This window comes from Oreochromis aureus, linkage group 9 (genome assembly GCF_013358895.1).
Source record: "Oreochromis aureus strain Israel breed Guangdong linkage group 9, ZZ_aureus, whole genome shotgun sequence".
NCBI classification, from domain to species: domain Eukaryota; kingdom Metazoa; phylum Chordata; class Actinopteri; order Cichliformes; family Cichlidae; genus Oreochromis; species Oreochromis aureus.
In genome coordinates, this window is record NC_052950.1 from 37795316 (window position 1) to 37856263 (window position 60948).

General features: G+C 40.9%; 3 protein-coding genes and 2 long non-coding RNA genes across 7 annotated transcripts; all 5 read right to left on the reverse strand.

Moving 5' to 3' along the window:
* Window positions 1–1895: 1895 nt before the first annotated feature.
* Window positions 1896–4572, reverse strand: LOC120442011 (zinc finger protein 239-like). Of its 2 annotated transcripts, none has more exons than XM_039617713.1 (3): window positions 4552–4572; window positions 3620–4216; window positions 1896–2937 (listed from the first exon to the last, which is right to left on the reverse strand). In XM_039617713.1, the coding sequence occupies exons 1-3, from the start codon at window positions 4567–4569 to the stop codon at window positions 2380–2382; spliced, it is 1173 nt and encodes a 390-aa protein (XP_039473647.1). In that variant the 5' UTR covers window positions 4570–4572; the 3' UTR covers window positions 1896–2379. The 2 variants fall into 2 exon arrangements, with proteins under 2 accessions (XP_039473647.1, XP_039473646.1); XM_039617712.1 differs by having other exon boundaries at window positions 1896–2940.
* An 11959-nt stretch (window positions 4573–16531) lies between these two features.
* On the reverse strand, window positions 16532–28357 carry LOC116335714 (zinc finger protein 726-like). Its single transcript, XM_039617007.1, has 4 exons — window positions 28021–28357; window positions 26652–26728; window positions 19326–19922; window positions 16532–19079 (listed from the first exon to the last, which is right to left on the reverse strand). Exons 2-4 carry the CDS (start codon window positions 26667–26669, stop codon window positions 18519–18521), a joined length of 1176 nt encoding a protein of 391 aa, XP_039472941.1. The 5' UTR covers window positions 26670–26728; window positions 28021–28357; the 3' UTR covers window positions 16532–18518.
* A 4923-nt stretch (window positions 28358–33280) lies between these two features.
* On the reverse strand, window positions 33281–35402 carry LOC120441758. The gene is made up of 2 exons (XR_005614253.1): window positions 35042–35402; window positions 33281–34584 (listed from the first exon to the last, which is right to left on the reverse strand). It is a non-coding gene; the product is annotated as an uncharacterized LOC120441758 (long non-coding RNA).
* Window positions 35403–35585: 183 nt separating this feature from the next.
* Window positions 35586–44295, reverse strand: LOC120442006. Of its 2 annotated transcripts, none has more exons than XR_005614454.1 (3): window positions 44011–44295; window positions 38598–38728; window positions 35586–35638 (listed from the first exon to the last, which is right to left on the reverse strand). It is a non-coding gene; the product is annotated as an uncharacterized LOC120442006 (long non-coding RNA). The 2 variants fall into 2 exon arrangements; XR_005614455.1 differs by lacking the exon at window positions 35586–35638 and adding an exon at window positions 38391–38495.
* A 4852-nt stretch (window positions 44296–49147) lies between these two features.
* On the reverse strand, window positions 49148–59844 carry LOC116335715 (zinc finger protein 708-like). Its single transcript, XM_031759468.2, has 4 exons — window positions 59779–59844; window positions 57516–57612; window positions 53679–54431; window positions 49148–49712 (listed from the first exon to the last, which is right to left on the reverse strand). Exons 2-4 carry the CDS (start codon window positions 57531–57533, stop codon window positions 49296–49298), a joined length of 1188 nt encoding a protein of 395 aa, XP_031615328.1. The 5' UTR covers window positions 57534–57612; window positions 59779–59844; the 3' UTR covers window positions 49148–49295.
* Window positions 59845–60948: the final 1104 nt, after the last annotated feature.

Here is a 60948-nt window from a genome sequence, read left to right on the forward strand (position 1 = left end):
GGAAACGAGAACAAATCCTTAAACATAACATAAAACAAAACACTGACAACATTAAATCATAACATCAGGAAGGAACAGCGTAATGGGGCTCAAGCATTTTAATCATTTACCAAATCCTTTATTCTCCACAACACTAAGACGGCTCATGTATTGCAAATAAAAACAAGCACTTACTGCGTTATTTTTGTTGCATGAGTTGAAGTTGCTGGTAGTCAACTTCTTCAATTGTCCGTTGAGCAGGATCACCTCATTTCATTTTAAAATGAGCATTTAATGCCATGTCGCTATGGTGTCTAGACACATGTGCTGGCAAATTTGTTGTTTTACTCGACTATTTGACTCTGGCTTTTGTCCTGAATCCAAAATAAGTCCACAAATTAGCTTTGAAAGCTGCTGGGGCCAGCTGTATCTTCTCCTCATCAGTCATCAGTGTGCTAGCACAATTTGCCACACATCCAATGTTACACTTCTTTGGTTTAGCAAACTAGACGCTTCCACGGCACATCCGGTGTTGTCCATCCAGTGAAGGTGGTAAAAACTGCTAACAACTAGCGGTTGAAGAATTGCAACATACAAAAGAAATACACAGTAATTGCATGTTGTCAGGGACCAAGCAGTAAAGCATAAAGGACATAGGTGTTTTATTCAAAAAAATGTGTTTTATTGACCCCAAAATGTGAAAATATATTTAACAAAGCCAAAAAACTTAAACAGACAGACCGGTTAAAGAGGTCAACTCAATAAACAAAACTCATAACAACAATTAACAAAACCCTCAAACAAACATAAGGCAAACTGACCTGCTGAGATGACACACGGGGGGAACTTAAATACTCGTTTAGCTAAACCAAATGACACACACGGGGGAAAACAAAATGGCTGCCATATAACCAACTAATACAAAACAATTAACCAAACTTGAAACACCCCCCAGGCAATGAAGCATGTGGTTCTATCCAATTAGGCTGTCAGTGGTACTTCAGCCTCCCAGCCCTTTGCCAGAAAGGAGGAGAAGCCAAACACCAGGTAACTCAAACAAAGAAAATGTATTAATATAACAGAACTTTGACCTTGCAGTGTTAATATGTATTAATATTTATATGCACGCCACATAAACATTTGAAGGTGTGATGGGAAAATAAATACATTTAATAGAGAAACAATATTGAACAATAAGTAGAATATATTAAAGTAATGACTGCAACGTAAACTAAAGTGAATCAAATGGTGGTGAGGTGTGGAGCTTACCATGTGTGGCTTGCAATCACACATGTAAATTATCAATAAAAAATCAATAACACTGCTTTTGAATATCGATTCAGTATCATAAAACAAAATATTGTGATTTTCGATCGATATTTCATATCGATATTTTTCTTACATCTCTGGTTATGAGGAATGATTCTCCTACTTGTTAAATCTCTGTCATGAAGAATTAAGACGTCTCTGACAATGGCAATTTTATTTATATCACACATTTCATTACATGTAAACTAAATATTCTTAACACAGAAGATAAAGACATAAAAACCTGTTTAGGTTTACAACAGTTTAAGGCAGTGAAAACAGCAAACAGAACTAAACTAAACTAAACTAAACACCACTAATGAATAAAAAGGTCTGGAGTCTGTTTTTAATATATGCAAACTGATCTCAAGTCAGCAGGTGACAGGACCACAATAACAGAAAGCATCTTTGGACTGTACCAAAATTAAAATAGAGGACTGAAGGCTCTGCCTCCCATTCTACTTTTAAATACTCTAGGAACAACAAGTAAGCCTGCAGTGTGAGAGCGAAGTGCTCTAATAGGGTGATATGGTACTACAAGGTCATTAAGATAAGATGGGGCCTGATTATTTAAGACCTTGTATGTGAGGAGCAGGATTTTGAATTCTGGATTTAACAGGAAGCCAATGAAGGGAAGCCAAAACAGGAGAAATCTGCTCTCTCTTTCTAGTCCCTGTCAGGACTCTTGCTGCAGCATTTTGGATTAACTGAAGGCTTTTCAGCAAGTTTTTAGTTTTCAAGCTGAATCCTGAGATGACTTTTTAAGTAATGATATAACTATTTACAGCTTGAATGCCTGTGATACATAGACAATTAAGAGATCAGTGAGACATTTCTTTGATTATAGTACTATTATTATTACTACAACTAAATACTGTTTCCAAGTGGAGGAAAAATGATCATGTAATAAGGATAACATTTTTAGAATTAAAATTCAAATAAACATTAAAGGAAAAAAGGAAAAATTGAGAGAAACCTGATGTATAACAGATGAGGGATTTCAGCAGAAATTACAGCAGCTTTCACATCAAACTTTTCAAATGCAACAAAACTGTCTGTCTCTTCAGATTCATTATGATGATAGGAATGATTTCAGCCATTGTCATGATCACGCTGATGTTTGTGCAGAGCAGATAATGAAGTGAATGTTTTTGCACATTGGTAACAGTGAAACAGTTTATTTACAGCGTGGGATCGTTTGTGTGTGGAGTATGAACTGAGATTCTTGAAGCTCTTGTCACACTGGTCACAGCTGAAGTTCCCTTCAATGTGTGTACGTTCATGTTTGTTACGACTCCCTGAATACGAGAAGCTTCTGTCACAGTATCTGCACTTGTATGGTTTCTCTCCTGTGTGGACTCGTTTATGCACTTTAAGATGATCTGCAGTGGTGAAGGATGACCCACACTGGTCACAGACGTGCTTTTTAACCCCACTGTGATAGAGTTCATGTTCTTTTAATGCACTTGGAGTGGGGAAACCTCTCCCACATTCTTTGCAGTAGTTCATTTTGTCTCCAGTGTGTCTGCGTTGATGTAGCTTTAGGCTCTTTTCATTATTGAAAGTTTTTCCACAAAGGTCACAACGCAACGCTTTCCCACCACCACAGTGACGACAGGGTTGAGAAGTGGATCCATCTGTGTCGCTCTGCTTCTAAACAAAGACACAAAGACGGTGTAAGTCAGGGAATTCCTTCAACATCTTTATCCAAAGCATCATCCAAAGGAGATGTTGCAACACTCTAAAGTATCGATCATGTACCACTACCAACGAAAACCTGAGAGACTGTGGAGAAAAAAAAGAAAAGAAATCTGCTTCTACTTTTGACTTCTTCTCTTTCTATACCTCCATGTGGTGTTGTCTGAGTGGTGATACCTATTGCTCAGGACCAAACTGTAGCAGCTTCCTGCACCCTAATGGTGTCATAAATAAAACTGACTGTGATGATGTTGAAGCGGGCAAAGCGACCAGTGAGGAGGGTATACTGTGGCATCTGCCGTCTGTTGTCTTTAGCATAGCAGGTAGCAGACTGAAGTTAGATTTTAATGAGTAATTACTGCAGGTTGAACGGGTCATGGATGGAACATTAAGGTTCACAAAACATCACACATGGAGGACTGGGTGAGTTGCTGACTTTACAGAGCAGCAGGAAAACCAGCTGAACCGAGCAGAGAGTCCAGAGTGTGGAGAACTAAGCTGAGCAATGAAATAAGAGCTGAAACTCACGAAGCGCTGCCTTTACATGTGGGAGAATTGCCAACATACTAACACAACTGAATGAGCAGAGTTGTTCCAAACAGTCAGCTGAAAATGACAAGATATAAATACAAACCTCACAGTAACTGCACTTGTAGAGTTTCTTTCTGATGTGGATCTGTTCGTGTCTTCTCAGGGAATGTGGCTCTTTAAAAGCCTTATCACACAGGTCACATTTATAAGGTCTCTCCTCAGTGTGGGTAAGCATGTGGTGCTGTAATTCGTAGTATGTCACAAACGGTTTCCCACACTGATCGCAGCAGTAAACATCTTGTCTAGTGTGGATGCGTAGGTGAGTATTTCGGTATGCTAGATGAGTGAAAGTTTTCCCACAAATGTCGCAGCTGTACGCCTTAGTTTCAGAGTGGGTAACTTGATGACGCCGTAAGTTGCCTCTGACAGCAAAAGCTTTACCACACTCATCACAGCTGTATGGTTTAACTCCACTGTGGATGACTTGGTGTTTTTTTAAGTTTGCAGGCTGTCTAAAAGACTTTCCACACAAGTCACAGATGAATGGTCTCTCCCCAGTGTGGATGAACTGATGATGTTTTAGGTGAGTCTTCTGAGTAAAATCCTTCCCACACTCATCACAGCTGTATATTTTCTCTCCCGTTCTTCTGTGAGGTTTGTCGGCCTCCTGAGAGCGCTGACTTCTCGCTCCATGTTGGTCCTGCAGTGACAGAGATACAAACAGGCAGTGAGTGAAATACAGTCGTGGAACAAACTGAAACTGCCTCTGTAATCAAAATGACAATTAGGAAATTGTTTTGCTCATTGGGAAAAAATATACCACCTGAAAAAATTATTATAAGTGATGATGATTAAATTTTATTTCAGTGTCCTGATAAAATATGATCTTTGTATTTTCTTGTAACTTCTGTGGTTTTTGTTTGTGAATGTAGATTCTCTATTTATGGAGGAGCCCAGGATGGAAAAGATAAAGCTGCTGTTAACAACCAGCTGTGCACAGTTTCAACAACAGTGTAACTGTGATATTTTTCTCACCTTTTGTGTTGAGCTCATTGTTTCCTCTGTAGTGGCTGAGCTGAGTCCAAATGGCTGAAAATGTTCCTCCATCAGACTCTCCTGCTGCTGATCAGCTGGGACACAAAAGAATATTTATGTGTATTTGATCTCTGACAAAAAGAAGCAGAGCAAACACAAACCAGAGAATAGCAACATTTAGAAGATTCATTTGTTCCAGCAGCTGCAGGATGGTTTCTACAGGCTGAAGAACAACAGTCACTGCAAGAATCAACATCTGCACATTGATTTTCTGTTAGAGGAACAAAGTGAATGCAGACACACACAGAGACAGACTCTCTCCAAACCCTCAGAACAAAAGCTGTCCAGCTTTGTGTGTCTGTTAAAATGCTTTTTACAAATCCTGCTGGAATCAGTGTTGTTACAGCTGCAGTCAAAGCAAGATGGAAATAACAAGAAGGAAAGTTCAAATCTACTCAGACTAAATGTCAGACATGTGTTAGGGTTCAATGTTGAGAGAAGAATCCATAAATAACCACAGATCCAGGCGTGTGCAATTAGACAGTATTTTAATAAACACATGTGTGAGTTCAACAACCCAATCAGTGTTGAACTGTCTTTATCATATTCAGACAACTGTTTTATGGGGTTAAGAATTGTACAGCCCCCTTTTCTGTTACTAGGCAGATTTACGTCACACCAAAACCACAATGACTTTTAACATAGAACATCATCTTCGTGTCGACGGCTAATGCTTCCTGTTAGCCCGCCTTCGCTGTCGCTTATCTCCCTGGAACATCAGGTGCACTTCCTGTAGAAAATGTCACTCATACAGGCACAACTTTGCAGTCTAAAACTCATTTAGTAGGTAAGAGTTTATATCTGTGTGTGTGTGTGCGTGCAGGGCGCGTGCATGCTGTGTACCGCGACGTGTCATGACCTCTCACTATTTGTCTGTCTGTACGTGCAGAGTTTGCATCTGCTTTCTGAACCTTAGTTGACCTCAACTTAAGCAACTTGAACTTTCCCCTATCAGTGATCCCTCTAACTAAGTGTGTGGGTGGTTACGTGTATGTCCGAACCAAGACTATATATGTGTACTCTACTGAATTAATGTTTTGATCAAAAGCCTCTACTAAAAGCTTAAATCAAAGATAAATGCATAATAAACTCTTTGGCTCTTTGGCTTGCACTCGCTCTGCTTTCGGTTTCACTTCTGCAAAAGCACGCCGTTTCCTGTCAGCCTGCAACTCAGTTTTCTCACCCACTGAAGACTATATGTAAGAATATAAAAACATTCAAAAACCTTTAAATTATAGATTCAACTGATTATAACTGAACCTGTAATAAAGACTAATATAATACCAATATATTTTGAACATCTGAGTGCATCTGAATGCAACATCCCTATTAACATGAAATGTTAATGATGATTATAAAAATAGCAACAAATAATAGCAGGAAAATATTTCTATTCCTCTCACATGATCCCTGCAAGCAGGCACAAACTAAAACTCTCTTTTGTGAAGACCAGTGTTGGTCAAATTACTTGAAAAAAGGAAGTAATCAGTAATTAGTTACTGATTACTTCCCACCAAAAGTAATCCTGTTACTTTACTGATAACTTATTTTTGAAAGTAATTAGTTACTTTTTAAAAACATTATTTACACCCTGAATAGGTAATAAAGCGATAGCGAATCCATCATATAAAATGTAATCAAATGGAAAAAGTCTCTTTTTAAAACTTGTTTTATTAGTTTTAATCTTTTAACTTCATGCATCAAGCAAAAATGTAATTATATGCAACATTCTCTGACTGGAAGAAATTTGTTTAACATTTAAACCTATTTTCTGCACATTCCAGCAAATAAAATATTTTTTTTTTTGTTCACACGTGGTTGTCGTGGCTGGGGCGATCGTGGCTCAAGAGTTGGGAGTTCGCCTTGTAATCGAAAGGTTGCTGGTTCGAGCCCCAGCTCCAACAGTCTCGGTCGTTGTGTCCTTGGGCAAGACAATTCACCCGTTGCCTACTGGTGGTGGTCAGCAGTGGCGGTCCTAGCCTGTTTGGCACCCCGGGCGAACACTCCCTCTGGCGCCCCACCCCCCACATACGCACACATAAAAATATTGAGGTTTGTACATTAACATAATGAACTTTTCTTGTCCATCTTCCATTGGTTTTAATTTTGCACTCCAGTATGAACACAAATCCCCCAACTCGAGGATCGCCACAACATAACCTAATAGACCTACACCTTAGTTCACAGATTCACTTTATCTAAGGTTTATTTCTGGGATTTCACACAACCCAGGAATCATGAATACATAAAGGGCTTGGATTTACATCATTATGAATGAAATGTGCTGCTTCCAAAATGAAATTTGGAAGCAGCGGGTCTCCCTCCCCTTTCGACGGGTTGTGTGAGACTTTATATCATCAAACTGTAAATTATAAATTTTAAATTGTTATTTAAAAGCAGCGAGCAGGCGCACCGAGGGCTCTCGCGCTCACTTTTCGCCAATAGAATTTTGAAAAAACATCGATGTAAATTGTAAGTCTGCATTATAATGTCTGGTGTTTGTTGTTTTGTTTTTATTTTGCGAGTTGGTTATTAGGTGCTGCTCCCCGCCGCCCTGCCCTCTCCTCCCTGTGCCGCAAGCAGCAGGCGCACCTCGCAAATGGGAGGGTGCCTATCGGTGCCTGTACCATTCCCAGTATGCGCTGGCATGATGTCGGGGCAGCATGAGTACGAGCAATTATTTTTAATTTTTTGCCAATGCCCGTGATGCCGCCCCCCACCACGATGCCGCCCGGGGCAACCGCCCATGTCGCCCATATCAAAGACCGCTACTGGTGGTCAGAGGGCCCGGTGGCGCCTCGCCTCTGTCAATGCGCCCCAGGGCGGCTGTGGCTACAATGTAGCTTGCCACATCGACCTCGCCCTACTTACACTCCCTCATTCCTGCATGCGGCCTTCCACAATTTCTGCACAAACAACTCTCACCCATGTCAATCTATAACTTTTCTTATTTCATTTTATCTCTCAGTTCCTCTCATGTGTTCATCCCAGCAGCTGGACAATGAAATTTATTGTGACCCTGATACTGCAGCAGATCGCTCTGATTTCCTGTTATCACTTCAAATAGAAATGAGGCTGTAGAGCAGGGGTGTCCAAACTCCGGCCCGCGGGACAACTGCGGCCCATGGTCCATTTTTAATTGGCCCGCAAGTAATTTTATAAATAGAATAGAATATGGCCCGAACTCATCAGGCTGCAAAGTGCGATCTGAGAAAAGACTGTGCTACCTGCATGAGACGACATCTACAGATCCTGTGTGAGGTGAATCAGAGACCTAGAACTGAAACTAATCCTGTAGTGAGGACACTGTATTTTGATAAACCTAGTGACTGTCCCAGTGTACTATTAAAAGTTGTGAAAGTGCTCCTGCGAAATGGCAAAAGAACTCTTGAAACATATGCAGTACTTGATGATGGCTCCCAACGCACCATGCTTCTGACATCAGCAGCTCAGCATCTCTACCTAACTGGGAAAGCTGAAAAATTATCACTCAGAACTGTCCATCAAGAAGTTGAAACCATTCAAGGTTCTTGTGTAAGTTTCCAGATTTCTCCCATCGCACATCCAGAGAAAACTTACACAGTTAATAATGCCTTCGCTACAAGTCACTTAGCACTTTCAGACCACACCTACCCCGTATCATCTCTCCAACGGAGATACAAGCATCTCCAAGGTATCCCATTACCCTTTATTAACAAAGCAGCTCCACTACTGCTCATAGGCTCTGATCATACCCACCTTATTACGCCTATTGCACCAGTTAGACATGGACCATTTGGATGTCCTGCAGCAGTCAAAACCCGCTTAGGATGGACACTCCAAGGTCCGATCACAGACTTCCAACCCCAGAGCAGTTCCACGCATACCCAATGTTTGTTCACATCTTCCAGTTCAGGCTCAGGAGAACCGCTCCAGCACATCCTTGTGTCCACTGATGGCTCTAAATTCATTCAGCCACCTCCTACTCTACCATCAGCAGTATCTACGTCCTCACCTGCAGTGCCGCTATCACCAGTTCCACCACCTGTGGCTAACTTTCCGCCAGTGGTCAGGGCGCCACCTGCTCCTGGATCACCTGGTCCTGCCCCTGCCAAGTCCCGTAAATTACCCCCAGCACCTGCAAAACTGCCTGACGGTCTGCAGGTCTGGGCCTGCAGCTGCATCCCACGCGGTTGGCATTTGGACCTGCTTTGCCGCCACCGCTGGCTACATGGTCGTCCCCCTGAACTGTCTGGCCTGCGTTGTCAACCTCTGGGTCGACCCCCTGAACCTATATTAGACCTGTAGCATGTCTGATTTCTCTGCCCCCGCTTCGTGAAAAAGAGCATCTCTAATCCTTTGAACATATTTCTCAGTAGAAATATGGGGGCGGCTGTTGTAAAGGCTCACCTTCAGCACATTCACTTCACCAGATGCACCTTGTTTCTTTTCCGCACCTTTGATTGGGGGTGGTGCTTGGCTTTAATTGCACTCACCTGTCACTCGTTATATAAGGACTGCACTCACCTACCCCTCACTCTTTCTTCACTCCCACATGGGGCGGCAGCTGAGAGATAGCAGTCCATGTGTCTTTCCTTTACCCATTATTCAATAAAACGACAAAACCTGTAAATGATTGACTGCTTATTCTCATTCTAATTGGATGAGCCCATGATGATGATTATTAAATTAAGTAGCACAGAGCCGAACCAATCACAGCCGCAGCGTCACGTCACGTGACTTGTTACGTACAGCACAAGTGCCAAGGCGCACATGTGTATTTGTTTTTGCAGCCGTGCAGCCCAGGTACTGGAGGAAAGGAGTTTGCCGACTAGAGAAAAATCAACCGAGAGCGTGAGCGAAGGTTACCGAAGAAAAAACAGATGATGGTTCCAATGCCGGAGAGCTTGTCGAACAGAAGGGCCACAGAAGTTCCGTAGTGTGAAGGTATTTCGGCTATTTCAAGTCTGACAAAAAACAGAGTAGCGCGCGCTGTAAATTGTGCCGAAAGCAAGTCTGGAAATACAATAAAGCGGTGCATGCTCAGTCTCTGACTGAAAGCGCTGATTCGTCATTCGGCTTTTGTCAGACTAAAGTAACTGTTAAAACTGTTTGAAAAGCTAAGCTATACAACAAGGAGAGATTGAGAATTTCCTTTTAGTTCTCAGTTTATTTGATATTGACAAAAGTTAGTCAATTTTGTCTGTTCTTCTGTAAAACAAACTAAGATTTATTTTTAGAATTAATATTTTGTTTCTAAGTGGAATTGACAATTTAGTCTGTTTTGTTTGTTCTGTTTTGAAACTTAAACGCTTTAGCGGCTGCCTTTTGTGTAGTTTGCAATATTTGCCTTTATTTATCTGAAACTGAAGTCTCATGTTCCTTAAGTACATCTACCCTGTTGAACTTATTATGGGAAATAAATATTTAAATCAAAACAAGCTGCTGATTATTTCACATTTTACTTGTGAGCAACGGCACATTTAAATCTTACAAATATAGTTATTTGGCTTATATCGTGATATATATCGTTATCGCCTGAAATGAAAAAAACATATTGTGATATGAAAAAATCTTATATCGCCCAGCTCTAGTTATATATACCTAATTTCTAGTAAGTGGCCCAGACCTCCTATATTTTTATGTATGTGGCCCTCAGTGAAAACAGTTTGGACACCCCTTCTGTAGAGGTTTGGTGCATGCAGAAAAACAGCTGCAGGGACAATGAAAAGACTTTTCTGCTCCAACATTCAGCATGCTGAGCTAATGATTAGTTGGTGTTTTTCTCCAAACACTCTCTCACTCTTCTCTCAACGTGTTGACAATAAACTGTGAACAGACACCGAGGAGAGCAGCAGAAGACCTCATTCAGCAGCTAAACTCAACATGAACTGAACTCACAGTAAAGTTAGCTCGGTGCTTACCTTTAGATGAGCCCACAAACCGAGAGAAACTCCGTGATGAAGCTGGAACTCTTTCCAAACACAGGAAACAGATCAGGGAGCAGAGACCCACGTGGTTCACGCTGATCTCAGCTACGATCCAGGAGACAAGGGTGGGCAGTAGTGATGGGTCCTGCAACACTGACGCACCGACGCATGTATCAAGCTCACCTAGCGATGCCTGTATCGGTGCGTGTGTCGCTTTAAGAAAAAGTCACGTGATCGATACAGCTGCTGTATCGCTCATTGCCAACGCGCCAAACTTTGTTTAAAAGGTACCGCATCCGCATCCGCATCTGCCAACGGAATCAGTCGCCAACAAAAACAAAACAAAACACAAAATTACTCTTGCAAAGTTAAAAAACAAAACACATCTCTCTATAACAAAATGGAGCCCGAAAGAAAAAGAATTGTTTCTGCTGTGTGGGATCATTTTGATCTTTTAACTGCAAATAAGGTAATAGTTTGTCTTTGTTTCAGTGTAATCTGTCAGAATAGGAAAAACAGCAATGTGACTTGCAGTGTAAATTATTTATTTCATTTTATGCAGGTTAAATGTCGCATCTGTTCTGCGTTTCTTACACAAACAAAAGCACCTCCTCAGTGTTTAGGCATTACAGAGCCAAACATGAAAATGAGGAGACAAACACACTGAGAATGAACTCAGGCAGGCCTATATTGACACTGAACAGCTTTATCATCTTTTTTTTTTTTTTTTTCATTAATATGTGTTTTATTATTTTCAAATCAAGCATCTAGGAAGACTGTTCTGGACCAGGCAGTCCTGAATTTTATTATAGAGGACTGCCCAACCCCTTAGTATTGTGGAGAGTGTCAGAGAGAAACATTCCAAGATCAGAGGATCCTTTAACGTACTGGGGAATAGGAAGACATCTTATCAGAACCTTTTCCACCTGGCTTTACAGTTTTTGTGTATCCCAGCTTCATCTGTGCCTGTGAGTTTTCCAAAGCTGGGGAAATGATAAAAAAAAAAAAAAAAAAAACCCCGCAATAGACTGAATGCAAAAACAATGGATAGACTTATTTTTCTGAATAGAATTGTATAATAAAGTCTGAGTCAATTACATTTAAATGGGTAAAGTTACATTCACATTACTTTCATTTTAATTTTCACTTAATGTCATTCACAATATATTTTAAAGGTGTCTACAGTATTTGCAATGTAAAAGATATAAAATGATTCCATGGAAAGTACAATACCTTACAGTGTATACAAGTATGACTAGGTCATTGAATCAGTGTCTGTTGTGAGTCTTAAGTAAGTTGCCTGCAATGATATTTAAGGTCCAGCAGGTGTCAGCATGGAGCAAAACAGCAACACTGTGTCGACACAGTATCGATACAGTTTGGGGAATGTGCTGAAACGCTTCACGAGGCCTCATCTACCCATCACTAGTGGGCAGATCGATGCAGATATCGATCCAAACGTTGGTAGTGGTATATGATCGATACTTCAGTTTGTTTCTCTCTTCTAAGTTCACTGCTTTACTCCCGTTTTATGAAAAAGCAGCTCTCTCTGCTCGACTCCTGTCGTGCACACACACTTTGCTCCGCCCCCTTTTTCCTGATCTGCTTTGATTCGGTCCTGTGCGATCACGTGACTCGGCTGCCCTGAAAAAAAATACATTTTGGCTGCAGAGAGAGAAAGAGGAGCAGCATGTGGAGATATGTCACAGCTGTAAATAAAAACAGCAATGTGTGTGTGAAGGAAAGTTTCTACTGTGGCAACACCACCAATTCATAAAGACACAAAGAAGAGCAGCAAAAGAAACTCAGTGAGGAGGAGGGAAATCCCTCAGACAGACCCCTGCACAGAGGTCAGAGGTCACTGACAGAGTCCTTTCGGAAAGGCACAGGACATCCAGGTCGCTCATTTAGTCCTGAAAGTAAATTTCATTTCAAAGTGTTGATCGTCATCATTGTTGTTACTTGAGCAGATTGATTACTTATAAACTAAATGCACACATTAAAAATAACACATTCATCCCACTGAAGTGTTACATTAATTATTTTATTGGAGGCATGAATTCCCAGCAGGTCTGGGATCATACCATCATGTGACTGAAGGAAGCGGGGCAGATGTTCTAAAGACAGCAAGTGTAATGTTACAGGCCAGAACACAGAGAGACGGGGAAAAGTGAAGAAACAAGCGAAAACATAAAATGTGCATCTGACTGCATTTCAGTGATATTGGAGACGTCAAAGCTGAGTGAAAAATGTATCAAAGTAGGAGTTGGATAAAGTGATACCCTCTTTTACTTTCAGCCATTTTCCACTGTGGAGGACAAAAGGTTTCAAACTTGTCCAGGCCTTAAAGCTCATGTGTGTTCTCCACAGTAGCAGTAGATGTATAAAAATATGGCTTTTTTGAAAATAAAAGAATAAAATTGCTTCCTTGAAAAAGACTAAATTTACAGTTCAGTGTTGAATATTACATCAAATAAACTGTGTTTTGAATAGCAGAGAGTCATGTGAATGTGCGCTTGAAGGCTGTGATGGAGGTGTGGTCCCTGGCTCAGCTGCAGGGGAGGAGTGGTGCAGTGAGCTCAAGGGGGCGGTGCCGGGACGGCAGGTGAGGACAGAGCTGGTGGCATTTGAACTAGTGACAACCTCTTTCCCCTTTAGTGAAGCGAGAGACCAGAGAGAAGAGAAGAGCAAAAGCTGAGACGTACAGGACAAGTGAATACGCTTTATGTGTATGCACATATTGTATCTTACAGGCTTTCGTAATGGAGCTGCAGAGTCTGAAGGAGAGCCCCGTGCAGAAGTGACAGATGAAGAGCTGCGTTAACTGCATTTAAAAAAGGCAACTGTCAACTTGATGCCAGGGACGTTGAAGAAACGAGAGCTATTGCCCACCTGAGAATTCAAGTCGAGCAAGTAATCAGTAGTTTACCGTTTACCGATTACTTGCTCAAAATGCTATATACCACAATGCCAATCAGATTACTTCTTCCACGTGAGGGTGAACATGTAACGATGCTGGATAAGTTAAGGTTTGCTGCATTTTGGTAAATATGTGCCCAAGCGTGGTTGTCAAACCAGGGCGAAATGAAACTTGCTCTTGTTAAATATTCTTAAAACTGCTGTGTTGTATGCAGTGGCGGTCCTAGCCTGTTTGGTGCCCTTGGTGAACACTCCCTTTGTCTAAGGTTTATTTCTGGGATTTCGCACAACCCAGGATTCAAATCATGAATACATAATGGGCTTGGATTTACAACATTATGAATGAAATGTGCTGTATTTGGAAGCAGCCGGGCCCCCTCACCTTTCGATGTGTTGTGTGTGAGACTTTAAGTCATCAAACTGTAAATTATAAATTGTTTTTGATCCCTTTACCCCTGGTCCTAAAGTGTATATTTACTTTCTTACTGTTGTTATATTTATTGTTTGTTTACTTGCACTGATGTAACTGAAACCTCGTCGTCTCATCTCTCTATATACTGGACTGTATGTAGCGGAGATGATCGAGGGCTCTCGCGCTCACTTTATAGGATTTTGAAAACCCATCGGTGCAAATTATAAGTCTGTATCATAATGTTTGGTGTTTTTGTGTCTGTTAGTTTGTTTTTATTTTGTTTTATTTTGCAAGTTGGTTATTAGATGCCACTCCAGCCAGCCAGAGAATCGCCGTCACCCCGCCCTCTCCTCCCTTCCTCTCAGCAAATGGGCGGCAGAAAACCGATCATGCCTGTGCCATCTCTAAAATTCGCTGGCATGACGTCGGGGCAGCATGAATACAAGCATTTTTTTTTTTTTGCCGATGCCCATGATGCCACCCCCCATCATGATGCCACCCCGGGCAACTGCCCATGTCACCCGTATCAAAAACCGCGACTGGTTGTATGTACAGTTCATTGTAACTGATGTAACTTTCTATAAAGTGGTTTCAATAAAACAGAAAAGACAAATAAAAAGACAAAATAAACTACTGCATAACTAAATGAGCAAATACAATAATGTAATTTAAAGGAATTTAATAATGTAGATTTCTGTAGGGCTTTCTGTGGCCTAAAGGCATTAATTTTTCCATTATTTTTGCAGCAAAATGAAAATTTCCCTTGCCAAAAAATTTAACAGGGTTATAATTGGGTGTATAAGAAAGTGGGGAGGGTTTTTATGGCTTACAATTTATTAAAAAAAATAAATAATAAAATAAAGATCTGATTTCTACTATGCAGATTTTCACCAATCACGGGGGTCCCAGAATGTAACCTCTGAGATAATCTAAGGAATACCGTGTGAAAATTGCTCCCATACGTAGTGCTTTGACACATATTAATGTCAGCAGGCTAACGTCTTGATGCATTCTCAATCATCCAGGAAAGTAAATCTCCAAAAGTTGATTCTGTTCATCTGGATGTTTTCAGTGGGAGAAACGTTTCGTCACTCATCCAAGTGACTTCTTCAGTCTCAGCTGACTGCAGGTTTTCCCAATCTTATAATGACTATAATGACTATACATAATGATTGGTTTCAGTCATTATGCAAATGTACTGTTTATAAGATTTGGGGAAACCTGCAGTCAGCTGAGACTGAAGAAGTCACTTGGATGAGTGACGAAACGTTTCTCCCACTGAAAACATCCAGATGAACAGAATCAACTTTTGGAGGTCAGCAGGCTAACACACTTTGAATGGTGATACATTTTTCCATGAGTGTATTTCTGGTGGTTCCAATGCCATAATAGTTCACACATCAGAAGATCACTGTTTCCACTGAGGAAAGAGACAAATGCCTTTGGATGTGCTTCAGGGAGAGCATCCGGCATTAAAAATAAAAACTACCCAAAGAAATCTGTGGAACAAGGGAACAGCCAAAAGCAGCTACTGTAGTTTAAGCATGTTAGTGTGGCAATATCAGTTAGTACAGCTGAGACTGTCATCCCACCAGGATTTTCTGCTCTCCAGACTTCTCATTTAATGATTATTAAATCAACCTAAAAAGTTATTTCAAAGCCTTATTTGGACATCCAGATTAAATTAAAGCAGTCAAGATCTGATGAAATGGATATCCCAATGAAAGAAGGCGGTCCCTGAGATGTGTCTAATATCCAACTTGAAGTTTGTGTCAAAAATTGTACTTTACAGTAGAACTGGAGTCCAGGGAAATACCATGCAGAGTAACAATCTGTGGTGTTTCCTACAAAATCAGATCTTGTTTGTGTTTCTCATCCCATGGACCAACAAAAGGGCAACTGCCAATAGCTACAATGCAGGAGAAAATGAGTGAAGCTGGACGGTGCTGATTACAGCAGGCTTGTCACGACAGCACAAATACAAAAAAATACCAAGACCCAGGAAAATACAATTTTTGAAATACCACAAATGAAAAAAAAAACTTGCAACTTGGACAGCCACTGGTACAGCCTTCCCAGGAACAACATCACAGATCTCTGAACAGCTAAGATACTGCACTGAACCCTCAAAGAACAGACGACATGCAGGGGCGGGGTAATTATGTATATATGTACGTGTGTGTACATATATATATGTGTGTGTGTGTGTGTGTGTATGTATATTGTGTGCAGTTTGTACATTTCGGTGCTTTGTACTTGTGACGTGCAATGAAAATAAAGTTGAATTCTGTTCTATTGATGTTACAACCAGATGAACATGAGAAGCTTTTGTCACAGTACCTGCACTTGTATGGTTTCTCTACTGTGTGGATTCATTTATGGTTTTTAAGATGACAGAGGATGACCCACACTGGTCACAGAGGTGCTTTTTAACCTCACTGTGACAGAGTTCATGTCGTTTTAATTCACTTGGGGTGGGGAAGCCTCTCCCACATTCATTACAGTAGTTTGTTTTAACACATTTTAATTGCACTTTTGAAGGAAACCTCATCCTTTTAGCATTGTGGAGTGGAGTGGAGAACAGCCAAATCTCCTCATCTGAATAAACCTCCACCTGTGCCACTGAAAACAGTTAAATTAGTTTGAATCTAAAATCATGACTCCAGCTATTTGTTGTGAGATCAGTTCTTTATTTTCATACCGAACTGTTTAATAACAAGAACTTTACACAGAATTAATCAAATTTAACTAATGCTTTGACAATACAAACTTAAAATCAACAAGCAGAAATCAACAGCTCCAGAACATGTGGATCATAAAACAACATTTGGACTTCAAGGATACAGTAAATACACTAAAATGAAAGGAGGAGCCAAAAGTAGAAGTTAAATAGAATTTGAATTAACTTTAAAAAAAAAAAAGAAGTAACCCGTAATCTTTTAAAATGGTCCTGATGTGTGCTGCTGTTTTTTACTTTTAACAATTCTTTGCTGCAACTGTGAATAGGGCTTTGGAGCGTGACGTCACATGAGGGGGCGTGGTCACGATTTGGGGTCGAGCCGCCATATTAGTAGGCCAAACAAAGGGTTACAGGAGCAACAGCATATGGAAACATCAGCTATGGCTCGCACTTGCTGTGTTGTCGGTTGCAATGTTAGATCGCACGATCGGGAAGGGAATAAGCTGAAAAATGGGCTCTTTTTATCGTTTCCCCTGCTGGAAGCAACGCGAGGGATCTCACGTATGTTACCAAACGAAGACGTCAGGCTTGGATAGCAGCGGTGAGACGAACTGATATTGAGTTCTCTGCCATTATTTTTTGTTGGTGTGCTCCCGACATTTTCATTTCAGTATGTTCTAAAGAAATTCATATTGCTCTTTATAGGCTCAAACATCCTAACGTGTGATCCAGCAGAACTATGTTCTGTTTATAGAGTAGCTTATCGGTGACAACTCCTCCAGACTAGCAAGTGAAATTTGCCTTTTTTGCGGACGGCTCCTTTTGCCTTTCACTGCAGACGGTGTGTTTATGTTCTCATCTAGAGCAATTTTTGGGGCAGCTGCTGAGGAGAAGTCAATGTGATGTGCGACCTCTGGCTGTATCTTGGTCATATGGTCAACCTACTCACAACGTGGAGGCTTAAAAACGGCCATATCTTGTACCCAACCGTTTGTGAATTAGATGTGCGCCTCCAGGGATTTATAATTCCGAAAATGATTCGCCATGTATGCATTGACTCCACAGACAAGGTATTAGGGTAGGACAATGGCGGTAGGTCTTCAGGGTTTCTACTCCACTGCCGTATTTCATATGGGTCCACATTACCAATGCATGCTATCGTTTCCAAGTACCGTCTCTTGGCATCCGGGCTCAATCGCTCTCGATACAGCCCTTTGACTTTTGAGCTGATTTTAAGCATGGTTCTGGCAGTCGTCCGTCCAACACAGTGCGTTTGTTTTGATTCGTGGCCTTCTCAAATGGCGCCACGCTCCCACAATCCATTGCAGCGTTACGTCAACTCCAAAGCCCTATAAGAATGTGTTCTTTGACTGATTAAATAATGGTTACACTGACTCACTGCTCCTCCTTCTGGTACAAACTGGTATTACATGGAAGTACAGCCCAACACCAATTTAGCTTGAGTTTCTTTTTTCTGGACACAAAGTCACAGCAGTTGTTGTTGCTTCAGAAAACAAGTTAGATTTGGGAAAAAAGCAAGAAGTTAAAATGAAATGTAAAAAAATAATGTTTCTATGCACATCTGCGGTTTTGAAACAATATCAGTTTGGTAGTATAAAATAAAATATATTCCTATAACTTCAATAATACAGTAAAAAGTACAACATTACTATATCCTAAGAGAACAAAGATTAAAATGTAACAGGGATAACATTTTAGAATATTAAAATCCCTCAAAGGAAAAAAAAACTTGATGTGCATAGCTTTACTTGCAGCTTCATAAATGTAACATCCAGGTTTATTCACTGCAGCTCCACAAATCAGAGCTACCTCATCAGATCCAAGTGTGACATCAGCTGACACTCTTTACAGGAGAGTCCATCTGAACTCTGTGGAGCCTGATCTCAAGGTTTTTAAGTCTGACCCTAAAACCAGAAGAGGATCTTTCTGTCTCTTCAGATTCATTGTGATCCAGTGATGACAGTGATCACAGTCCTGCATGATCACGCCGATGGTTGTGCAGAGCTGATAATGAAGTGAATGTTTTTGCACATTGGTAACAGTGAAACAGTTTATTAACAGCGTGGGATCGCTTGTGTTTGGAGTATGAACTGAGATTCATGAAGCTTTTGTCACACTGGTCACAGCTAAAGTTCCCTTTAACGTGTGTACTCTCATGAAGGTTACGACAACTTGATTGTGAAAAGCTCTTGTCACAGTGTCTGCACGTGTATGGTTTCTCTCCTGTGTGGACTCGTTTATGCTTTTTAAGGTCACATGCAGTGGTGAAGGATGACCCACATTGGTCACAGACGTGCTTTTTAACCCCACTGTGACAGAGTTCATGTATTTTTAATTCACTCGGTGTGGGGAAGCCTTTCCCACATTCTTTGCAGTAGTTCATTTTATCTCCAGTGTGTCTACGCTGATGTAATTTTAGGCACCGCTGCTGATTGAAAGTTTTTCCACAAAGGTCACAACGAAACGCTTTCCCACCACCACAGCGATGACAGGGTTGAGAGCTGGATCCATCTGTGTCGCTCTGCTTCTAAACAAAGACACAAAGACGGTGTAAGTCAGGGAATTCCTTCAACATTTTTGCAAGAATTAATAAATAGCACATTAGAATTTGATGAACTGCCCAGCACTGCCGTTATATGCAGTATAATCCCTAACAGGCAAATACAGTTTATTTTACAGAATTTTTCGAAACAGTTTCCTGTTCGTCATTTTCTTGTTTTCTTTCTGTCCTGTCAATTGAGGTCAAAATAAATAAACGAGGAAAAATACATACCTCACAGTAACTGCACTTGTAGAGTTTCTTTCTGCTGTGGATCTGTTGGTGTTTTTTCAGGAGCCGTAGAGTTGTAAAAGCCTTATTACACAGGTCACATTTATAAGGTCTCTCCATAGTGTGTGTAAACACGTGGTGGTGCAATTCTGTGTCTGTTGCGCACTTTTTGCCACATTGATCACAGTAGTAATCACCATGTAGAGTGTGAATGGGTAGTTGTATATTTTGGTATCCTAACTGGCTGAAAGTTTTTCCACACATGTCACAGTCCTCCACCTTAATTCCAGGGTGGGTAACTTGATACATCGGTGAGCTGCTACACTGAGTGAAAACTCTGCCGCACTGATCGCAGCTGAGCGCTTTAACGTTGCAGTGTATGAGTTGGTGTGTTTTTAAGTGTTCAGGCTTAGTAAAAGATTTTTCACACAAGTCACAGCTAAATTGTCTCTCTTCAGTGTGGATGAGTTGATGACATTTCAGGTTGGACTGCCCAATAAAATCCTTCCCACACTCGTCACAGCTGTATGTTTCCTCTGCCTTTCTTCTGTGAGGTTTGTCGGCCTCCTGAGAGCACTGACTTCTCTCTCCATGTTGGTCCTGCAGTGACAGAGATACAGAGGCAGTGAGTGAAATGCAGTCCTCAAACAAACTGAACCTCCCTCCATTAACACTTTCACCGTCAAAGAAATATGTTGAAGATGCCAACTGCCACTAGAATTTTAGATGATTCCCTAAAATATTTGTTATAAATACAGAAACAGTGACTAGATCAAAAGAAAGAGGACAATATGTTTGTGAAGGCTCTCAGTCCTCCAGGTCATCGTTGTCTAAAGAGCTTGGAAAGAAAAGCGCCTGGACTTCTTTAAGTTTCCTTGAAGACGTTTCATCTCTAATCCAAGAAGCTTCTTCAGTTCTAAGAGCAAAGTGTTCCCATGGACCCTGTACTGATACTCTATGTAATCGGACCTTCACCAAAACCTTGGCTGATTGTGATCCATGCCCATTTTCACAGCTTACCTTTGACGATTAGGTAGAGGATCAAAAGGGTGTCCATGACCCAAGACTTAAAGGGTTCTTAAAAAAGTCCAGACAGTCCGAAGAAAAAGATGAGGAGGGTAGATATATTCTAGTTAGGGGAAAGATAGAAGGATCTGATTTCACTTTGATTAACGTATATATTCCACATGGCAGTACCTTTTTCTTTTTACAATAAGATAATAGAGTTGATGATTTGTCCGTCTAAAGCAGTGGTTCCCAAATTTTTTTTTGCTAGGCCCCCTTTGTTTGACAAGAAAAATCTTCACCCCCAAAAAAATCTGACTGACTATCTTCAGGTTTTACACACTCACATATACCCACGCAGTTACTGTCCCTCCATGTAGAAAGGCAGAGATGTCACTGTGTGATTATCAATACATTTTTCAAAAATGCCTCTCTGTGCAAAATGGGTTCAAAACATAAACAACTGTCGGATACTGTTTGTCCGTGATTTGGACAGGGGGAACAATGATGAAAAAATATTGCCGTAAACAGTTTATTTTGCGACACCACGAAACAAACGATAGTGTAAAATGAAACGATAGATGTTTTTATATCGTCATCCAATATATATTGTTATATCGAACAGCCCTACTTAGAGGAAAACAAAAGAGATATAATATGGAGATTTAACCCCAGCCTACTTAACAATGCTAATTTTAGGAAAGAAATGGACTGGAATTCAAATGTACATGAAAGAAAATGATAATGAACAGGTGTCCCAACCGATACTGTGGGATGCAGGAAAGGCAGTATTAAGAGGAAAAATTATTGCAGCTGCCTCAGGGAAAAAGAAACTTTACCAGGAAAAACTACAGGACTCATTAAAAACAGCTGAGGCAGCTAGAAAGCAGCCATGCACAAAACCAAACTCCAACTACAGTAGAACAAATTAAGAAACTAAGAAATGAAATTTACTTAATATACACTTGGGAAATTGAAAAAAAAAGATGCTATTTTCTAGACAAAGATATTACAAAAACGGCTCTAAATTTACAAAATTATTGGCATGGAAACTTTAGAAACGTCCAGCAGACAATACAATATACAAAATAATTGATCCCCAGAAAAAACATAATAGATAGTAAGCAGGACAAGATCCAGTCTGTCTTGGAAACCTTTTATAAACAACTCTTTTCTAAAACTACAGATGTCAGAATTGATCAAATGGACATATTTCTTGAAACTCTCAATTTACCTGTCATGAATGAAGACCAGAATAAACAACTAGCCTCTGAAATAATGGTAAAGGAGTTACAAAATGCCATGAGAAAGCTGAAAGCTAATAAATCGCCAGGAAGTCATGGGTTCACATCCGAATTCTATGAAGCATTCAAAGAGGATCTTATCTTTATACTGAGAAAAACATGCAATTGGGCACTTGAAAAGGCACAAATCCCACCTACCTGGAAAGAAGCAATTATATCTCTCATACCGAAGAAGGCCAAGGATAAGAAAGAATGTGGGTCCTAAGGCCAATTTCTGTACTTAATGTAGATTACTGTATCTATACATCCATTATGACAAAACGAATGGAAAAAATACTCACTAACCTGATGCATAATGATCAAGCTGTCTTTATACATAAACGTCAAACGTAATGCAAGACACGCTTTACACATAATGAACTAAATACAACAACATACAGAACAGGCAGTGATCCTAAGCCTTGACGCTGGAAAGGCATTTGACTCGGCTTGTTGGCAATACCTATATAGAGTTTTGCATAATTTTGGTTTTAATGAGCTGGTGATGAACAATGTACAGGCGTTATATGAAATCTAACTGCAAAGCTTAGGATTAATGGTCACCTAACTCAACCTCTAACATTGGAGAGAGGAGTGAGAGCTGTGCCTGGTCTCCTCTTTTCTTTGCTATATTTCTGGAGCCGCTAGCCCAGTATATAAGGCAAAACTGAAACATTACAGGTGTTACAAAAAAATTATGTGGAACACAAAATAGCATGCTATGCCAATGATGTACTTTTATACCTAAAAACACCTGAGGAGTCTCTGCCGGAGGTAATGAACCGTCTTAAAAACATTGGCCCAATGACAGGATATAAAATGAATCTAAGTAAAACTGATGCCCTTATTTATAATTATAGTCCATCTGAAAAACTCAAACAAGCACAACCACTGAAATGGAACAGGATCAATTAAATACCTGGGGACAACACTTACTAAAGATACAAAAAGACTATTTGACAAAAATTACAACCATTTATATCAACGAGTCAAAGAGGAACTTAAATTCTAGAGCATAAGCTCTAGAATAGAAACCAACAAAATTAATGTTTTACCAAGATTTCTATAATTGTTTCAGACTCTAGCACGCCAGATTAACCAAAAAGATATTTTTGAATGGGATAAAGCCATCTCTAGATTTATATGGCAAATGAAATGACCCAGAATACAATACAAAATATTACAACTGCCCATAGAGAACGGTGGCTGGGGCTTACCCTGTTTAAAAAAATATTATATAAAGCCAAACAATAACATTTTTTTCAATTAGGGATAGGTTGCGCCACAAAGCAGGGCTCGCAAAATCGCTAGCCCGACGTCCCGGGGCAGCGATTTTTCCAGTTGGGCTACCAAAATCTACCTCAGCCCTGCCCGTCGGGCTATCATAGGAAGGGAAAGTATATGTCAATGCTTTTGCATTCTTTCGCCAGTGTAGCTGAGTAATTATGTCATTGGCATCGATGAGCCACTGTCAATATGTGACATATTGAAATCGCGCTTGAATTTGCGCTTGTTTTTTGCTTTCACTTTCATTTTGCGATCGCGCGAAAGGTGTGTAGAGAGCGGCAGCACTGATTGGTGAGTGACGATTAATTGCGCACCAATTCCTCTGACATCGTCTTATCACTCATTAGCTTACTATTCAAAGGCGACAAGTGAAATCTCCCACAGCAAGCTTAAACATGTGAGAGGTTGATTGTGCAGAGAATCGCTGACGGTTATGTAAGTACGTGTGTAAAAGCAGCAGGATTTATGTCGGTATTTTAGTTCTGAGTCAAATAAGACAGGTCAGGGTGAAGAAGGGGCAGCCAAAGAAAAGCCGACCACAAAACGGAAAAGTTATGACAAATCAGACTATGAGGCAAAAAGAAAGCTCAGCTCTTTTGGTTTCATGGACAAAAGAATTTATGTGGCTGGAATATGACGAGCTAAATAACATGATGTTCTGCCAGGTGCGTTGTGAGTTTCATTTGATTTCTGAGTCGACAAGCGCCTTTGTTAATGGGACCAGTAATTTTAAGAAAGACCCCATCAGACCCCATGAGAAATACAAGAAATGCATTACTGCCCAGTCTGCAGCATCTTTCCCAGAACAAACAGCAATTGCAAAAAACATACTAAAAATAAACCAAGCACAACAAGAGCTCCTGAAAAATCTGTTTAGAACAGCGTGCTATGTTGCAAAGAGTGAACTACCATTGGCAAAATTTAGCAGTCTTTGCAAACTTCAAAAAGCAAATGTCCTAGTTCCACTTACCCCTTACCCGTGACTTCAGTGGAAATTTCAAATTCAGGATCTGACAGACTGATTCATGTTCTACACAGTTCTTGCAAGTTCATAGAAATTTCTGTTCAATTAGAACCAAGTATTTGAGTTGATGGTTGTAATTTTTATACAGTTGTTGTGATTTGTATTTGTATTTTTTTGATTAATTTTTGTTTCCGATACAATATTATACTTTGATGTATAATATTGTAACGGAAACAAAACATTAAAAAAAAAATTGCTTTCTTTTTTATTCGGGCTGCTTAAATTTATTTTGGGCTACCAAAAACTGAAGAATGCCTGCCCGAAGGGCTACCAGAGATTTTGAAATTTTGCGAGCCTTGCAAAGGATACACCTGACCCATCCTTCAAATATGGGGAAAAGCAGGACGCATTTGTCGGCCGCATTTGGAGGAGTCTTCCAATTTGGACAGCCTTTGTTGAGTCATGTCAAGTAATCGGCCTACAAATGCAGCCTCCGAAGGATGTGGCTCCTGGATTTGGACACAGCTATGATACCGGAGACTGCTTCTTCTTCTTCTGTGTTTAACAACAGTTAGCATCCTTGTAGATGCATTGCTGCCATCTTCTGTTTACACTCTTAAATCCTATTACTTATTCCTGTGTCTTTCAGGAGCTTACAAAGTTTCAAATGATACATTGACTATTAAATTAGTCGTCAACAATTTTGATAGCCGATGTAATCGTGACTAGTCGACTAATCGTGGCAGCCCTAGACCCAATCCATCAAGAAATAGCCAGGAAATTCTGACTTGCTGGAACTGAGATGTTTATTAACCCTTCTAACAAAATCCACAAAAATGTTTTTGGGATATCATGCTGTTTATGATATATGTTTTGTATCGCATTTGATACATTGGGCATTTTTGGCAACTTTTTGTTAACAACAATATTAATTTTAGACAAAAAAAGGAGACATTTGTCCATAACATTTTGAAATTATAGAATATGTTTTACAGTTTTTCCTCTCAGGAACTCATGTATCAAATATGACACAAATGGCATTATAGGGTTAAGGGTGGGCCCCCCCCTGTCTCCTGGAGATAGGCAGCAATCTGAGTGATCTTGCTGTGGCTGTGCATGGTTCTTCATTCTTCTGAGGTCCCTCAGAACAGTGTTCTGTTTGTTAAATATATTAACTGTTAAATTTATCCAGATCTTGTTTCTTCAGACTTCAGTCCTCCGATAAACAGCACAGAAGAAGTTTGGCAAAGTTTTGGAAATTTTTTCATGTTACTAAGCAACATACTCAACTCTGCTGCTCAACCCAAGAATGCATTTTCTTCCATTTCAGGGGAAATAAACAGGATTTATTGCCCAGAAGCATTGTTACCCCAAAGACAGAATGCACCAAACACAAATTTCCTTACTTTTTGTGCTATGTAAGGTTGGGCGATATGTAAAATTTTTCCAGCTGACATTCGTCAGTCCAATAAAATGACGATAGGCGATATATTTGCGCACGGAATATTTTACCTTCTTTTCTTGTTTTATTACTATTAATGTAGCTACTTTTGGAATTATTCATTAATTTAGTTATTTATTTTAGATGTGCCAAATCGCACAAAAGATGTAACATTGGGTGTGAGATTTTTTTAATGTTCGCTGAAAGAGACATTTTGATTTTCAACTTGTTTATTTTTGTATTTGTTGTTTGGTCATGTAAGAGGGATAAACACTGTAACGGCCCATAAACACAGTTATAGTGGGGGGAAAAGCCAGTTTCTCTTTGTTTCCCTCTCAACCATTGTGGGTTTTTAAAAAAATTTAATAAAATGCTTTAGTTTTTTTCTGAACATAGGCTACTGCCTTTGTGATTCGCTGATTTGAGGAGGCGCACTTTGAGGAGGGAGCATTTGCTCGCAGCTGGAAGAGGTTGCCGTTAAAACAGCGCTATTATTTATTTCCGTTGACTGCTTCTCTTATCTTCAACCAACATTATTGCCAAACTTATCTATGGGCAAATAAATAAATCGCTCTTGTAAAATCGCTCTTGTTGTGTGTTTATAAGACATGAGGGCGGCGCATATTTAGAGACTACTTTGGTGTTTGACCAGAGAGCTCTCTCCATGCTGCAGCATGTGATTTAACCAAATCAAAAGACACTCATCAAGTGTTTGCAGTTTATTTAAAAACTTATACGGCATATGCTTTCCTATAAGTTACATGGCTGATTTTAACCCTGTATTGCCTAATTGAATCCTAGATAATTTGCCTACTTAATTTCTTCCAGTTGCCTTTATTTGCCCCACTGTTTCCTGTACACTGTCTTTCCTTTGACCCATGTGTCCCACTTGTACTGACACTTCTTTTTCTGGCCTTTCTCAATTTTATGCAGATGACATCCAGCTGTGCACGTCTTTAAAGGCTCATCAGATAAATGAGCTTCTAGCCTAGTTGAGGGAATAGTGACTGGCTCTCCAGTAATTGCTTTGTTTTAAACTCTTGCAAGTCTGAGTGTAATGTCTTGTAAAGTAATGCACTGGAATGTGAGATGTGAGAACCACAATGAAAATGACATTACAGAAGAAAAATGTGTATTGGAAAATTTCTTATATTAAGAATTGTGGCTTTAATATAAAACTGATTAACAGAACATTTGTTTCAGTGTTCTGTAAAAAACTTCTCGTGTAAAAAAAAATCTTTACACGTCTTGTTGTTTGAATTTCAGTAATGCATGTAGGAACAAGGCTAAATCTGGTGCTAGTTATAATCCTAATCACACAGCAGCAGCTGACAAAGTTTCTTCCTCACCTTTTGTGTTGAATCCATCGTGACTGAGCTGAGTCCAAGCGGCTGAAAAGGTTCCTCTGCTGCTCAGCGGTGATCGGCTGGGACACAAAACAGATCTTTATTAGGATTCCACTTGAGCTGCAGCGATTCATCAAGTAACTTGTTCATAAAAAAATTTGCTTCCATGACTACTTTAACTCTGTAGCTCTCAGTTGTCGACATGTAAGCGTTTCGTTGTGGAAATTTAGTGCATTAAATGAAACAAGTCACACTGCTGGAGTGCTGTACAAGCAGGATACTTCATTCATTGGCAATCTCCTACATGCCTTCAGTTCTGCTACATGCAGGGGTCGCGGGGTTAACATAAGGGCATAACATATGCATAGGACAAGGAAGGGTGTATGTTAGCATACAATGAAAAAATTCTTCTACAGTTTCGTGACTGTTTTACTCATATTTGTGACTAAATACAGACATGCAATGAAACAGATCTACTAGAACATGATAATAAAATTTTACATTAAACCCATGCAGTCCCCACTTTTTCTACAGGAGTGATGATGATGATGTCATACTTTAAGGCATGTAACGTATTTCTTCATGTTAATAATCTACAGAAGTGAAAATGATGCTTATGCGCAAGTTCAATAAGGAAGATCTGTAATCAGTCATCTGTTTGGTGACCTAGGTGTTCAGCTGCTTTTCTATTTACATGCCCACCACGTTCCCACGCTATTCAAGTCTTCAAAGGGATCTCTCCTTATTGAAATAAACTTTGCAGATGAATTGTTAACTTGGTTTGATAGTGTTTAAATCAGGAGGCTTGCTGAAGGCTGACAACAGCAGCCCTACATTATATGACAGTGATGCCTTTGAACATCAGGGGTGAATCTAAAGGGGGGCTTGGGGTGCATTACACCACATTTGTTTCAGGACTTTAGTAGTGTTAGTATAATTGTATTAAATATTTCCATATTTAAAAAAGTAAAAATATACACTACTGGTCAGTAATTCCTACAGGTGTTTCAACTTTTCTGGATTATTTCCAGCCCCCTGTGTCTGCATAAAAGCAGTGTTGGAACACACTGTGGTACCATACCCCCATGAGCACCAGCTGAACAGTAATTTACTGCAGAAAGTAGTGTGTTGCAACAAAAATGGCAAGAAAAGGGATTTAACAATGGAAGAGAGACAGACCAAGAGAAGACTTCAATCCTCGAGCTAAGATAAGTACTGCCTGGGCCATGAAGCACCGCCATTAGACCACTGAAGACTGGAATAAGGTATCTTCATTTTTAAGACATTTTTAAATTATTCGTTCTCCTAGTTATTAATAATCTCTGGTTCTCTGTCACAGCATGTCTTTGTCACGTCTTTCTCAGTTCCTCACCCCAACAGGTCTCTGCAGAAGGCTGCCCCTCTCCGAGCTTGGTTTGCTGGAGATTTCTTCTTGTTAAAAGGGAGTTTTTCCTTTCCACTGTCACCAATGCACTTGCTCATAGGGGTCATCTTATTATGGAACTTTCTGTGTTCTGGTGTAGGGTCTTTATCTCATAATATAAAACACTTTGAGGCAACTGTTGTTGTGATTTGATGCTACATAAATAAAATCAAATTGAACTAAACTTCTTCATTCAGCTGAAAATCTTCTGTAAACAAAGTGAAATAAAACCCAACATTCAATCCACAACATGATTAAAAACATTCTTCTTCTCCCCCCAAATCAAGAGCTGCACATTAGCCACCACAATATATTTGTCTTATTATACTCTATGCTTTTAAATATTCTGCTTCTGCTGATGAGCCAAAAACCTTTCAACTCTCAAACTTCAGCAAAGAATAAGAGAGGGAGAGAGAGCAGGCATCAAGGTTAGAGACACTATCTCACAGGAACGAAAGAGAGAGAGAACGACAGAGACACCAGAGGGATCTGCTGCTTATCTCTTTAGAAAATGGGTCCAGGCAGGACCATCAGTAAATAGCCTGGTCCCAGGCCACATGTTCACCTGGACAATAAAGTTTATTGTGACCCTGATACTGCAGCAGATCGCTCTGATTTCCTGTTATCACTTAAATAGAAATGAGGCTGTAGAGGTTTGGTGCAGGCAGAAAAACAGCTGCAGGGACAATGAAAAGACTTTTCTGCTCCAACTTCTCCCAGCATGCTGAGCTAATGATTAGTTGGTGTTTTTCTCCAAACACTCTCTCACTCTTCTCTCAACGTGTTGACAATAAACTGTGAACAGACCCGAGGAGAGCAGCAGAAGACCTCATTCAGGAGCTAAACTCAACATGAACTGAACTCACAGTAAAGTTAGCTCGGTGCTTACCTTTAGATGAGCCCACAAACCGAGAGAAACTCCGTGATGAAGCTGGAACTCTTCCAAACACAGGAAACAGATCAGGAGCAGAGACCCACGTGGTTCACGCTGATCTCAGCTACGATCCAGGAGACAAGGGTGGGCAGATCGATGCAGATATCGATCCAAACGTTGGTAGTGGTATATGATCGGTACTTTAGTTCGTTTCTCTCCTCTAAGTTCACTACTTTACTCCCGTTTCATGAAAATGCAGCTCTCTTCTCGACTCCTCTCCTGGACACATGCACTCCTTCTCTCTACACTCTTTCCTGCTCTGCTGTGATTTGTTACTGTGATCACGTGACTGAGCTGCCCTGAGGAAATACATTTGGGCTGCAGACAGTGAGAAAGACAAGCATGAACCGCCAATACAAATATTAAGAAAGAAGAAGAAGAAGAAAGACAAGCATCATATGAAGATCTCGAAAAGTTGATTCTGTTCACATTAACATGTGTGTCTCTGTATTAACAAACATACCATATTGGCCCAGTTTATTTTTCTTATCATTGTTGTGAGGAGACCATAAATAGCATTTGTATTTTCTGTTGTACAGTTCATTTGCTGTTATGGAGTTCTTGTTATGAATAAAAAGTGTCTTTTTTTTGTTTCAAAATAGCTGATAACTATTCGCTGATAGCTGCCAACATTTGCAAACAAATATAATTCTATAAAGTGGTTCTATATAATGTGTAACTGTTCATATAGAGCGTTATTAAATTTATTGCTAATGCAATCATATGGCACACTGACTTCTGAGGAAATTTTAAATGGCACTCACCATCAAAAAGGTTGCCTACCCCTGGTATAAAGACTCCATCAACAAGGCCAAACAAAGTTTCTACTCAGGTATTATCAGTTCTTATGAGGGTAATGCAAGGATTTTGTTTTTGGTTCTCAACAAACAAATTCAATCCCCCAGTGCTTCACTTCTGAAACCTGTAACTCCTTGATGCTGTTCTGGACTACAAAAATCAATAACATCCACCAGCAACTCAGTTCAAATGTTGTGTCTCCTCCCTCTCCAGAACCTTTTCTCTATTTTGAGCTGTTTTCCACTTTTCATCTTCCTGATTTATCTGATATTTCTGAGTTTATATGTATATCAAATCCTGCCACATGTCATCTTGACCCTATGCCTACAGGGCTTGTGAAATCCTGCCTCTCTTCCTTACTCCCACTCATCTCTGCTATCATTCACTTTTCACTCACCACCGGTATCTTTCCCTTCTTACTCAAGATTGCTTCAGTCACTTCTATACTGACTAAACCTTCTTTAGATCCTAACAACTTTAACAACCTCTGTCCGATTTCTAATCCACCCTTCATCTCTAAAATACTTCATTCACACCTGGTTAATAATAACATCTACGAGAGATTTCAATCTGGTTTTCCTTCATGTCACTTTCACTGTTTTTCTGATGACACCCAGTTATATCTCTCCTGCAGGCCTGATTCCTTCCTCCTACCCTCTTCTCTTACAGAATGTCTATCCGAATGAAAATCCTGGTTTAGCTCTAATTTTCTAAAGCTTAATGAGGATAAAACTGAAATCCTCCTTATTGGCACCAAATCCAATCCAAACCATTTCTCACTCACTATCAATAACTCCACAGTTTTCCCTTCTCCTCGGGTTAAGAGCCTTGGTGTCATCCTAGACAGTTCACTTTCCTATAAATGTCACATCAATAATCTTACCTGTTCTGCCTATTTCCATCTACGCAACATTAACAGATCACATCCTTCTCTTTCCACCCAGGCTACGTCTTGTTCACAGTCTCGTTACCTCCCGTATTGACTACTGCAATTCTCTCTTGCATGGTCTCCTCCAAAAATCCCTCCATAAGCTTCAACTGGTTCAGAACTCTGCTGCTCGCATGATCACCAGAACCCCTCCTACCAGCACATCACCCCTGTTCTTCAGGAACTTCACTGGCTCCCTGTGAAATTCTGGATAATATACAAACTTCTTCTGCTCACCTTCATGGCCATTCATAACCTCGCACCTCCCTACCTTTCTGACCTGTTAAGCACTACCTTGGGGTGGCTGTGGCTCAGATGTTAGAGCAGCTCAGCTACTGATTGGAAGGTTGGTGGTTTGATCCTTGGCTTCCCCAGTCTGCATGCCAAATATCCTTGGGCGAGATACTAACCCCAACTTGATCGGAGTGTGAGTGTTTATGAGTTTGCACTTGAGTTTAGAAGTGCATGGGTGAATGAGGCATGTTGTATACAGTGCTCTGAGTACTCCGGGAGAGTAGGAAAGCGCTATATAAGAATCAGTCCATTTACCTTTTCTGCCCGCTCACTTTGATCTTCTTCTGCTATCCAGCTTTGTGTGCCTTCCGTCCGCCTCACCACCATGGGGAGCAGAGCTTTTAGCTGCTCTGCCCCCAGGCTGTGGAACTCTCTACCCCCAGATATAAGAAACACTGGTTCTCTCCCCCAGTTTAAATCTCAACTCAAAACCCATCTGTTCAAATCTGCATATTCACTGTGAACCCACTGTTTGTTCATTTTATTTGTGCTTTTCTTTTATTGTTCTTCATTGTGTCTAGAGCAGGGCGATATGGCCAAAAATATTTATCATGATATACTTTTGAAAATCTGCGATAACGATATAACTGACGATATAACTGACACTAGACAAAATACTTTACAACTCCACAATTTTATTAGTGCAAAAAAAAAAAACCCCATCAATGTATTTTCACTTAAACAAGCAGCTGTTTTTTATGTGCATTAAAGTTATATAAAAAATTAACAGTGCAAATGTAAATTCCTCACTGACAGTTTCACCAAAAGGCATTTCCAGTGGAAATTGGCCGACATATCCTCAGCATAACCATGTATAATATCCACAAAACTTAAAAAGAGGTTATACACACACAATACGTAATATTAGGTTGAAGCACAGTGAGTATCACTCCGCGAGGCTCCTGCCTACGGTAGCCATAATGCTCCGACAATCCATCAAGCGGTGCGGCTTCGTAGCTCAGCAAAGTCGTACTGAAACATTTGACAGATTTTCGAGCGCTGTGTTCCACATAAAATCATTTCGAGGTCAGTAAACACAACCAGAATTCATACATAAGGCACATGGGATTATAAGGGACACTGTCGATTTTCAGAAAAATCAAAGGATTGATTTTAAGTGTGCCGTATTTTCCAAACAACACGGTGATAACGACGGCCCGCTAGCATGCGCTACCAAAACTAGTGCTTTGTTGTGTGTCTGACGGACGAAAGCTAAACCAGTTCCACACCACTGAAGTTGCAGCATTTTTACAAACCAGTTCTGGTTCATCCGTTTCACTCAACGATCCGCTTTCACCCTTCTCATTCTCCGTCGCCGCCATGTGAGTATGTAAACAAAGGCACTGCGCATGCGCGTTTTACCCATATTGTATCACGATATTTAATTTTCTTATCGTTGCCCAACATTACACCGGTACTACCATGAACGGTATGATATAGCCCAGCCCTAGCTGTGTCATTGCTCTATTATGTGTTTTACCCACATAATAGAGCAACAAATTTCCCACCTGTGGGACTAATAAAGGCCATCTTATCTTATCTTATCTTATCTTTATCCTATTGTGCAGTATCATTGGGTGTCTTGAAAAGCACTTTATAAATAAAATATATTATCATTGTTACTATTATTATTATTATTAATATATAGCGCCAAGACCATTCCTCACCCCTGCTGCATGCAGCCACGAGGAAAACACCATCCAAGAGCCACCAGAGCCCCTAACCAGGTCATGACCACAACCCCCAGGTTAAGCCCTCCAGGGAAAACGTCCCTAGGGACTCTCCAGACGCCCTAAGCCCATCCCTACCCCCCATATCAACCACAGTAGCGAAGGCGGGACCTCGGGACGGGACGACCCCCCCCCCACTCCCACTAGGTGATGGATCAAAGTAGCGCAGAGGGATTGATCTAAAGTGGTGGCAGAGGCTAATGTGATCTATTAGATGGTCTCTGTATTGGTTAGAGTTAAGATTATTTATATTTTTCCAGTTCATGAGGACTGTTTTCTTGGCAATGCATAGGGCAGTAAAAACTGATGTATTTTAGAAACTGTTCTGTATATTTTAGACAATAATTTGGGGGTTTTAAGAGTAAGACATTGTACCACACTGTTTGAGTCCGTTATTACGCTCTTAAATCCTACTACTTATTCGTGCGTCTTTCAGGATCTTACAAAGCTTCAAACGACGTGTCGACATTATCGTGACTAATCTACTAATCGAGGCAGCCCTAGATAGTTGAGAAGTAAACCATGCATTATCTCAACCTTTATTTCCTTTACACATTCATGAAGGGATAAAACAAAAAAAAAAGAAGAATTCATCAACATCTAATGGAAAATTGAATACATGCACAGTATAGCAGGTTCCCTCTCAGTGCAGCCAGCTGGATGAGGTTTACTGATCAAACCATGACAGAGAGATTCTATATTCAGGTAAGACAATCTTTAAGAAATGACAGAAAAATACAAACTGTAGGAACTACTTGTCAGTGTGGTCGTATTCATCAGCAAGCAACAGACAAGTTCAGGTTCAGTTGAGTTTACTTGTACCTGTAGGTACGTAAGCAGCTCATCCATCCTAAAATGAAAGCCCTTCAAATCAACACAGACAACAGAAACAGAATGAAACAGTGAAGGGAAAAAAGAAGAAAAATATGGAGAAAGGGCCATATATTTCTTGCTTTTTTCTTTCCCTTAATAGGTGAAAGCATTCTGTTTGAAAAGTCTGTTTAATGATCTGAAGCAGTTAAGTGTGGCAAACATAAAATCAGGAAGGGGGAAAATACTTTGCAGATTTCTAAATTTAAGATCCAGGATTATTCACTGCAGCTCCAGAAAGCAGAGCTACCTCATCAGATCCAAGTGTGACATCAGCTGACACTTTTTACAGGAGAGTCCATCTGAACTCTGTGGAGCCTGATCTCAAGGTTTTTAAGTCTGACCCTGAAAACAGAAGAGGACCTTTCTGTCTCTTCAGATTCATTGTGATCTGGTGATTTCAGTTCTGCATGATCACGCTGATGTTTGCGCAGAGCAGATAATGAAGTGAATGTTTTTGCACATTGGTAACAGTGAAACAGTTTATTTACAGCGTGGGATCGTTTGTGTCTGGAGTATGAAATGAAATTCTTGAAGCTCTTGTCACACTGGTCACAGCTGAAGTTCTCTTCCATGTGTGTACGTTCATGTTTGTTACGACCAGATGAACGTGAGAAACTTTTGTCACAGTGTCTGCACTTGTATGGTTTCTCTCCTGTGTGCACTCTTTTATGCTCTTTAAGATGATCTGCAGTGGTGAAGGATGACCCACACTGGTCACAGAGGTGGTCTTTAACCCCACTGTGACAGAGTTCATGTTTTTTGAATGCACTTGATGTTGTAAAGCCGCTCCCACATTCTTTGCAGTAGTTCATTTTGTCTCCAGTGTGTCTACGTTGATGTACTTTTAGGCTCCTTCGGTAACTGAAAGTTTTTCCACAAAGGTCACAGCGAAACTCTTTCCCACCACCACAGTGACGACAGGGTTGAGAACTGGATCCATCTGTGTCGCTCTGCTTCTAAACAAAGACACAAAGACAGTGTAAGTCAGTCCTTCAACATTTTTATCCTGAACGTCGCCTGAAATAAAGAGCATCTGTGCCAACGTCCACATTTTACTTTTTACATTATAACACTCAGCTTACTGGGCAAAAATGACTCTTCATATGTAGGTAATCTACTTAATGGGAAGATTGGTGGTTAAACCTCTGGATGCTCTACTCTGCATCCCACAAGATACTAACCCCAAGCTGCTCTCCGATGCATCCACTGGAGTGTGAATGTTAGATACATAGAAAGGGGAGAAGCTTTTAAAACTTTACGTTTTTCCAACATCAGGAAAGTTTCAGGAGATTTGTGTCAGATTTGACTCAATATTCTGTACATGAAGTTTTCATGTCTCATATAAGCTTTGAAATTAAACTAATTCACATAATACTTCAAAATAACTGCAACTGTAAAAAGAAAAATACATACCTCACAGTAACTGCACTTGTAGAGTCTCTTTCTGGCGTGGATCTGTTGGTGTGATTTGAGATAATCTGGATGTTTAAAAACTTTATCACACAGGTCACATTTATAAGGTCTCTCCTCAGTGTGGGTAAACATGTGGCTTTGTAACTGTGCATTTGTTGTAAACAGTTTGCCACACTGATCACAGCAGTAAACATTATGTCCAGTGTGAATGCGCAGGTGAATATTTCGGTACCCTAACTGGCTGAAAGTTTTTCCACAAATGTCACAGCTGTACGCTTTAACTCCACTGTGGAGGAGTTGGTGTGTTTTTAAGCTTGAAGACTGTGTAAAAGTTTTTCCACAAATGTCACAGCTGTACGCTTTAACGCCACTGTGGATGAGTTGGTGTTTTTTTAAGTTTGAAGCCTGGGTAAAAGACTTTCCACACTCATCACAGCTGTACGCTTTAACGCCACTGTGGATGAGTTGGTGTGTTTTTAAGTTTCCAGATAGAGTAAAACCCTTCCCACACTCATCACAGCTGTATTTTTTCTCTCCCTTTCTTCTGTGAGGTTTGTCGGCCTCCTGAGAGCGCTGACTTCTCGCTCCATGTTGGTCCTGCAGTGACAGAAATACAAACAGGTGCAGTGAGCAGGGCCATAGAGTCTGATGAGACTTAATTTCTCAATGGTGCAACAAAAAAATAAAAATCCTAGGCTGCACCGGTGCCACCAGGCGTTCAATTCCTGTAATCCTACGTGTGTAAATTTGAAATTGTCGGTTAGCAGCTTGAATAAAGTGATAGATTCATTAAATCCTGAATTGATTTTTAAATATAGATGTATTTTGCCAGAAACGCCAGAATCTCAGGTTAAACCTCACAAAACATTTCATCATCCACCAAACAATTAAAACAGTAAATGAGAGCAGGTACACGGATTCCTCACAAAGACGCAAACACAGAGCGCCGACCAGACGCATCAGAATCAGGAGGATGTCGGCTTCCTCACCAGACAACACGGACACACTGTCAGGGCTGAAAGCCGACACTGATTCTGATGCGTCGGGTCCGCGCTTTGTGTTTACGTCTTTTTTGCGCTAGATTCTGAAGCTGCAGGTTTGATCACTCCAACCAATATTGACTGAACCAGCAGCAAAAGAAGATCAAACCTATGCTTCACATTTGATAAACATCGTCATTAATTCCCTCTTACTTTTGCTGCTTTGCTTCAACCACGCGATAAAAATCACACTTCATGCACAGCTCTCTCCGAGTACTTCAAGAACAGTTTCCCATTTCAAATCTTTGTTTTCGGCATTATTCGTTCACTTATTACGCACATGGCATGTACAGCGCTGTCGGCCGCTGTTTTTTTCGTGTGTGTGTGTGTGTTTTCCAAAAATGACCTCTGACAGGAAAGCCTCATTTCTGCTGTTTAATAGCAAAGAAATGTAAACTTTTTAAAATGATGCCAAATTGCAAAACACTCAGCTGTGTCTGTAATCAAACCTCTGTAACTTTGCTCTGCTTCACTTCAGCAGCATCAGGTAATGTTCATGTGTTGATTCATGGTTTTCTTCAGTTTTTGGTCGACTGCAGAATATTTTTAAGGTTATCTGCTATAAAAAGCTGATAACCTTATTTTATCCTCAGTTACTTTGACACAAAGGCATCTGCTGTAATGCTCACACCTCTGATGAAGTCTCACATGTATCAGCACTGATAACTGATCAGAATTATAATATTTCTGACTGTCTGAGGCAAAATTGTATCGAATCGGGACCTTTTGAATCGGAATCGAATGGATTATAGAAATCAGTGATGATACCCAGCCCTAGTGAGCAGCCTAGGCCCGACAGAAGTGGATGTAGCTGTGGGTAATAAGAAAAGATGAAGATGAAGAACGATTGATAACTTTTTTGTTAAGTTAAGGCCTGATCTATCTGAAATTCATAGCCAGCTCTGACACGGAACCATCAATCTCTGAACGCTGAAAAAGCATCCGCTTCTGCTTATCCTTTTTCAGGGCGCTGGAGCCTATCCCAGCTGTCATAGGGCGAGAGGCGGGGTACACCCTGGACAGGTCGCCAGTCTGTCGCAGGGCTAACACAGAGACAGACAACCATTTGCACTCACATTCACACCTATGGGCAATTTGGATTAATCAATTAACCTTTCCCCACAAACTGCATGTCTTTGGACGGTGGGGAGGGAGCCGGAGTATCTGGAGGAGGAGGCCGGAGGGAACCCACGCAAACATGGGGAGAACATGCAAACTCCACACAGAAAGACCCCGGCCTGATGGTGGAATCGAACTCAGGACCTTCTTGCTGTGCTGCAACAGTGCTAACCACCGTGCTGCCCACAGTGTATCCAGGAAACACATTATATGCTGTGATAAATGCACTGCCCAAGTGTCCCCACTGCCTTTCAGCAGCAGGCAGCAGCAAACAGGTCGTCAGAGGAGCCGATGTGATGATTAAGTTTAACACTGTCTACATTGTAACCAAAGAGTGCCAAAGCACTTTAAGTTACTTTTTCAGTAACTTCTCTTTGTTGTAGAAATGTGCTCCAAATAAAGAACTTTGTGTTGAAAAGATTGTTAGTTAATCATTTACAAATCAATATTGTCTGTATGGACAGCAATTTTTGGGGTTTTTTTTGAAAATGAACAAGTAACTTGGGTGCACCTAGGAAAAAAAGTTAGGTGCACCAGTGCAGTTAGTCTAGAGCGCTGGTGAGTGAAATGCAGTCGTGGAACAAACTGAAACTTCCTCCATTCGTGGAATCACAGACGATGGTCAATGGTAACTTTATTGTCCCCAATGGGAAATTGATTTGTCCATGCAGAGATATAAAAACAAACAAACACAACAACACAACAAACACAAAAATAAGCCCCAAGAAAACAACCTAAATTTTATCACCAAAAAAAGTACAGTGTGCAATGGCAACAACACTTATGGTTTAGTGTTATTAACCATGATAATAGCACTTGGTACAAAAGACAATCTATGTCTCTTTATAACAACGACCTGATGGGAGCAGTTGAAAATCATTAAAGAGAGGCTGATCTGAACACAACATGACAGAGGCTGCCTTCCTCAGCACCTGCCTGTTATAGAAGTCCACAAGCTGGACCTGAGACCTCCCTGAAATCCGACCAGCCACTTTAACCAGGTTGCTTAGTCTGGTCTTATTATTTAAGGACATATTACCATAGATGTCACCAAACACATTGTAGGTGTGTTATCACCACCTTCTGGTGACAGTATCACATTAAAATTGTGTTATAGAATAAGAGTTGTAATCAAAATTACATTATTGAAGAAATATTGATCACAGAGAAAAAATGTTTACCATAAGATCAATTCTGAGTCCAACTGATGATATTGTTGTTTCAATGTGTGCTGATAAAAAATGATCTTTGTATTTTCTTGTAACTTCTGTGGTTTTTGTTTGTGAATGTAGCTCCTGTATGTATGGAGGAGCCCAGGATGGAAAAGATAAAGCTGCTGTTAACAACCAGCTGTGCACACAGGTTCAATAACAGTGTAACTGTGATACTTTTCTCACCTTTTGTGTTGAAGTCATTGTTTCCTCTGTAGTGGCTGAGCTGAGTCCAAATGGCCGAAATTGTTCCTCTGCTGCTCCACCAGACTTGTTACTTAGCTGGGACATAAAATGTATAGATATGTAATTTATCCCTGAAAAATAGAAGCAGAGCAAATAAACATTACTACACTCCTCAGTGACAACAATACGTATGAAGCTTCAAGGTGAAACCCCAGAAGCAACATGGCCAAAAATATTTAGCACTATATATATTTGAAAATTTGCAGCAACGATATAACTGATGCGAGACAAAATACTTTACCACTCTACAACTTTATTAGTGCAAAAAATCCCATCAATTTATTTTCACCTAAACAGGCAGATGTTTTTAATGTGCATTAAAGGTGTATAAAAAATTAACAGTGCAAATGCAAATTCCTTGCTGACAGTTTAACCAACGGGCATTTCCAGAGGGCTGACATATCCTCAGCATAACCATGTATAATATCCACAAAACTTCAAAAGAGTTGCAACATAAAACTGAATGGTGCCAAATAAATAAGTCAAATAATAAAAATGCACAAACTCTTGAGTAAAAACAAAACAAAATAAACAAAACGTGGATAAACTATGCTACTGCTCATGGAAGTTTTCTACATTTCTAGTTTTAAGACTCTCGGTCAGAAACACTAACATGTTCACAGATGTGAGCTTAAAGGAGGACCTTTGAAAAGTTACGTTTCCACCTGTGTTGAACAACCTTTCAGACGCAGAGCTAGTTGCCTGAATGCAGAGGTATTTCCTAGCTAATCTGTTGATGTGTGGAAAGTTCACTGTGTTCACTGTGTGAACTTTCTACCACAAAAGAGGATCAGACTCACTGTGTGCTGGTGGACTATTCAGATAACTGCTCAGTTCAGATAATAACCTTTCTGCAGTTACATCTATTTTACCTCTAACTGGTCCCGAGACTCTTCTTTGGCTTTTTAACAGCTCCCTGAATTGTTTGGTCTCCAGCAGATGCAGGAGGTGTTTCTGAAAAAGCTGTGGCTGTGCTATCCTGCTGTCACACAAGATGCTCTAGTTCACTCATGTCTTGAACTTTGATGTCTTCACTCACACTGAAATATTTTGTATGAAAACATGGATCAAGGAGAGAATCCACGCTAACAAGCCTCTCTGTGACACTGTCTTTGTGGCTTTTGTTCATGTAATCAAGTATTGCTGTTTTGATGTCTTTGGTCAGCCGAGTGTCACATCTGCAGAACAGGCTTAACAGATGAAATGGTCGAATAATCTTCAGCAGAAAAAGCATCTGTAAACTCTAGAAGTGGACTCAGTGCAGTGCTGACCAAGTCCAGCACCTCAATGTTTCGCCATGTCAACATTAGGGCTGTTCGATATAACGATATATATCGGATGACGATATAAAAACGTCTATTGTTTCATTTTACGCTATCGTTTGTTTCATGGTGTCGCAAAATAAACTGTTTACGGCAATATTTTTTCATTATTTTGATGGTCACTGTAGTGGCTATATTAGGGATGCACCGATACCGATACTGGTATCGGGTATCGGGCCGATACTGTAAAATGCGCGCGTACTCGTACTCGTAAAAGTTAACCGATACCATGAACCGATACTAATGTAGCCCGGATGGGAATTTGGGAGTAGATACTCATAATTCCCATGGACTTGAACGCCACGGTAACATAAGGTGTTCACAGTTATGTGATGTAACTGTACCCTGAATTTAATTTGCCCTGTAATATGTCACAAGGTAAATACAGGTAATTAGAGCAATCAAACTGTTATGTTAATCATAAAAGTATTATTTTATGGTATGTAACTCTGAAGGGAGTTAAAATATTGTTCAGAGTTCTAATTTTCTGGAGGCCCGTGAAGGTAGCATATAACGGGACTTGTGTATCTGTTGCAATGGAGGAGGAGAAGAGAACGGCATGGAGAGATGCACGAGGTTAGCTGAGCCAAAGTGAGAGACTCGGCTAGTTTTACTGAGGTTAACTAGCACAAAAGAGTGTGTGACTAGAAAGCTAACCGTGTGGGAGCTTCGCAACAGAGTGTGGGTGAAGTGACTTTTTGTTTCAACGGTAGCACCACCGTGGAAATCTGTGTTTCCAGCTAAGACCGTCGAGGCTAAAGGCTAGCCCGGACTGCTTGGCCACGGCGGCAGCCGCTATGGACTGTCGGAGAGCTGGACAGTGACTCGCTAACGCGCTGTAGCAGAGACAGCATCGGGTCCGCAGGGAGTGGATTTAGTGTGGGACTGGTGAACGGCGACCTACCGAGCAACGGAACTGTAAGTCAGACTTTTGTGCTCTTACTGGGGAGAAGAGGATTTTTCTCCATCGTCCGGCGTGAGCAGCAAACAGGCCTGCAACAAGTGTGAATGTGAGTGTGTGTGGGGCCCATGTGTGAATATTGTATGTTTAGTGGATTTATATAACGTGTTTTGGAGTGTATATTAGTGAGTCACTTACCAAAAGGTGATAACATAAGTTGGGTTGTTTAATATAATTTGAAAGGGAATTATTTCATTTATACAGTGTATTTCATTTGGTTAAGGAATTGGAATATCATTTGAGTTTAAAAAAGGGATGTGTTGTACAGTATTTGTCTCTGCCCTTACGTTCAGTAAACGTTTCGTTTGTGTTAAAGAGTTGTCTGGGGTCGTTTCTTTACTACTGGTTAAGTTTAACTTGTGTGTGGTAGAAGTATCGGATTTTGTACTCGGTATCGGCAAGTACTCAGATCTAAGTATCGGTATCGGATCGGTTTGAAAAAATTGGTATCGTTGCATCCCTAGGCTATATTAATTTCTTAAAGTTCTCTCTTTCTCTTATATTTAATATAACCACACTACAGACGGACACGCGCTTGTTTTTATGCGTTGGCGTTAGCAACAACGACGGTAACACCATCGCGTGCCCGCTTGTTTATTTTCCACATAAACCTTTCACAATAAAGCTCAAGATCCTGTTGAGACTTTTCAAAATAAACTGAATCACGTGAAAGATGCAGAGTATTAACGGATGAGAAGCAAAAAAGAGCCGTCAGGTGCTAAAAAATAAACCTTAGACTCAAACGTTAGAACAGGCTTTGCCCCGCAGCACGCTGTGTGATAAATACTCACAAAGAAAACGGCGGCCGTTACAACTTATGTCTAAAAATGTATCGTTTCATGCATCGGTCAAAGTACTCGACTCCAGGTCCACGACACCCAGCTGGAAACACTTCACGCAAGTCGAGCTGCCCGACATTCACAGAATTTACAGAAAATGTTACATTTTTGTGATTTATATCGTTATCGAACGATAGATGTCTTAATATCGGGATATGAGATTTTGGTCATATCGCACAGCCCTAATCAACATGACGTGCCAGCTTAAACCTGTGTTATAGCTTTTTCTTGTTCCAGCAGCCGCTGGATCATTCTCTGCTTTGAACCCCACCGAGCCAGTGGAGACTGTCAGGAAACAACTACATCAAGACAGCTCCTTACAAACCAGAACCAGCTTCACCCTGATCAGATCTGCACACTGTTAGACCTCTGCCTTACCACCACATATTTTAAATACAACGACATCCATGTTTGTGTCTACAGACACAAACATGGATGTGCTGTGAGCTCCCCAGTGTCACCCATGGAGGAAGTGGAAAGAAAGGCTCTTGCCTCTTTAACAGGGACAGCACCGAGCCAATGATAGGGTGAAGCAAGGTCTCACAATGGTTTCACTCAGGACCTGCTGATAATGACACACAGATTTTTCCACACATTGTCTCTTGTGATAAGATCAATGGTCAACAGTGGGTCGATGATCCTTTCAGGGGACAACCCCCATGAGGGTTTAAATGCCTGGGACTCTCCACCATTTGATTTTAGAATTGAAAAAGCCACTTTTGGATGAGAGATGAAACGTTTTTACAAAGCTTACAGAAGTCCAGTCATTTTCTTTCTAAGCTTCTTATACTCAGAATTAAAGCTGTCCAGCTTTGTGTGTCTGTCAAAATGCTTTTTACAAATCCTGCTGGAATCAGTGTTGTTACAGCTACAGTCAGAGCAAGATGGAAATAATCAAGAAGGAAAGTTCAAATCTACTCAGACTAAATGTCTTCAGTCAGTGTGTCAGCCTCCAGTTAACAACAGTGGTGAGAAACTGCACTACTGAACCTCCACTGACTGAGTAACTGCAGTTTGGTGCTTCATTATAACTTCATGGCAGTTTGTACACAAACTGGGAAAAACATCTGAAAAACTGAAGGTGAGCTGATAGTAACAGGGTCAGATTTGGACAGCAGCTCACCATGTTCATACAGAACCCATTTCTCATCTCAAAGGAAGTCACACAGCACTTCAAGTGGGCAAATACTGGGCCTCTCCAGTTGCAACGGGTTGATCTCCAAGAAGATGTGGCCCTGAGAGAGCAGTTTGGAACAACTGAATCTGCCTCTTTCTGGCTCCAAATGGTCTCTGAGACAGCTTTCCCAAATCTGAGGCAAGTAGCCCTGTACATGTTGACCATGTTTGGCTCCACATACAGCTGTGATGCAGCTTTCTCCACAATGAACATAATAAACACTAAATATTGTTCACGGCTCACCAACGAGCAGCTACACATGTGTATGGCCCTGACACCATTCCAGCCCACATTTAAAATCCTGGTAGGACAAACTAAAGCTCAATTCTCTCACTGAACAACAGAAATTGGGGAAGTGAAATACAAACGGGAAAGAAAGAGAAACTGTACAATTGTTAAGAATTTTTGATGTCATTTGGTGAAAAATTTGTTGAGACTGTTAAGTCAAGATGTGAAAGGTAAAGAAAAAGGGAAACTCAAACTGCTGCCATTTTTTCTGAAATTAAGCATTTTGTTTTAATATTTTTTATTTTCTCTAATTCATTTTTAACTGAAACCCTATATGTAATGTAGGTCTACTGTGTGTTTCAGTGTTCACAATCACTTTTTAAAAAAATGTTTTTAACTTGTATTTTCATTCATTTGACAGTCTATTGTTCATACGTTCAGATATTGATAAAAAAAAAAAAAAAAAATAGGCTGCTTCTGTATCACAATCATAACGCAAGTTAGACATCATGATGTCCCGGACCTCTGCTTGGGAAGATTTTCTCTAACAGGACATCTTCAAAATTTAGCTGAATGCCCCTTCTGTAGAGGTTTGGTGCAGGCAGAAAAACAGCTGCAGGGACAACGAAAAGACTTTTCTGCTCCAACTTCTCCCAGCATGCTGAGCTAATGATTAGTTGGTGTTTTTCTCCAAACACTCTCTCACTCTTCTCTCAACGTGTTCACAACAAACTGTGAACAGACCCGAGGAGAGCAGCAGAAGACCTCATTCAGGAGCTAAACTCAACATGAACTGAACTCACAGTAAAGTTAGCTCGGTGCTTACCTTTAGATGAGGCCACAAACCGAGAGAAACTCCGTGATGAAGCTGGAACTCTTTCCAAACCCCGGAAGCAGATCAGGGAGAAGAGACCCACGTGGTTCACGCTGATCTCAGCTACGATCCAGGAGACAAGGGTGGGCAGATCGATGCAGATATCGATCCAAACGTTGGTAGTGGTATATGATCGATACTTCAGTTTGTTTCTCTCCTCTAAGTTCACTACTTTACTCCCGTTTTATGAAAAAACAGCTCTCTCTGCTCGACTCCTCTCCTGCACACACACTTTGCTCCGCCCCCTTCTTCCTGATCTGCTTTGATTCGATGCTGTTTGGACACGTGACTAGAAAAAGAGGCCGAGCCTATATTTTTTTTAATGAACTTTATTTATCAACAACAATATAAACTCTGTCAGTGCGCCCCAGGGTGGCTGTGGCTACAATGTAGCTTGCCATCACCAGTGTGTGACTGTGTGTGTGAATGGGTGAATGACTCGATATGTAAAGCGCTTTGTAAAAGCGCTAAATACATAAAGCAAAATACATTTAGCATAAAGTGCTAAATACAGACCATTTACCATATAAGGCACCATTATTTATTCACACATCTAAATATATACGGTTGAGCATTACAACAAGAGAAAAAGAGACATAAAAAGAAAAGTAGGAGAAATAACAAAAGAAAGAAAGAAAAAGGGGCAATGTAGAATTTGAGAACATAGACACAAACAGTGTGAACAGAAAGGGAAATCATGATCCACATCTCAGATAGAGAGGAGGCCTCCTTTTAACATAAATTGAACTTATTGAATAGAAATATAAGTTTAGGGGCTTTCTTGTCATTTACATGTTTCAGCGACTTACTGTGAGAGTTTAAAATCATTCAGCCATCTGTTTATACATGGTTTAGCTTGAAATGTCTGCATTTGTGAATAAAACATTTCCCAGCAACAAGACAGTCCCAATCACCAAGTCTAAATTTGGGTTCTCAGCAAGCATCCCAAATTTAACTACAATCACCATCAAATATGGTAACTGAATTCCCCTGGACTGTAGCCAGCTCCACATGTCAATCCAAAAGGAGTGCGCTGATTCACAATAGAAAAACAAGTGAACCAAACTTTCAATGTCATTTTCAGAGAATCCACAGGTGTGCGCATGTGGGTTAAATTTCAGTCTTAGGAATTAATTTGTTGGGTTAATCTCATTTATGACTTTAAAATTAACCTGTTTTGCTTTACTGGGAAGGGGAAGTAAAATACACTTTCTTCATATCAGTTTAACTTCCATAGCCTCAAATTCTTTTAGAATAAAATTTCCTTTAACCAGGTTACGGAAATGTTATCAAAAACTGATCTCTCTAAACCTGCTGTCACCAAAGTCAACACCAGCTATGCCAAGCTGTCTCAGTCCAGGAGAAATTTTAGAGTGTACAATGTCTTCTTTAATCATTGATTTCAAAGGGACTGGGATGGCTTTTGTTAGTGTTTTATAACTCTTAGCAGCACCTTACGTCAAACTTCTTACAGATCGTCTCATGTTAATAAAACCCCATTTCATGGCGTTATTTGCTGTCCATACACAAATGTCAAGTTAGGTAAGGGTTAAAAGATCAAGATCATATATTAAAAAAAATCTCCCGCTCGCCCCTGCGGGCGATCAATCCTTCAAGCTCGGGTCCTCTACCAGAGGCCTGGGAGCTTGAGGGTCTTGCGCAGTATCTTAGCTGTTCCTAGGACTGCGCTCTTCTGGACAGAGATCTCCGATGTTGTTCCTGGGATCTGCTGGAGCTACTCACCTAGTTTGGGAGTCACCGCACCTAGTGCTCCGATTACCACTGGGACCACTGTTACCTTCACCCTCTACATTTTCTCAAGCTCTTCTCTGGGCCCACCATATTTCTCAGGCTTCTCATGTTCCTTCTTCCTGATGTTGCTGTCATTCGGAACCGCTACATCGATCACTACTGCCGTCTTCTTCTGTTTGTCTACCACCACTATGTCCGGTTGGTTAGCCACCACCATTTTGTCCGTCTGTATCTGGAAGTCCCACAGGATCTTAGCTCGGTCATTCTCCATCACCCTTGAGGGCATCTCCCATTTTGACCTCGGGACTTCCAGGTTATGCCAGTGGTTCCCAAATGTTTTTTTGAAAGCCCCCCCTTTGTTTTACAAGAAGAATGTTCATAGTGTACAGCAGAGGTTCCCAAAGTGTGGAGCCTGCCCCCTAGGGGGGCGCAGAGCCATTGCAGGGAGGGCGCGGTATGAAAAGAAAAAAGAAAGAATGCTTGGGCACTGCTAACACGGGGCGCCCACACAAACACAATGCAGGAGATGAAGCATCGCCAAATATGTTTCCAAACCAACTTCATTCTAAGCCAAAGACTGGAAAATGTGATGAAGCATATCTTCCCTTTGGCTTCACCTGCACAAGTGCCAAGGTAGGTCTCCCCTGCAGAATTGGTTTTCCCTGCGTCGGGAGCAGCGCTGGGCTCTACAAATCACGGACAAACGTATCCCACAGTTATGTTTTTGAACCCATTTTGCACAGAGAGGCATTTTTTGAAAAATGTATTGACAGCAATGTTGAATATTATTACACAGGAAAAAACAACTACACGTAAAATAATTACACCGTGACGCCTCTGCCTTTCTAAATGCAGGGACAGTAACTGCGTGTGTATATGTAAGCGTGTAAAACCTGCAGATAGTCAGAACATTTTTCTTGTAAAACAAAGGGGGGCCTAGCAAAAAAATGTTTGGGAACCACTGGTGTAAGGTGAATATCTGTGAGCACACTGATGTAACATCACTTAAAAAAGATTTGGACACAAGACAGATACAGGGACACAAACATGAGGACACTAATCACATCACACAGAGACAGATTGGAGGAGAAGGGGAAGAAACAAACAAACCAGAAAACAAGAATTATAAGAATCGCAGTGGCACGGGAAAATAACAGGACATACATATCTTGTACTTTCAAAGAAATAACAAACAAGTCCAGAACAAAACTGAAAATACTGAGTGAAAGATCAGGACATACATACAGACAGTAACAGACAACAGAGCGTCAATCATTCAATAAAAGCAACATGAACTACGAGGTTAAAGAAAACAAACTTGAGTTTACAAGAGCAAAGCTGGAGCTTTAAAAGCATTTTAATGAACTAAAAACCTTTATTATGATGGTCCAGCCATGAGTGACACCCTGATGAAAGCTTGTATGAAGCTAGATGTTAAACATGAACCTCCTGATATATTTTTGTACCCCCCGTTGTCAGACCTAAATCCTCCTTAAATAGACACAGACCATACTACCAATTCAATTTAAGAGATCCCCCCTAAATAGTCCGCCTACAAATAAACATACAGTGAAATACTGCACTCATTTTAACACACTCCACATACATCTGACTACAAAACTAACGCCAATCAAATAACATACGAATTTATTTTTATTTATTTTAACCTTTTGTATTACCTATATTGTGTATTTTGTCTGACATTTTGTTTATTTTAACTATTGTGTACAGTGCTTTGTGACTGCCTGTTTATGAAAAGTGTTTAATAAATAAACTTTACTTTCTTACTAAAGCTTCAGGCCGCTCGCACCCTCGGCTCTCATCTAATGGTTTACCCCACAAAAGGGACATTTATAATTAAGCTAATTGTTATATTATAGCTGTTTGTCATATTTTGCGACTTTGTACAACATTGTATTATTTAATCCATTTTAGCCAATTATTGTTCTTACTGTCTTGCAGCAAAAGGGATGAATAAAGTATTCTGATTCTGAAATTTTAGGTCAACAATCTGAAATACAAGAAGCAAAATCGTGGCTCAAACCTTTTATTTTCACACCAAACTGTTTTCATAAGATAAACTTCATACACAGTTTAACATTTGCAGGATTTTCACAAAATTATTGTTGAGCGTTTTTATTTATATAGCACATTTAATCATAACAGCAACGTTGACCAAAGTGCTGTACAGAAATAAAAAGTAACTAGTGCCAAATAGACTCAGTAAACAGAAACAGAATAAAAACAGGAAAGGAAAAATCGACACGACACAGCTGAAGATCTAAAAATCTTTTTTCATGGTCTTGAAAATCAAACAGTTACAACAACTACATCTTCATCACCATCAGTTTTAAGAAGAAGAGCACAGGTTAACCTTTCAGATTTTGTCGTCAGCTGGAGAATCCAGTTTTTAAAAAGAGCGGCGTGTACAGAGCACCGACCCCACCAGTTGATAAAAGAGAGCATTTTTGGCATCTCTGCAGAATGCAGTCGCTGATGAGTAACAGGCCGGCACCTCCACAAAGCTCCTTCCAATCTCATTTGCAGACACAAACAATATTCCAAGCAGCGTCTTTTACAGTGTTTTTTGAACTGTGAAGCCGTGTTGTCAGATGCTGATATGGATAGTTTAAGAAATGCACACAAATCTTTATACACTAAAAAAAGAGGGAAAAGTTTGAGGGAACAATTTACAAGTTTTTACACAAACGATTCAGTGCTTCTTTCTGGGCTGCTTGTGTCCCACCAACTAAAATGACTTTTATAGCACTGGTTTAACTGCAGAAAAGATTCATTATAATTTAACAAAGTCACCAAGTACTGCGCCATGGCTGACTAACAACATCCATCCATCCATTTTCTTCCGCTTATCCGGGGCCAGGTCGCGGGGGCAGCAGCCTAAGCAGAGAAGCCCAGACCTCCCTCTCCTCGGCCACCTCCTCCAGCTTATCCGGGGGAACACCAAGGCGTTCCCAGGCCAGCTGAGAGATATAATTTCTCCAGCGTGTCCTGGGTCTGCCTCGGGTCCCCCTCCTGGTGGGACATGCCTGGGAAAACCTCGCCCAGGAGGCATCCTTATCAGATGCCCGAACCACTTCAACTGTCTCCTTTCGATGTGCAGGAGCAGCGGCTCTACTCTGAGCCCCTCCCGAATGGCCGAACTTCTCACCCTATCTCTAAGGGAGAGGCCAACCACCCTTCGGAGGAAGCCCATTTCCGCCGCTTGTATTCGTGATCTCGTTCTTTCGGTCACTACCCACAGCTCGTGGCCATAGGTGAGGGTAGGGACGTAGATCGACCGGTAAATTGAGAGCTTCGCTTTTACACTCAGCTCCCTCTTCACCACAACAGACCAGTACAGCGTCCGCATCACTGCAGCCGCAGCACCAATCCGTCTGTCGATCTCCCGCTCTCTTCTCCCATCACTCGTGAACAAGACCCCGAGATACTTAAACTCCTCCAATGACCAACAACATGTCCACACTTTATGATGACCTGTGACTGCTGCTGTCGTTCACTTCAACGTGTTTACATTCGTGACGGTAACGATTAATTGAGTGCGTGAAGCTTTTGTCACAGTGTCTGCACTTGTATGGTTTCTCTCCTGTGTGGATTCGTTCATGCTTCTTCAGGTCACTTGCAGTGATGAAGGATGACCCGCACTGGTCACAGAGGTGCTTCCTAACCCCACTGTGGATCAGTTCATGGCGCTTTAATGCACTTGGCATGGGGAAGCTTTTCCCACACTCTCTGCAGTAGCTCAATTTGAGTCCAGTGTGTCTGCGCTGATGCAGTTTCAGGCCCGATTTCTTCTTGAAAGTATTTCCACAAACGTCACATCGAAACGCTTTCCCAGCTCCGCAGTGATGACAGGGTTCAGGACCAGATCCATTGGGTTCACTCTGCAAAAGACACAATGACAGTGTACGTCATAGAATTCCTTCAAAACATTTATCCTGAACATCTCTGGAAATAAAGAATATAAACCACTGTACTACTCATTCAGAGAAAGCAAAGTTTAAAATGCATCTGTGTTTGAGTACAGGAAAAATCCTTCACTGCTCCCTACTCTCTGTATATGACATCTGAGGTACAGAACAATACAACAATACTCGAACCGTTCTCTCAGTCTATCGAACCTGACAGATCAGTGTTGGTTAAATGGCAATATGCATTTCTCTATAAATACATAGTTTAAATAAGCTCATTCATGTTATACGTTCATTTTTTTTCTTAAATGTAATGGAGCATACATTCAGTCAACATTACAAAATGGCAAACTGGCTTTACAGCGAATGACTTTGAGAGCAGCAGTGTCAGTGAAGGTGTGAAAACCCTGCAGATAAATTCGGACATATCCAAGTGACATTTTCAGGTCTGAAAAAAAAGATTGACTAAAATCAGTTCTTCTTCAGCATGATTTTTTTCTATAGCCAAATGTGTGCATCAGTATGAAGGGATACAACATACAGGGAGTGCAGAATTATTAGGAAAGTTGTATTTTTGAGGAATAATTTTATTATTGAACAACAACCATGTTCTCAATGAACCCAAAAAACTCATTAATATCAAAGCTGAATGTTTTGGAAGTAGTTTTAGTTTGTTTTTAGTTTGAGCTATTTTAGGGGGATATCTGTGTGTGCAGGTGACTATTACTGTGCATAATTATTAGGCAACTTAACAAAAAACAAATATATACCCATTTCAATGATTTATTTTTACCAGTGAAACCAATATAACATCTCCACATTCACAAATATACATTTCTGACATTCAAAAACAAAACAAAAACAAATCAGCGACCAATATAGCCACCTTTCTTTGCAAGGACACTCAAAAGCCTGCCATCCATGGATTCTGTCAGTGTTTTGATCTGTTCACCATCAACATTGCGTGCAGCAGCAACCACAGCCTCCCAGACACTGTTCAGAGAGGTGTACTGTTTTCCTCCTTGTAAATCTCACATTTGATGATGGACCACAGGTTCTCAATGGGGTTCAGATCAGGTGAACAAGGAGGCCATGTCATTAGTTTTTCTTCTTTTATACCCTTTCTTGCCAGCCACGCTGTGGAGTACTTGGACGCGCGTGTGATGGAGCATTGTCCTGCATGAAAATCATGTTTTTCTTGAAGGATGCAGACTTCTTCCTGTACCACTGCTTGAAGAAGGTGTCTTCCAGAAACTGGCAGTAGGACTGGGAGTTGAGCTTGACTCCATCCTCAACCCGAAAAGGCCCCACGAGCTCATCTTTGATGATACCAGCCCAAACCAGTACTCCACCTCCACCTTGCTGGCGTCTGAGTGGGACTGGAGCTCTCTGCCCTTTACCAATCCAGCCACGGGCCCATCCATCCGGCCCATCAAGACTCACTCTCATTTCATCAGTCCATAAAACCTTAGAAAAATCAGTCTTGAGATATTTCTTGGCCCAGTCTTGACGTTTCAGCTTGTGTGTCTTGTTCAGTGGTGGTCGTCTTTCAGCCTTTCTTACCTTGGCCATGTCTCTGAGTATTGCACACCTTGTGCTTTTGGGCACTCCAGTGATGTTGCAGCTCTGAAATATGGCCAAACTGGTGGCAAGTGGCATCTTGGCAGCTGCACGCTTGACTTTTCTCAGTTCATGGGCAGTTATTTTGCGCCTTGGTTTTTCCACACGCTTCTTGCGACCCTGTTGACTATTTTGAATGAAACGCTTGATTGTTCGATGATCACGCTTCAGAAGCTTTGCAATTTTAAGACTGCTGCATCCCTCTGCAAGATATCTCACTATTTTTGACTTTTCTGAGCCTGTCAAGTCCTTCTTTTGACCCATTTTGCCAAAGGAAAGGAAGTTGCCTAATAATTATGCACACCTGATATAGGGTGTTGATGTCATTAGACCACACCCCTTCTCATTACAGAGATGCACATCACCTAATATGCTTAATTGGTAGTAGGCTTTCGAGCCTGTACAGCTTGGAGTAAGACAACATGCATGAAGAGGATGATGTGGACAAAATACTCATTTGCCTAATAATTCTGCACTCCCTGTACAGTTACAGCGAAATTGCACCAATTTCTGTGACGTAAAAGAACAGAAACCAGCATTGGATGATTGATCTGTTTCATCAGGGAAAACTTTGGAACAAAAGTTTGTGCTCATGGATTGTATGCAATTCAGAGACCTGTAACTCTGACAATTTCCATACTATGAAGGAAAATTTGAAGCATTCTAAAGTCAGTGTTCGAAAAGAACAAAAACAAATCAGCTCACGCTGAGGGGGTCAGGTAAGAGGCAATGACTGATTATTGGTCACATCACTATACTGTTGGTCAGTGCAATATTAAACTGTTGAACAGATTTTCAGCAGATCTCAGTTCAGTTTACAGCTATTGTAAAATCAAATTGAGAGCACAAAATTACTTTTTAAACATTTATTTTTGCTAAAGCGATTTGATGTTTTTCAGCTATAAATAAAATCAACCCATGTCCTTTCCTGCTATATCTAAAAATTCGTATAGTTCAGCTCACGACAAGATCTAAAAACAGCGCAGTGTTTCATAATGTAGGACACTGGAGCAACTTCAGATGGGGAGCGCACAGGCAAAATCAGAGGTAAGACCAGTTTAAATGAATGGGATTTTTCTGGCCTTTTTCTGGCTTTATTCTATAGGGTAGAGTGAAGAGTTGAACCCAGGCCGGCTGCTCTCAGCCATACGGTCGCCTCCTCATCCCAAACAAACAGAAATGCTTTATTTTACTAAAATTCAACTTGAACACTTTTTTTTGGTTAAAGATGTAGCGTGTGAACTAGGGCAAAAAATATTTAAGACCTAACTTAATTCAAGGTTGTGAAATGTTTCAAGAACCTGTGGAAGGATCATTAATGGTTTCAGCTGCATGCTGGGAGAGACGGACAATCAAATACACCCAGCAGTCGAGGCCCAATTCCAACCACATGACATTAGCTGTGTCCCAAAACGTCGGCTGCATCCTCCGGAGGCCGCATTTGAAGGCCGATTACGTCACAGCCAGGCGACGAAGGCTGTCCCAATTCGTCGACTCCTTCAAATGCGTCCTTCATTTCCCTGAATTTGAAGGATGGGTTGGGTGTTATTAATCTTTCTGGGTCACAAAATAAACTTTTAACATATTTTCAGGCGAGAAAGTAGCTGTGTAAACTTCAAATATCTGCTTGGTTTATCAAGACATCCTATATTTGCAAAAGTGTGCCGGCGACGCTGGAGACGCCTGTTACCCACCTGCTCGATAGCAAGCCGGGGTTCAATGGTCACTCCAGCCGGCGAGAGCAGCGGACTCCCGGCTTCATCGTTTTCAGACCCCCGCTCTTTCGCTACTCAGGTTAAACATGATATATAAGTCACTCGGATAACTTAAATATGTAATTGTTTGCCTATTTTCGGTGTTTTATTTGTTCCTGAGTAAATCTGTTTGGCTGAGATCAAAGTTATTAGATTATTAGATTAAATAAAACTTTATTAATCCATCGGGTGGGTTCCTCCGGGATTTTCACACAGCTGAATAAACGTCAAACAGAAAACTGATTAAACAGAAGTGTGAGACGGTCGAGAATTTACGCCAGTGTCCTGTTATATTTTAGATAGCAAGGAGCAGACGGCCGAGTTTATTAAACTCCACAGACACAGCGGTGACGCAAATCTGAAGGCTAGATCGTCCCATTTCACAGCCTCGCACTTCCGGCCTTCTCGGTCTTTGAAGGACCCGGCCCACGTAGACCGCGAAGGCCGGGTCCTCCGAAGGATGCAGCCGACGTTTTGGGACACAGCTATTATGTCACCGACCACGGCCACCAAACATGCTAACAAAATTTAACGAGCATAGAAATGTGAAAATATAAATACATACCTCACAGAAAGTGCACTTTCTGGTGTGTATCTGTTGGTGCACTTTCAGGTAATCTGGATCTTTATAAGCCTTATCACACAGGTCACATTTATAAGGTCTCTCCTCAGTGTGGGTAAATTTGTGAATGTGTAAGTTGTAGTATGTGACAAAGCGTTTCCCACACTGGTCACAGCAGTACACATTATGTCCGGTGTGAATGCGTTGGTGTTTACTTAGGGTCCCCATCTGCCTGAAGGTTTTTCCGCACATATCACAGCTGTATGCCTTAACCGCAGAGTGGGTAAGTTGATGACTCTTTAACGTATACCTGCGAGCAAAGGTTCTTCCACACTGATCGCAGCTGTACGGTTTCACTCCGCTGTGGAGGAGCTTATGATTTTCCAAGCTCTGTTTCTTTGTAAAACACTTCCCGCACCGATCACAGCTGTATGCTTTAAGTCCGCTGTGGATGAGTTGATGGTTTTTTAGGTCACTCTTCTGAGTAAAAGACTTTCCACACAAGTTGCATCTGAACGCTTTCACTCCGCTGTGGATGAGTCGGTGTCTTGTCAAATTTCCAGCCTTGGAAAAATACTTCCCACAAAACTCACACCTGAACGGACTCTCCCCGGTGTGGATGATTTGATGTCTTTTTAGGAAAATCTTCGCAGTAAAAGGCTTCCCACACTCATCGCATCTGTATATGTTGTCGTCCTCTTTTCTGTGAGCTTCATCACCCTCCTGAGGGCGCGGACTTCTCAGTGCCTGTTGGTCCTGCAGAGAGAGAGATACAAACAGAGGCAGTGAAAGGACAAACATAGAGAGACTGTGTTGTTGATTGTTGTTTATTGTAGACGGTACTACTTTTACTCTTTATAATGCTGCCATAACACAAAAGTTTGCCTTAGTGGGATAAAGTTTCTATTTATTTATCTATCTACTGTATTGACAACATCATAGCTTGGACAACCTTGAATGACGAGTTTGGTTAAAAAGCTTTTCAAAAACCATAACACGGCCTCAAGGAGGCAAAAGCCTGCCGGCCAGTCTGCTGTGCCCACACTCTCACTCTGCAGGAACAGGCAATCTTGTGCCAACCAGCTTCCAACTGACAACTGACCATTGCAGTCTGTTTAAGGTTCTAAATCATCATCCCGGTGTCAAAGCAGCCAGCCCCTGACCAGTCGCTCTGAGGCCAAACTGGTTCTTCAGCACATTGAAGTGGCCTCCTTCGATCCACATCAACATGCATCCTGGGGTAAGAGACCCACTGAGGATGCTGTTGCTACAGCACACACTACACTGAGTCATCTGGTGCAAAGCGAGAACTGCAAGCTGGTCTTCTTCATCTTCAACACCACCCTCCAGACATCCTTACAACAAGCAGCACCACCAGGGCTTCTCCACCCCATCTGCATCTGGATAAAAGACTTTCTTAAAAACTGTTCGACTCAGCACCGGTGTTGAGGTTAAGACTAGTTCTTTTAGGGTTAGCAGCCAACAACATGGTGTATCGGCATGATTGAGGCCAAGAGGCTTCCACTTTAGAATTTTGCGAGCCCTGAGCTGGTTTATTGTCACCTTAATGCTCAGTGTTGCCAGTAGTCTGTAGTAACAAATAAGTTGCCATTAGACCAAACATATTACAGCAGCAGTGGTTCAACTTATGTAAACTCAAAAATATCTAAGATAGACCTACACATCCATCTGTGCATGTCCATGTCCATGGCATAATACATAATAATTTAAGTTATGTAAGTATCACCTTGGCTCAAATACACAGAGAACTCATATTAAACACAGTGGTAGTGTAGTACTACAAGCAGAGACATTCCCCGGCTCGAACCATCATTAAAAGGACTTTGGCGCCACCGTGTGGCTGAATAAAATTACTACACTATGGCAGCAGCAGCACATGCCTTCAATCACTATGTGAAAATGTGCAGCTACAACTCACTAGAAAGTAATTCAAGCTGCGGCAAACAAACAGATTTAAGGTCATTTACTTTCAGTCATTAACTCAACACTCAAAACAGGAACGCACCTTACACGATGAGGTGATAACAAGCTGACCTGGAAGTACTATCTCTCCCTCTGGAGCAGCAGCGCAAACTCATGCCTACGTCATTTCCCATAACCTCATTCAAAACAATATTGCAGGAACGGGAAATGTCCGATCCTTTTATACAGCCGGTTTCCCTCAAAGCTGTTTACTGAGACCACTGCTTGACTCTTTATATACCCATGACTGTGTTAGAGCCTGCCAGAGCAACACTTTAATTCATTTGCTGATGACACAAACGTTGTAGGTCTCACTTCACAGGGCTAAGAGACATCCAGATATTGACCTGCAACTGAACATCACAAGAACCAAGAACTCATCCTGGATTTTAGGAGGATGCAGAATGATGACCCCAGACGGACGTCTCCTGATTAGTCAAAGTCAAAAAGATGTTATTTATCCTCACGGGGCAATTAAAATAGATGATATCTTGCCGACCATACATACAATACACAAACATCACATTGGGGAGACAGGTCAGGCTGGTAGCACTGGCCGGTCGACCACACGGGCAGCAACCCGAGACCAAACCATAGAAAATGCACAACATGAGGAAAGAGAAGGAGAAAAAAAGAACTCCCCCCAGACTGAGCTCCAACAGGGAGAGCAGTTTGAGATCAGAAAAAAATACATACCTCACAGTCACGGCCTTTGACCTCACATACTGCCTGACTGTGGGGTACACAGAATCCACAGCAACCGACAGCAAGAAATCTATATCGCATCATCCATTCTGCTGTACAGATCACTGGCTCTTCAGTCTTGACACTGCAGTGCACTTTACAGTATGCTTTGTAACAGATTCTCATTTTTCATGTTATTTACATCAAATCATGCCCATCCCCAGTGCCTAACACTAAGCTAACACACTGAGAATGGTAATGAAAGTTTATCAGGACACACCTGCATGGCACCGCAGGCCCCGCCCTGCCACAGCACTATATCGGATTCATATCGGTATCGGCAGATATCCAAATTTATGATGTTGGTATTGGACATCAAAAAAAGTGGTATCGTGCCATCTGTAGTTTCAATTTAAAGGTCATAAATAGTTCTTTCAAACTGTATTATGATTTATACATTTACATTTTGATCATGTGTTTCTCCTCCCCTCCCACCTCCCCTCACTCATCCAAAGTCTCATGTCCTGAGCTGAAGTCAGGGCCCTCACACAGGAAAAGGGCAGAAATGTGGTTTTTTTTATTCCAAGTATTGTCACAGAGGGTTACGGTCAGCAGATCAGTCAGGTGATATTCCCGTCTCTGGGCAACGAGGCAGATAACGTCACACGTTCCCTCTGAGAAACACAAATGTTTTATTCCCCATTTGTTACCAAGTGCTGACATTGTTCAGATATAGGACAACATGTAATGAGGTCAACTTAAAATCATTTCAAAGTACCATTTTTACAACTTGATAATAAGAAATTACAACAACACACCGACTCATCTGTCAGTGACAGATTTGCTGAGATGGCACCGATGGAAAAAAAAAAAAAAAAGCACTCGCAGAGATTTGTTTCATGTGAAGGTTAAAATTCACACTGTGTCTAAAACAAGTCCATCCAGCGTAACAGAGATGAGATAAGACAGTTCTGGGAAATTCACATGCTGTGATCAGCAGCAAAGTTGGCAGAGCAGAATAAACAGATGGAGCATGACATCTAACAGTAATGCTAAACAGCTGCATATAACAGAGGAACACTATACAAGGTAGCTTCTGTGCTGTGACCATAATAAGACCAGCAGCAGCTGATGAAGTGCACACAAACTCTGTAACGGTGACATTTTCCTCACCGTCTGTGCCGAGCTCATCGTTTCCTCTGTAGTGGCTGAGCCAAGTCCAAAAGGTTCCTCCGCTGCTCCGTCAGACTCTTCTCCTCCTGCTGATCAGCTGGGGCACAAAAACAGAACAACAAATAAACATAAATCGTTTCTTCAGTTTTTCCTGTGACTTTAGAGCCACAATAATCCAAAAACTGAGCTTTAAAGCCTTAAATTCTCCTTCTTCAGCAGAAGATTTGACAATGAGTCGTGTTTTTAATATTTTATGCAGCACTAACTGATTTATCTGCCTACAATCAGTGAACATACACGGGTCTGCTGTTGAGTTTCTCCTGCTGTAACGTTAAAGGACAGTGTAGCTGACTGCGCAGGTGCCTGTAAAAAATGTCAAAAAAACCTTTTGCCATCTGCACTCAGATGGAGCAGAGTCCATACAGATGAACCTGTGGCACACCTGCACCTGGATCATCTGTATGGACTCTGCTCATCAGACATGACCTCCGTGTCTGCTTTACTTACAAAAACACTGTGAAATAAATCAAACGTCATTACAGGGTTTTTTTCTTTTTTTGTCCAGGATGATTTTAGTTTTGAGTTAAAATTGTATTCAAGTGCTAAAGCATGAAGTGCCAGGAGCTGATAATAGAACAGCATGAAATGATCACTTATATTTCTGTTCCTCTCGGCACAGGTGGAAACGGTACGCACATTCTTCATTCAAGCAGAAGTACAGATGTTACTGCAGTACTCGAGTACAAGTCAAAAAGTCTCTGAAATGCCTAAAAGTAAAAAAGCAGCTCTTTGAAGCTGTTTCTGTGCAAACATAACTCAGATTAACTTAATTATACTTCATTTTTTTGTAACATCCATTATGTGAAACACAAGCAGAGAAAACAAAGATCAGAAACAGCTCTGTTTAAGTTCGCCTACATTGGAGATGGGTGACTTTCCACATCTAAACAGAAAAATAAATAAATGTTTGCCTGTTTCATCTCTGCGTCATTTACATCAGTCCTGAGTGAAAAATGCTTCCACACTTGTCTTTTATTCTTTTAGTGTTGTCGCTCCCTCTGTGTGAGGTCGGGAAGGCACACAGTGAGGTGAGACGGTAACCACAGGATTAATCACAGATTACGGCTCACTCGACTGCAGTTAATCTGATACATCATTACATTTGTTTTCATGATCAACACATTTGGAGAACTGCAGGCATGCTGCATATACGTGTAATATATCCAAAAAAATACTCACAGAATAACACGTAATACTAAATGTATATGGCAGCAGGCTTGTCCTCGTTAACATTAAAAACGTGTCACAGCTTTTCAGAGTTTTTAAGAATGTGTTCAGAGTAAGTTTACATTTACATTTGTGGTCATTCACGACGTTCCTGTGCCGTTCCATGAAATCTCACTGTTCAATACATTCAGACTAAAGAAAATTGTTATTAGCCATCAATAAACAGCTTTAAAAAAAACACCTTACATTCAGATTGATGCGCTTAGTTCGTCTTAAATAAATCTATTTGTTGTGGAGTTGTTATTATCGGTAAAAGCAGTGCAACGATGCCAGCTTTTACCACCAGATAGCAGAAGCAGCTGTGCTGTGTTATTACCTAGTGCTGAAATTCTGAGGAATAAAGACAGCACTGAATGCATCGCTGATGTTTATTTTCAGCGGTTAAATAATTATTTTTTAACCAGGAGGATTTTTTTCTCCATCCTTTCATCCGACCGTTGTCCACTTTATCCTCTTTAGGGTCCTACTAAAACCATTTGACCGACGAGGGGCTTTGCTGTCCCCCTATAAACAACTCAGGTATGTCCGGAGCAGTTATCAGTCTAGCTGGACAGCTGGGGCTTTGTTTTTGTCAGGAATTTCAATTGTTTAGCCCTCATATTCACGCTGATGGGCCTCAAATCAGATTCTGAACAGGCATCTGCGCGGACACCCATACTGCCCTTTAGCGCTGCAGTGGCAGCTTCTTTAATGTCACCAGTTAAACTCAAAACTCTCCTTTTTCCTTCTCATGAACGACACTCCTGCAGGCTGTCGGGTGAAATAAAGAAATAAAGAATCCTGCATTTAAAGATGGAAAGTTCCCCGAGTTTTGTTTTCTTGTTTCCTTATTTTCCGGTTTGTCGGGACCTCCGACACATCAGTTTGACATCATCAGCAGTCAACAGCGGAAGCACCGCGGAGAGCAGCAGAAGACCTTCTCAGGAGCTAAACCCAAGATGAACTGAGCTCAGATGAAAGTTAGCTCGGTGCTTACCTTTAGATGAAACCGAGAGAAACTCCTACCCGATGCAGCTGGACGTCTCCTTTCCCCTCCTCTTCCGGTTTTCTCGCGGGTGTCAAACAGTAATAGGTGCTTTACCGCCACCTGCTGGTGTGGAGAAACTGAACTGTGATCCTTCTTTGACCTCTGGGAGGTTTTCAATTAGTTTCATTCGCGCAACGATAATCTCATTTTTAACATCTCTGTTCTGAACTGTGTTTTTTTAAAACCAGTGTGTCATCATATGACAGTCTCCTCTCTTCTCGTTTCTCCCGTTTTCCTTTTAATCGTGTAAAACCATCCTTTTTTCAGGTTCTGCATTATTAAGCTCTGGATTTCTGTTCCCCTTCAGTGGACATGCTTGTTTTGGTGGCATTTTTGGTTGAGTTTTTTTTTTTTTCTTTTACTCTAAAATTATATTTTAACAGGGTCAAAGTCAGGATAATATACATACAGCAACATGAATTAGCAAATTTGTTCACTGACAACTTAGAAAGCTGTCAGTGAACTGAGCTTCATAGCATGGTCTCTTAACTTCTTATGAGTGATTATGAGAAACCCCAGCTGCTGACTTCTCTGAGGCCAGTTAAATAGGGCTCATTAGACACAAACGCTACAATGGGAAAGTCAAAGAAGCTCAGCATAGATCTGAAAAAGCGAATTATTGATTTGAACAAGTCAGGAAAGTCACTTGGGGCTATTTCAAAGCAGCTGCATATCCCAAGAGCAACAGTGCAAACAATTGTTTGTAAGTTTAAAGTGCATGGCGCTGTTTTGTCACTGCCACGATCAGGAAGAAAACGCAAGCTATCACCTGCTGCTGAGAGAAAATTGGTCAGGAGGGTGAAGAGTCAACCGAGAATCACCAAAAAGCAGATCTGCCATGAATTAGAAGCTGCTGGAACACGGGTGTCATTGTCCACAGTCAAACATGTGTTGCATCTCCATGGACTGAGAGGCTGTCGTGCAAGAAGGAAGCCCGTGATCCACAAGCGGCACCTTAAGGCTCGACTGAAGTTTGCTGCTGATCACATGGACAAAGATAAGACCTTCTGGAGGAAAGTTCTGTGGTCAGACGAAACAAAAATCGAGCTTTTTGGCCACAATGCCCAGCGGTATGTTTGGAGGAGAAACCCCCCCCCCCAAGAACACCATGCCTACCAT

What these genes read in the sequence shown, in the direction of transcription:
- LOC120442011 (XM_039617712.1), bottom strand. An exon ending in ACAAGTGCAGTTACTGTGAG is followed by an intron (nt 2,941 to 3,619) that starts GTTTGTATTTAT and finishes GTCTTTGTTTAG; the next exon opens with AAGCAGAGCGACACAGATGG.
- LOC116335714 (XM_039617007.1), bottom strand. An exon ending in ACAAGTGCAGTTACTGTGAG is followed by an intron (nt 19,080 to 19,325) that starts GTATGTATTTTT and finishes GTCTTTGTTTAG; the next exon opens with AAGCAGAGCGACACAGATGG.
- LOC116335715 (XM_031759468.2), bottom strand. An exon ending in GAAAGTGCACTTTCTGTGAG is followed by an intron (nt 49,713 to 53,678) that starts GTATGTATTTAT and finishes TGTCTTTTGCAG; the next exon opens with AGTGAACCCAATGGATCTGG.